Here is a 72,089-nt window from a genome sequence, read left to right as displayed (position 1 = left end):
GGTTATGCGCATAGTTGTGCTCAAATAACTGCTGATTTTACTGTGGACTCTGAAATATATCGCAGGGCTGGTAAAAGTGTGTGACAACCTTAGCCCAAGAAAAACAACGAGGCAGCATCTGCAAAAAAGATGTGTTCCAGAGAAAATTCTGCTGGCCAGGTATGGATAAACAAATTGAACGTTTTGTTGGCAATTGCAAGGAATGCATGCTGTCCAACAAACTTTGGATACTAAAGAACACCCCTCTCTGCCCTGTACCTTTTCCGTGAAGTCAATTAGTAGAGGAGTGTGGCTCAATGGTTAGAGCGGCAGACCCTGATGCAGTAGTCTGGCCGGGACCAGGGTTCAATTCCTGCCTCGGCGGCTCTTGGACTCAATTTCCTCGGACCTGATCATTCTCGCTTCGGTGCCTATTCTGATCATGAGTCCCACTCTGCACCTCTGGGCAAAAGTTTGCTTAATCTCTACAACGGCCCCAACAACGCCGAGGATGCCTGACTGCACCTTGGGGGTGCCCAGGAGTGGGCTCCGCACAGGGAAAAGGACAGGAAGGGTTCCTCGGCGGTATTCGTACAAGCGCCGAGATGCCTACGGGTAGTCGTGCGCTATACAAGTGCGTAATCATTTCATTTCAATAGCAATGATTTTGCGGGACCTTTAATGGCCTTTCCAGCAGAATAGCATTTTCTGATTGTCCTTGTATACTGTTACTCAATATAAGATAAGATAGTTTTAATAGAGCGCGCTATACCCGTAGGTGTGAAGGCACTAAGCAGACACAGTAGGGAGGAGGGAACTGGCCACTAGTTAATTAGGAAATAAGCACGTTTTCAGAAGTTTTCTGAAAATAGAGAGGGAACTAGCATTGACGATGGCAGGAGGGAGAAGATTCTAAAACGAATTTCATTGCGTGTACTGCATCACCAAATGCGATGCAGTACGCGCAACGAAATTCGTTTTATTTATTTATATGTTTACTTACCTGTAAAACTCTGTAATCCATACATTACTACCCCCACCCTCCCCCTCCCCCTCCCCACGTCACCGCCCTGCAGGTCATCCCACTACCGACCGCGGCTGCTGGGCACTACAAGTTTAAGCTGTGTGGATGATCTCAATGTCCTTCCAGGAGTATATCGGTGGAACAAAGATTTGAGTTGGGACGGACCCTTGCCATGTACTGCCTTATATACTGTAGTGAGGGCCTTGAATGAGATGTGTTCTTTTATAGAGAGCTAGTGTAAAAACCGAATTCCTTCTCTAGCAGATTGATATTTAGGGATTTTTAAAATCAGTCTTGTAGCTGCATTCTGAACCATCTGAAGTCTGCTCAGAGATGAAGTGGTGATATTGAGGTAGAGGGCATTACAATATTCTACCAAGAAGTGATCAGGGATATAATAGAGGGCCGATGGAGTTCTGGTGGGATGAGTAGAAGGGCCTTTCTGAGGATTTTTAAAATATAAAAGCATGTACTAACAGTACGATTGAACTGGGTATCAAAGGGCAGAATCTCATCGAAAATTACCCCTACATTTTTGGCCGTTTTTACAGGGACAGGAAAAGGTCCGCATTCTGTAGGCTACCATGCCTTAGACCAGATGGACTTCTGGGGTCCAACAATCAGTACTCTCGGTCTTATCTGTGTTAATCATTAAAGAGTTGCTCTTCATCCAGCCAATAATGTTTAACATGCAAGCAATTCATTTTTCGGCAACAAACTGCAGGTTGTTGGTATTAGAGACAATAATTTGGGTGTCGTCCGTGTATGATAGCTCCTGAAATCCATAAGATCTCACCAGTTCAGCTAAAGGGGTAACATATAGATTAAAGAGGGTGGGGCAGAGCGAAGAGCCCTGAGGGACCCCACACGGGAGATCAAAGGCTGTAGTTTTAAAGCTGCCACAGCTAAGTGTATACCTTCTGTCCATGAGGAAGGACTGAAGGAGCTGTAGACCTTTTACCGTGATCCCCACTTCCTGCAAGCGTTGGATCATTCTCTCAGGGAAGACGGTGTCGAAAGTTGCCAATAAATCGAGCAGAATCAACACCGCCGTTCCCCCCCCCCCCCCATGACATTTTTTTGTTTTAAAGGCACTAGCAAAAATTTTGGAGCATTTAAAGGAAACTAATAGGCAGTATATACAAATAAATAGAGATTTATGGATATATCTCTAATACTCTCCTTTATGAATGGTGACCTTTTTGTATAAGGAATGCTTTTATTTATAATATGGTTGTAAGCATCCTTTTGGGAAATCTATTAAGGGTAAAGAATCTTGTAGGTTCAAACAAATACCAACAATATATGTATTTTATTATGTGTTCGATTTGAATATACTGTGTGTATGTACATAATGTTTTTCATGTGTATATTGTATATATATGTATATTTGTAATAATGCTGTGAATATGTATATATGTGTTTTCAAAGTAGTGACTAAAAAACTGTATTTTGCGAGAAAAAAAAGAAGGTAAAATAAATACAACAAATAATCATCTAATTTGAAAAATTCTTTTCTGGTTGCCATTGGTTAAAGAGGTTAAAAATATAGATTTACCTCATTAGTGTAATAATACATTAGAAAGAGATAATTAATTTTTTCCCATTTGTTTAGATTATTGATCCCTAGGCATCATTGTTTTGTATTTTGCACTATTACCCAGATGCCGTCGGGTTACTTGGGTTTCCCCTGTATTCTTAGGTTCAGATTTGGAAGCAGGCATTGTGAAAGATGGGATGGTGGAGTGGAACAGACTGACTAAAGAGACCCCGCTGTGGCACAATGGCCGTTTTCCCCAGTTGTTGGGCCTCCCCGGGTTCCGCGATTGGGATAACATTGGGATCTCTACTCTGGGCGCAGCACAGTATTGAATCCCTTCCAAGACATCCAGACGGCTTTTCAGATGCCAATGACTCAATTTTTTTAATATTTACAGTTTTGGCATGCCATTTCTTCCGGCTTAGAAGGCCTGGACTCACTGCCGGAGTTTAGTCCGGTGGAAGCAAAGATTTTTATGGGGGACCTGCTTGACCACAAGATCTTCAAAATCTATCAATCTCTGGTTACGCATTGTTCCCCCTCTTTGCAGCATCTGCGGGAGTCCTGGGAGGGTGATGTAGGTCAGTTAGAGTAGGAGGACTGGACAGAAGCTCTGGCTTCCCCACGTGGAGCGGCTATTGCGATGCACCTGCGACTTATCCAATTTAAATATCTTCACCAGGTTTACTTTACCAGGGTTAGGCTCTGGAGGGCAGGCCTGGTGGCTTCCCCGGAGTGTCTCCGTTGCGGGCAGGAGGAGGGGGCCCTGATACATACCATATGGCACTGCATGGCGCTGGCTCGCTTCTGGAGGGGGGTGCTAGCTTGTCTCTCGGAGGTTCTGGGGTGGGAGCTTCCGCACTCACCGAAATTAGTTCTCCTCCATGTGATGGAAGGGATCAGGGCAACATCTATAAGCGACATCTCCTGCTCCTAGGCTTCACATTAGCAAAGAGAGATATAGCTAGGGCCTGGAAGGTGGTGGTTGCCCCATCGGTCTCGTCCTGGAAAAATGGCCTAGACTTTAGTATGGGCCTCGAGCTCCCCATCTTTGAGGCATGAGGGTGCCCTAGGAAGCACTATAAGATCTGGAGGGGATGCCCAGATTATCGAGGTCTGGAGCTGGAACACCCGATGGGGGACCAAGGTAGTGATCCAGAGTAGCCGGTTGACCTCTCCCATTCCTTGCATTTCCCTATGTGTGGCTCACGATCTATTAATTGATAATGGGAAGGTGGCTGTTGAGCTTTTGTGTGGACCGATAGCAGCCTGGGTCAGCTATAAGTTGTTTCAGAATATGGATGCGGTGCACTGGGGGTGGGGAGGGAGGTGGGTGGTTGGTTGGTTGGTTAAAGGAATTGATTCTATTTGTATCGCCTTTCATATTCTCCTGCTTTTCATTATGTAAATGGTCAAAGTCATTTTTTTTGTGTCTCTTATGCGGCAGTTGTCTCTGGGATTCAGAGGTCTGCATTATATGTGCTATTTTGACAAATAAAATCTCTTTAAAAAAAAAAATTAAAGACTTAAGAACTAAAATGCTATTCAAATGCTATTATCATTTTTAAATAGGCAGAACAATTTAAAATGCTATTATCATTTTTTAAAAAGGCAGAACAATTGAAATGCTATTATCGTTTTAAAATGGCAGAGCAGGCCAGCGTGCCTCTTGCCTTATATGCGTCCACTGCGCGCTCTTATGACCATCTGATTAAATGCCCCCCGATCAAGATGTGCAAGGTGAGCTGGACCGCCCTCTTCACTGGCGTCCGGCTCGAGAAAGTAGTGGACAGAGAAGAAGGACTCTCTCCGCACAATCGAGAAACCCGTGGCATACCAGAGAGCCGGGAAAGAGCGGTGAATGACTCCCGAGCAGGAGAACTCGGTAAGTAAAGTGCAGAGACAGTGCAAAAAATAAAGTTTACAAGAATTCCTACTCCAACTGAAGCACTAGACTAGAACAGTTAAAGACTTAAAATTAAAGACTTAACAATTAAAATGCTATTAGCATTTTTAAAAAGGCAGAACAATTTTAAATGCTAAAGGCAGAACAATTAAAAATTTGCAAACATACGTGACAAGAATTTTCAATTCTATTAAGGACACGGAGGCCAGGATTATGCTGTCTCATTTCTTTACTAAGAAATACTCAGCAGCCAATGAAAATGAAGAACACAATAAGAAGAACGACATATCCCATGAATACTCTGGTGACCATAGAGTATGTACAGTATATAAGGGACCATAGAGAATATATGACAAAAGGAGGGGAAAGAAAGGATCAGTTATGATTCAACAGGGCTGAGATTACCACTCAAGGAGGATGAGTGGAAGGTCCAGCCACAGTCGTAGCCCTGAGAATAATGGACAACAAAAGGAGGCTGGGCTGTTCCTAAAAGAAGAAAGGGACGGTCACTAAGGTGTAAGGGGTAGTGCTCATTGGAGAGCTAACCCTGGGTATCCATTGTGTTAGATATAATGGCCTCACACACCCTTGCGAGTGTCATGCTTCATCATAGGCAAGCTCCTCGTTGGGTAGGCGGTGCAACACCCAACGGGCACACCTCAAAGAGGGGCTCTTTATAGGAGATCTTTTTATCCAACTGCCTATGGGTGCAGTGTGGGTGAGGGGCCAGAACAAGGTAGACAGTGTGGGTGAGGATAAAATGAGGCACCAGGTACCGCAAAATTTTTTATTCTGATGGTCCTCTGCCGCAATTAAAATAAGAATTAGTCTGTACTCGCTAGAACTTAAGTTTCTAAGAGCAGGACAGTACTAAAGGGTGAAAAGTGTGGTCAACATGTTTCTTGCTTAAAGTTCATTGACATGCGATTCTTCAGGACCTAAAATAATTCAAAACTACTATCTACAGAAACACGACCTATGGAAAGTGTCAGTTTACAAAAAGCACACAAGTTGTACTACCTGTTTAACACCTGCTCTTGCCTAAATTGGGAGACAAAAGAGACCGTCACCACAGGTGAGTGACAAAATGCAGTCCCTGTCGTGACCGTGAGCACACAGTGATAATGTGACATACTAGTGAAGGGTGTGACTAGTATGTGGTTAAAACCAAAGTGACAAATCCACAGTTGGATATCTTAAAAACAATAAAACAAATTGTATGCCGTCGCATTCATATCTGGTAAGGTAACTAAATGAATAGAAGCAATTACTCACCTAGTAGTTAAAGTTAACAGGTGTCAACAGTACCTGGCAGGTCTGACATCAGGGGAGAAACCATAGTAAATCAGGCTGAGGAGAGGTATAATGGTATTAGAGAATTCGCGGAATTCGCGGATTTTGCGGATTGCGAGTTCGCAAATTCGCAAAATTCGCGAACGCCAGATTCGCAAAATTCGCCCATGCTTAAACACCATGAAGAAAACAGTCCACTGGCAAAAGCAGAAGCGGAGGTCGCAGTAGCTGAAGAAACTCTGTGATAAACAATGGCCAACAGGCAGAAGAAAGACCAAGCAGTCGAAGACTTCATTTAGGGTCAGAACCTGAAAAGAAAATCAGAGTCGTAATACACCATACCCAACATAAGTGTAAAGGTCAAGACAACAAGGGAGGGTAACAGTGCAATAATCAAAAACAATGCATCAGTCAAAGACATAAAATAGACATGATAAATGCAGGCACATAATACGGGTGGGATAATCCTCGCCTCCGTGTCCTTAATAGAATTGAAAATTCTTGTCACGTATGTTTGCAAATTTTTAATTCTATGGCAGGACAGGAGGCTCCGATTATGCTTGTTCAAAGCTGAGCCACCACAACAGAAGCGATATCCACAATAGGTTTAATATAGAAAGTTTTAAGCACTGAGTCAGTAGACCAATCAGCTGCCTTCATGATATCATGCAGACTCACACCCACAGAGAAGGCTTTAGAGGCCATAGCCCCCATGCGGAATGCGCACCAAAGATGGAAACATCAATGCCCGCCTCCAACATGAGCCAGCGCACCCAGCGTGCCAATGTGGCAGGTGTAACAGGCTTAAAGGGTTTTTGTAAAGCAATTAACAATTGACCAGTCAAATCTTGTCGGAAAGGAGCAGTACTTACCTCATAATCCTTAATGCATTGAACCACACACAACTGCGGATTGTGTGGAAAAGAAGGATAAGTCACAGAGGACGTATTGCATTTGGTGCAACGGGAAATGGAAAAGGAAACACCTTCCGGAGAAAAAGACCGACCAGCAAGGTCCAAAGCCCGAACGTCCGAGACACGTTTGGAAGACACCAAACATAACAACATGGTCAATTTTGCCGAAAGTTGTTTACGAGACAACAAAGAGTTGGAAGGCCAAGACTCTAGGAAACGCAAGACAATGGAAACATCCCAAAGGGCGACATAGTTTGGGCAAGGCGGTTTTACCAGCCGTATACCTCTGAGCAATTTGGAAATTAAAGGGCGTTCCCCTGCAGGCTTCCTTTCAACCGAAATGTGGCCCGCAGAAATTGCAGAACGAAAAGAATTGACCGTCCTATAAGCCAAACCTGATAAAGCAAGTGATGCCAGAAAATTAACAATCAAAGCGGTATCCACTGAAGCGGGATCCACCTCCCCTTGTGAACAACAATTACACCATCATTTCCAAGCCGAAGCATAACGTTTGAGTGTGTTGGGGGCCCAAGCTTCACTGATAAATCTTGCAGCGTCTCCAGAAAGGCCTGGGACTTGCCAGCGTTCCCCGAAATCTGCCACGCAACCAGAAGGAGCTGACCCGACTGAACCAAAGGGTGCGGATTGAGAAGAGGATCCAGCAACAGATTCCAATTCTGGGGAAGAAGGAGCGGCGTCGAACAACTCATCTCCAGAAGATCCGGGAACCAAGCCTGAGCCCTCCAAAGAGGAGTGACCAGAATGAGCTCTGACTGGAAATGCTTAGTGCGAGCCAGGACCCTGGGAATCATCGCAAACGGGGGAAACGCATAACACAGATGGTGAGGCCACACCTGAAGAAACGCATCCGTGGCCAGAGCCTCCGGATCCGGATGCCAACTGAAAAACTGGGGCATCTGAGCATTGAGGTGAGATGCGAAGAGATCGATCTGACACCGACCCCAAATCCGGGATAGAGACCGGAATACCCAGGGATGAAGCCTCCAGTCGCTGAAGTCCCTGAGATGACGAGAATTCCAATCGACAATCTGATTGCCGCAACCCGGGAGGTATTCTGCAATAACAGTGATCTGTCGGTGAAGGCAAAAATGCCAAAAGTCTTTTGCAATCTCCGCCAGAAGTCTCAACCTCGTCCCCCCTAACTTGTTGACATACCGAACCGCCGATATATTGTCCACGCGGAGGAGTATGCAATAATTCGTCATGTGAGGTGCTAGGCAACGGATTGCAAAAGAACCCGCCAGAAGTTCCAAGCAATTTATGTAGAAAGTCAATTCCTCCTGCGACCAACGTCCGCCCGTTGATATGGGGCCGCAACGGGCTCCCCAACCCCAAAGACTGGCATCGGATTCCAACACCACATCCGGGGAGGAGTCGAACAGGGCTCTCCTGTTCCAAGAGTCCATGTGGTCCAGCCACCATAACATCTCCAACCTCGCGTCCTCCGTCAAAGGAACAAGATCGGAGTAACGAAGGCCTCTCTGGAGATGCCTGATCTTTAGGCGTTGAAGAGCCCGGTAATGTAATGGACTTGGAAAAATCGCTTGAATGGAAAATGCCAACAGACCCACAATCCGAGCTACCGATCTCAATGATATACTCTGTTTGGATAAAAGTAATCTCCAATCCCTCTTAATGGATCTGATTTTCTAATTGGTCAAGAGGAGTTGGCAAGAGATTGCGTTGACTAGAAAACCCAGGAATTCCAGAGACTGAGAGGGGCGAAAGACAGATTTCAGAGGATTCACTAGAAAACCTAGAGACTGCAACAGATTTATTGACCAGTTCAAATGAGTTTGCAACAGGACCGGACACTGGGCCATAATAAGAATGTCGTCGAGATATACTATTAGCCGAACCCCGCGAGCTCTCAAGGACTCCACCACTGGTCTCAGAGCTGACGAGAGACCGAACGGGAGAACCGTGTATTCGAACCAGTCCCCCAACCATTGAAACTGGAGGAATCGGCGATGAGGGCCGTAGATTGGGACTGATAAGTAAGCATCCTTCAGATCCAGGCAGACCATACAGTCCCCTTCCCGCAGAAGATCCCTGAGAAGATGGATGCCCTCCATCTTGAAATGCCGATAAACAACCCCTCCGTTGAAGTCTCTGAGATTGAGAACCAAGCGAGAGCCGCCCCCTCTCTTCTCTACCAGAAAGATATTGCTGACGAAACCCTGAGGGTGAAGAGAAGTCCGAACTATGGCCCCTCGGAAATTACTGCTCGATCGTGTTGCGTAAAAACAAGGGGCGGAGGAAGGTGGACCTGACGCTGAGGACTGTAAAATTCGATCTTGTAACCTAGGACAGTCTCCAACACCGATGCAGCACTGGAGATCACACGCCAGTTTGGGAGAAAAAATTGGATCCTGCCCCCCAGAACAACTTCGGAAACTGGAATCAAGCTCACCTGAATTGGAGGAGTCCTGACGTCCTCCTTGGTTTCCTCCATAACGGCCTTTGTTGAACTGGCTTCGACCTTTGCGGGAGGGGTAGAAATTGGACTGACCTCCTCCTCTTTGGGACTGATTGCCACGTTGATTCTGTTGGCCGGATCCTCGGCCGAACGAACATCCCCTGGAACGTGCGGCCCAAAAACCGGGCGGAACGCCAGACGGAGAGATGACTGGGCTTTATCAAGGCCACTGAAAGTGGCGACAAACTTGGTCAACTCCCTAATAAAGGTTTGACCAAACAGCAAACCTTGAGCAAGGGGTCCAGATTCCGACGAAGCCAACTCAGTCAAATTCGGGTCCAATTTTAATAGGATTGAGCGGCGCCGCTCACACGAAATGGCACAGTTAGCGTTACCTAACTGGCAGATAGCCCTTTGGAACCATCCGATCAATTCATCAGGGTCGATGAAGGCGGCAGACTCCTTGGCTCGGTAGCCCAGATCCAGAATTTTCGTAAGGGGCCCCAGGAGATCCAAAACCTTGTCTTGGCAGAGACGCCAGGATCTGTCTATACCCTTTTTGGCATCCTTTGTGAATTTTTTCAGATAAGTAACCATAGTGGGATCCACTTCAGGGGTGTCCGCTAACTTGTCCGCCAAGTCAGGGCGAGGGCACTCCAACCAGAGACGGGCCCGTACATCTTGGTCAAAAGGTTGACGAATGTGCGCCTGAATGTATTCAGCGACCTCAGAAGAAGGGAGCCATGACTTAGAGTTAGGATGTATGATGTCAGAGGGATCGAATGTAAGTACCTGTGGATGAGAAGGGGCATCCACAAAATGCTCCTTGCGAGCCTTCTTCGCAGGAGGAGGGACTGAAGGACCAGAGGAAGAAGAGGAAGATGAAGCGTCATCATCCTCAGAGAACGAGGGAGCAGCCTTGGACGACTTTTTTGAAGCACTGTCCGAAGACAGAGACTTGGCCAATTTGACGAAATCCGAGCGATGTGGATTCTTTGGAGACTTGGAAGAACGTGTAACAGAGGAAGAAGGAACCCAGCCTTGCTGAGAAGCATATTCGGTCAAATGACACTTTAAAGGCGCGGACCAAAGCCTTATTTACGGAGTGCTGAACTCCTTGATCCAGAGCGTCCACTAAATCTTGTTACATGGAACCAGAGGGTTCCTCATCGTAGTAGTATTCCTCGTCCTCATAATAATCACCCATGTCTTCACAATGTGAAATTTAAATATGCCTACAGAGGAATAGACAAGTCTGTATAAAGGTCTGCAGACCAAATAATGGGGAGTGACAACCACATAGCAAGCCAACAAGAAAAGTAAACACCTGACCTGATATCAAATTAGATGTAGAGGGAGGGCTTGCATGAGTCAGGCCACTCTAGGCGTAAGCCTAATGGAATTATACAGCCCCAACTCGTTTGTTGTAGAAAGGGCGTAGTCTGGGGACTTTGCTGGTAGGCTGTGGGCACAAGCAATTGAAACGCTGCTCTGGCGTGTAAGAAATCCGTGAGTAAACACGGAACGTCTAAAGAATGCTTCCGCGCATGCGCGGAAAGCCGCCTACTCAATATGTAAAAATGCAGAGGGACGCGCGACAAGCAGCGCGCGCACCCTCGGAGTCCCCGTCTCCCACTCCACTGAAAGATGTGGGCACAAAGCGCCCAAATCTAGAGAGGCCACACGCGCTCTCAGAACAATGAAAAATCGGCACAACCCGGTCAGAACACAAAAGTAAGCGGCGAAACTGCCAATAAGCCTGAAAGACCCAGCGCGCTGGAAGCGCTAGCAGCGGAATACAATATACAAGGTAATACAAAGCAAGCAATGCGCAGAAACACGAAGCCTTGCAATGAAGTATGGTAATATCGGAAAAAAGCACTTAACTGGCTGCGGAGCAGCAAAGAAAGAGGATGGCGTATTCTCTATGGTCCCTTATATACTGTACATACTCTATGGTCACCAGAGTATTCATGGGATATGTAGTTTTTCTTATTGTGTTCTTCATTTTCATTGGCTGCTGAGTATTTCTTAGTAAAGAAATGAGACAGCATAATCGGAGCCTCCTGTCCTGCCATAGAATTGAAATGCTATTATCATTTTAAAAAGGCAGAGCAGGCCAGCGTGCCTTTTGCCCTACATGCAAGATAGAAACACTACTCATTTGTGTGCTCATTGGCCACAGACGTGGCTATTCAGTTTTCGAGTCATATTTTGTGTTTGGAAGGGGCACCTAAGGAATGTATTTCTAATAATGGTGGGCAATTAATCTCATAAAAAATAGATGTTTTAAAAGATGGTGGATTAAAGCATTACACTGTATCTTTATATAATACACAGCCCAATGGGCTAGATGAGTGTGAAAATAGGTTATTGAAGGAAGGAACTCATACAGTACTGAATAGTGTAAGGGATGTGGGGTCTTTTATGAGAGAACAAGTATGGAGTTACCAATCAGTACCAATTCCATTACACGGGAGACCCTGTGTATGCTATTAAGGAAGCGGGAGGGAAAAACTGGTCATGTCCCTATCTGGATGTATGAGGCAATAAGCATTACTCTTGGCGAGGTCAATGTGGGTGGAGTGCATGAAAGGCTTTTGGGAAAACAAGTAAGAATTCAGAGATAATATACATAAACTTTGGTGTTCTTGACTAGCTGTAGGACGCTGGCTCTGTATATAGTATACCAAACGTAGGTATAGTGTGCAGAGAGAGTCCAGTGAGTCCTCAAAGGTATAGCAGAGGATAAAGTAGATATGTTATTCTCAATTTACTGGTAGCTGGGCTGAGCAGTTAGGGTTATCAGGGGGTATTGTAAATGCATTTGTTGTACAGACTCATTCAAGACAAGAACACACACTCAATGACTAACTACAGGCCAATGTATTACTTTAGTTACTTTTATTTAGGAACCAAGTTGAACTCAGTTATAGGTAGGTAGAAATGTCAGAAATGTAATATGTTTAACATGCAGTTGGCAAATGTTTGCAAAAGCATTCAAAATACGTTACAGTGGATGAAAGACTTGTTAAAGTCAAAAGAGATACATTGTATTATTCTCAGAATCAACAATACAGAAAAAGCCAATGCAACCCTATGGGAGGAAAGACAGGTAAACAATTTCAGGTAAGTACTCAACTTACAAGTTCAGTCTTTGGAGGGTTGGACCAACACTGGGCAAAAGTCAGACCAATGTAGGTACTGCTCCACCAGCGGCACTAGGGCGGCTAGGTGCAGAGGTCACTTGGCCCAATATTTACCTATGGGAGCTGGGGACACCTCGAAGAGGTACGAGTTGCAGGTAAGTACCCTTGGGTTAGGGACACAGGCCCTGGGGGTATAGGTCAGCACTGTAGGGGCCACCCAGTAGCACCAAAGCTGCACCACCAGCATCACAGGGGTGGCCTGGTGCAGGGTGCAAAGGAACTGTTGGTTGCAGTGTAGAAAGTAAAGGAGATCCTTGGTTGAAGAAAACTGCTGCACACTTGAACCATAAGCCTGGCTGAAGGAATCCAACAACTGGAGACTTACGTTCAATAGTGGGAGAAAACCAGGACACCATCGGTTGGGCACCCCATGGCCTGGGGCAGCGGGTGCAAGGGTGTCTTTGGGCATCGGGTTTCTCTCACCGGATCCGGTCGCAGTTGGGGGACTATTCAAGAGGAGGTTACAGGCGTGGTTGGCAAGTTCAGGAGAGGTCGTCCAATGCTGGATCCCTGGTCAGGATTGCTAGGGAGATGTAACTGGATCATTGGGCCACCTGGACTCGGGCTGTGGGCGATGGGTGCAGAGTGGTGCAGAGGTCGCGGATCTGCCTGGATCGGGAGTTCTTGAGTTTGTTTCTAGCTGGACAAATCCGGTGTCCACAGGAAAAAAAATATTTGTTGAAGGAAGCACAGGCCCCAGTGGTTGCTAGAGGTTGCTGGCTGCAGGGTAAGCCGGTTTCTGCGAGCAGGATCCTGAAGCGGGAGACAGGCCCGTAGGGCTGTGGCCAATTCAGTTGTTGTGTTCCTGCTCCGCTGCTGCACAGCTCTTCGATCCTTCTTCTTCTTAGGTCATCAAATCTGAGGAATATGCTTCAGGGAAACCATCAAATACTAAATTTAAGGGTGCCCTTGAGGTTGGAGGGCAGTAACCACTGGTTACTGTCCCCTAGGGTGACTACACCCTTTTGGTACCCCCTCCCTTTAGAGAGACGGGCACATCCCATCTCCTACTGATCCTAATTCCCCAAAATTAGATGGAGAATTCTAAAGAGAAGGGTTCACCTCAGCTCCTGGCCAACCTAGCGGTGTGCCAAGCCAAGGTGGACACTCCTACTCTGCTTACTAATTTTTCCGCCTGTCCTGCCACCAAAAAGTGGGGCTAGGACAGGGGCGGACATCTCCACTAGTTGGAGCTGCCCAAATCAGCATAACACAAGGTGAGAGCCTTTGATGCTCACCGCCAAGTGCTGCTGTTCCTTTTTTATTTTTTTTATTTTTTGTTTTGCAATCCACAGCCACATGAATAAATAAATACATACGCATCTTGAATCACAACACAGAGTGAAAAGGAAAAAAAGAGAAAAAAAGGGAAACAAAAAGTACAATTCATGCTACCCTTGACATCAATGAGTTTCAGTCTTTCATATGGTCAATCATAGGACCCCATATATACATGCCATGTTTACGTCTTCTTAGCCCCTTAACTGAGTACAGACAAAACACCAGATTGAAGATACTATAAAACCTGGCCCGCCACATTTCAAAAGATAGTGCATTCGGCTGCAACCACATAGAAGAGAGACCAGGAACACTGACCCGGGATGTCTGAGAGTACTGCGCACTTCGCGGTATAATCTGCTTTCGCCTCATTGGCTACCACTGGAGAGTACGATTGATTTAGGAACCCGACTCACGACTTTGGATTCATATTGAATATTCAGGACATCCCGGTCTCCATTACTCATTCCCTTCCCGATGCCACATTATCGGAGGTGACTTCTTTATATTTGTCGACTTCCATTACATTGGTCAAGGGCCCCACCGGGTCGGAAGTATCACCTGCAGAGCGACATCCTAAGTATTTTTCAGTAGCGTCCGAGCCCTGAAGAATCGCGTGAGCGAGGAAACACGTGTCGGCTGGCTGCTGTATTACTTTGATGAAAATAAAGTATTGAAGATTTCAACATATACAAGACTTCTTCGTCTCTCCGCCACTTTACCTTGTGTTACTCCGCTCTAATCCTACGTTATAATTTACACTCGTACTCTATATGTGTGTGCATAGGGTTGTTGTTTCATGACTAGTGTCTCACCAGCTTGCTGGATAGACTATTGAATGGTTTTACAGGTTTTCCATTCACCCAGTTGCACCACTTAATGATATTGTATGTTGTCAATATATGCGCTTAAACCCATAGCAGTGCGCCCATTCAACTGACATCTCAAACCTTTCCCTTGTTTCCATATGCTCCAAAGACACACCCTGATGATAAGTAATGGTCGGTCACTCTGTTCCCCACTATTTGGGCACCGCATAACTCAGTACAATGATGAAAAATCAATGCATACTACCCCATTTTTCTAAATGTATGCCACATGGTCCATGATTCAACTTTTAACCCTCTTTCTGTTATGTTGACTTTTATCCCACCTCTAATTGGGCAAAGCATGGTGTGGCGCTACTGAGCAACTTAATACAAATCGTCTTGTTTCCCACCACAATGAGTGCACAAATTATGCCTTCATGTCACCCTTGTCACTTATGTAAGTTACTGTAAATATGGTCTGCCCACCCATTAATGCTTACCCCCCGCCTCCCTTTTTTCCCCCCAATTCCTTCCTCTTGTAAATAGAAATGGTTGTACCTTCTGTTGTGTACTACCCTCGTGCAGGCTTGTTTTATTAATAAGTCCTGATGATGATCCTATGACTCCTTGCCCTAGAGATCGAAACGTTGTTGACACCCAATGTACCATATGTATCAGAAATAATGTATATTATGTTATACAATGGTACTCTAATTTGATCTAATCTGCCTTACTGTATGATATGCAGAATCTCCCGCTCATTTCTCGCCTGCAAAACTTTCTCTTTATAAATGTCTGTTGTGTGCTTTTTATATGTTAATTGGACACAGGCTGTGTCCCACTTGCAACTGTACGTGATTTTACCTCAATGCACTTATTTGATTGATTAAAACTCTGTCCGGCTGGACAAAGAACATACAGACTATCTAGCTTATGTTCATCAGTATCTAGGGACCACTGTCTTTAGCAATAGCTTAGGCAACCAAGGTCCCTGACCTATTGTTTTGGGTTCCCTTGTTGTTTTAAATAGCATGTCAAGTAAGGTCACAACCTTGCTGATATGATTAACAGTCCCCCTGCTAGGTATAAAGCTGTGTTGTCTTTGGGAAATAACTTTAGAGAGTTGATTTGCTAAGATTTTAGCATATATTTTCCCATCGCAGTTGACAAGGCATATTTGTCGATAGGACCCGAGAAGATCAGGTGGTTTTTCCTTTGTGTTAAAAACAACAATATTAGCCTGATCTCAGGATCCCGGCGCCCACCCAGTTTGTGCTGCTTGAAATACGGCCAGCATATCAAGCTTAAAATCCTGAAAGAAGGGCCTATAGACATCCGATGGAAGCTTATCAGGCCCAGCCGCCTTGTGAGTAGTCATGATGTTTATGGCTTGTTCAAATTCATATATAGTGATGGGGCTATCCAAGAGCCCTGCTTCCTCCTGGCCCAGCCACTCAAATACTACGTTTTACAGCCCCAGCTCCATAGTACGTCCCCCTACCTCCTGTTCTGTATCTAGTTCTTTATAAAAGTTATGGAAGACTTTTAAGATCTCCTGGGGATCATATACAAGATTGCCCTGGGCATTCTTTATGCCATCTATTCTTTGAGCAACCTCTTTGGAGCAGAGTTTTTGCACTAAGCAGCGCCCCGTGGCCTCGCCATACTCATAACAATCCTTCTTATATAGCTGGTATTAAATCGCGTTCGCACTCTCCTTGCTCCACAGCAGATTAATATATGCCTTACATCTAGCAACATTGGTTTGAAGATCCCTAATGTCTCTGTCTACCAATATCCCCTGGGCTAAATTTTCTTCAGTTGTTTTGAGATTAAAATATAGTTCCTGGACAGCTAACTTAGCTTGCCTTTGTTTATTCAATCCATATCTCAAAACTTCCCCCTAAAACCAGATTTGACAGCGTCCCAAACAACCCAACATGAGGTAGAGCACCGATTAGGCTGAAAGAAGTCCTTAATCCAGCCCTTCATGTGATAAACAAAGATATTGTCCAATAAGAGCTTCCTATCAAATGTAAAAACTTTTGGAGCCATATGGGTACCTAACGCAGGAATATCCAACACTACAGGCCGATGATCTGAGGTTATCCTGTGGAAAACTTGTATCTTGGCTTCTGTAAGTAATGCTGGGGATACGAAAAAGTAGTCAATCTCACAAGCTTGCTATGCGGATGGGAGTAAAACTTGAACCCCGATCCGACTCATGAAGGGTAGCCCAAACATCAATCAAACCATGATCAATCACTAAATGGTGCAGTGCCTTAAAGACCTTAGGCTTCCTACCTTTGTAGTTTTGTATGCCCAGTTAGAGTTTCCTACCAACCAAATGATTATTAAAATCCCCACAGAGTACAAGTGGGGTGGGCCACAAAGCGAGTTATACTTTTAAACCCTCAAGGACTAGACCCCCACTGAGGTTAGAACCATATAGCGTGCATACCGTGAACTTAATTTCCCCTGCAATACATTCCAAAATGGCCCACTGACCTTGTTTGTCCACTAACACCCGTCCTGATTGCTGGATTACTCGATTGGCTAACACTTGAACCACCTGAGTCGTCGTCAAATGCTGTGAAGATGCCAAGACCACCTAGCTTAATTCTGCTAAACCTTTCCGTTTACCCCAGGGTATGTGTGTTTCCTGTAAACACACTAGGTCTGGCTGAATCACCCGCAGCTCTTTGTCTTTTATTATCATTGTTTAGCCCACAAACATTCAAAAAGCAAATACATAACCCTAGTTTAGCCACTGTATCCCCCGATTAAACATGGGTGCATCCCCTTGATCAATATTTCTATAATATAGTACCAGATCCCTCCTCTTCATGACTTTTACCATGCTGAGGATTGTTTTTCTTTTTTTACCCCAACTCTCCCACCACATACCCACCACAAGCGCCACCCACCCAGACTCCACCCCATCCAACCCCAGAGCCCCGTCCCCACCCCTGCTGTGAGGCTTTAGGACCAATGGTCCCTGTGATGACAAGCTCCCGCCACCTGGGTGCCCCTCCACCTGTAGACCACCCTATCTTTATGACATCAGAACCAAAACACCCCGGTACATATTACCAATAGTATAATACCAAGCAAATTATGTTTATACATGTAAACAAAAACCACATAGGCTGCTATAGAACAGGGAAAAAAAGGAAAGAAACAAAACAAAGAATATTTCCCCCCCCAGCCAAGAGTGAAAGTAGTGAGAAGGAGACTAAGGATCCCCAAAGACAGAAACACCACTTTATGCGTAGTTAATCACAACATGCAATATCCAGCAACCTCAAACACCTCCCTTTGCCTCAAATAGATTGTAAATACTGTTTAGCTGGCACCTCGGAGATGAAAAATCGAGTATGCTCTTTATAAACCACTTTTAGTTTAGCAGGGTTTAAGAGAAAAGCTTATGCTCCTTTGGCCTGAAATGGTGCAATAAACTGACGCAGCTGCCAGCGCTTCTCTACAGTTTGATGGTAGAAATCTGGCCTAACCAAAAACTCTAGCCCTTTCTCTGCCCTCTTTGTATCAGGGCGTGCCAGCTCAGATACAGCTTCCCGGGCCAGAAAATTATTGAGTGTTATTAATATCGCTCTTGCTCTAGATATTGTTTGTCCTGGTCTTGGACAAGGAGACAACGGAAATTGGAGTCCCCTTTGGATCTCTCTCTGTGAGTCCCACAGTGTCAGTTCTGGAAAAGCATCCGAGAACAGCTTGATGACAAACTTGTGAGGATCCTGGCCTTCCGCACCCTCCAGAATTTGTAGAACTCTGAGGTTGATCATGCGGAGCCGGTTTTCCAGATCATTCAATTTCCATTGAATATCGTCCTTGAGGGAATGCAGGGCTTCCGTCGCCACCTTCTGAGCTGCCAACATGTCCTCCGGGCTTCTGCTTCGTTAAACCTTATGGTGAATTCAGTACATGACTTGGCAATGCGTCTGACAGATTTCTGCAATTTACGACACATACTCTGTGTCCGCTGACTCTCTGTACATGTTACTTCCCTATGAGTTATAATGGTTTGATAAATCAGGGCTAATGAGAACTCCGCAGATGTATCTACTGCATTTTCTTTAGTGATCGCTGAGATACGCCTGCTGCTGGCGCCTATCTCTGCCAGGAAGGAGTAGTCAAATTGCAAGGCATTGCTACCATCCACCTGCGTTACCCCTTCTCTTACGTCTAGATTCTTGCGGACCGTCCGGGGGCTGGCCTCAGGGGTAACTTCCCCCCATGTCATCAGGGTGCATGCTACTAAAATCTCTGTCACCACTGCCCTGCCATGTGCTCCACCCCTAGTCTGAACCTTCAGGATTGACTCCAGGTCATCGCTGGAGGAGTCCGAGTGATCCGCCAGGGAGTAGAAGTAATCACTAGAGTCTATCTCTTTTGCTGCAGTCTTAGTTGTACTCTGGAAATCTTCCTTTCTTCTAGCACCTGATATTTCTGTACTTGAAGAAGCCACTATCTTTAGTCCAGTTTTAGTTTTTGCTGGGCTAGATACACCTAATAAAGTGCAATCTTGAGTTTTAGCCCCTGCTGCATCTTCCAATATTGGAGTTGTGTCTTCTATAGCTTGTAGCCCAGTGTCAGTATCAGATACATTCAATTGACCAGCAGCAGGATCTCGCTCCCCGGGGCCGTGCTCCACTGCTGGAATAGATATTTTGCTTCTCTCTGATAGTTGCTGAGCAGTTTCAATCTGAGGGGATTATACTGTTTTTTTTTCCTTTCCCACCATAAACAAAGAAGGGATAATGCGCTTACCAGTGATTTCCTTTAGTGGGCAATCCCTTTCTTCGCATCACCAGTGGTGTCATTCTTACCTGCTTTACCCTATGTGAGTGTATTGGCAGAGCTGTTGACATCTCCAGCTCTGATGTCAGTCAGGGGGTGAGACCTCCCTCTCCCAGCTTTGGGAGGTATCGTCAGCAAGGAACCGCCCTTCCCTCTCCGGCATCAGTCAACCGCGGTGCCCCACCAGTGCTGGCTCCGTGGTGCTCTCCACCGTAGCCCGCCGAGACGGTGCAACCTGCCTGAGACTGCCAAGGCTGCAACTCCAAACATGTTGGGCGGGCCGATCACGAGTGTTCGGTGAGTTTACCGCCTCATATCCAAAACCTTTCTCCCTGCCTTGACTTTAAACACTACGCAGGTGGAGGGCCCAGGAGCACCAGCTCCACGTCAGGACCAGCGGGCGCCATCTTGCCTCCCTGATTTGTTACCAATGCTGCTTTTCCTGCAAGGGAGAGGTGTGAAGCACCTCCACCCGGAGCAGGCTTTGTTTCTGACCTTCGAGAGCACAAAGGCTCTAACCCCATGAGGCCAGAAACCTGTCTGGTGCTAGCTGGCTGACAGAGACCAGTCAGCCAATACACTATAAGCTGGTCATTTTTTAGGGGACATCTCTAAGATGCCCTCTGAGTGCATGTTATAATAAATCCAACACTGGCATCAATGTGGGTTTATTATGCTCAGAAGTTTGATACCAAACTTCTCAGTCTTCAGTAAAGCCATGATAGAACTGTGGAGTTTGTGTTGACTAGCTCCCAGCCTAGTCACTCAAAATGGCTTCACTGCACTTACAGTGTCCAAGGATGGACTCAGACAGTGTAGGGGCATGTTGCTCATGCAGCTAGGACCTCACCTGTGGTATAGTGCACCTTGCCTTAGGGCTGTAAGGCCTGCCAGGGGGTGACTTACCTATACCACAGGGAGTGGTGTGTAGGCATTTTACCCATAAGAAGTTTGGAAAATGGCAAATAATTCTGCGTGTGGTTGGAACTAATACAGTTTAAACGAAAAAGATATGTTTAGAAAATGGTTAACAATGATTAAGTGATGAAAAAGGACTGTGAATAAGACTGCCATGATAGCGCTTCTAGCAGTGCAACTGGCAGGGCGTAGATGGCTCCTCATCTCTACAATTGTATTCACTTGGTGTCCTTTGGGCAAAGGCACTCATGCCGGTTTGCACGCACTCTTGGATTAAAAGATAATGTTTGGACAAATACAAAAAACCAGTGTGCATCCCAACCCTCGTAATTGACCCAGGAATGTGTGCCATGTCAACTCTTTTAGTTTAGCTGCACCACAACATAGCTTGTGATGGCAGTCACTGTTCCCACCAACGTGCGCGCGTGGGCGCGCGCCCACGTCTGTATCATGAAGTGCGCAGACTTGTGTGAGGAGCGCGCACACACACAGCACTTCAATCAACAACATTTTCGCCGCTGCTTTTAAAAAGCGAGCAGCGCGAAAACCGGGTGTTTCTTTATGTTTGCTTTTGTTTAAAGTATTCATGTTAATTGCAGCGCCGTCACGAGCTGCAATTAACATGAACACTTTAAACAAAAGCAAATAATGTGCCCATCACCCTTCAGCTGCGATCTATTAAGTAGAGAAATGCAGCAACTCTACAAACACAGCGTGTGCTTTTCACGTCGTGTTTGTAGAGATGCTGCATTTCTTTTCTTAAAGAGCTGGGCTGCGGGGTGATTGTGGGGCTTTGTTAAAGTTTTCAGGTTAATCACCGACGCCCGTCTGGGGCAGTAATTAACCCGAAAACTTTAACAAAGCCCCACAATCACCCCGCAGCCCAGCTCTGTTAAGAAAAGAAATGCAGCATCTCTACAAACACGACGTGAAAAGCACACGCTGTGTTTGTAGAGTTGCTGCCTTTCTCTACTTAATTAAAGGGTGATCGTGATACATTACATTCTGCAAAAAGCACAATTTAACTCGGATATCATATTAAGATTTAAAAAATGAGTCAAGAGAATGCAATAAGGAACAATTATTTTTACCTAGGTCCCTAAAGACATGTAACACACCTGAAATCAGTCAAATTCGGGGTGTCAGTTCCAGGAAAGGATGTTTGAGGCCAGACATTGAAATCCTCAGAGAAGAGTGTACCGAGTGAGGTACCCCCTGGCATACAAAATTCATGTTCCACAGGCAGATAGTTAGAATTATTCTAATTATGGGAGATCCATCTGCATAAGTGCAGGGACTCATGAGACAAAGTATTGGTTATTGTAGCACCCCATTTGATTTACAGAGCAATATGTAATGGCCTTGTTTGACGGTGCCTAAACAAAACACAGTGGGTGCAGGATACTGGCAACAAACCTGTGCCCACATTAATTTGGGGTAGGGTGAATATCCAAGTGTGCATCACCTGACTCAATTCTAAAGTCACTTCTCTTCTTGACCACTCGGACCCTTCACTTGCTCGGTTTGCCCTCCCAGCTCTTTTCTCCATGAAGACTGAATACTGAGGGACATATTTACAAGCGGATACTGCCACCAGAACGTCACTTTTAGCGACGTTCTGGTGGAAATATGCCCTTCTACATATTTACAAAGCGACGTTAAGCCACTTTTTGTGGCTTAACGCTGCCTTGTAAATAAGGCCCCTTAACACACATCACTTATCATTAAAGGGTCGTGCAACGATCGTTGATGTGGGTCTTCCACCGCAATACCCATTGCTTTTGATGCTGCCTCAGATTTACAAGGAGGTATAAATCTGAGGCAAAGCCAAAAAATAAGGCTATGCAAGAGCAGCTGTTATAATGGCAAAATGAAGAGAAATACCTTTATTTCTCCTAGTTTTTGCTTTTTCTATGTGTACTGCATTCTGCAGAATATATAGAAAGAGCAAAATGCCATTAATAATTGTTTCTGTGCGGGAAGGTGTCCCTAACAAAGAAGGGTGGAAGGTTGGTTAGGTCTTGCCAAGATTTTTAATCTTGCCAAGATGCAGGTCTGAGCAGATGGCAGCTACAAGTGTGTAAATGACTGATCTATCTGTCAGGAGTATTCTCTTCACTAACACTTGCTTCCCTTCTCTTTTTGTAACTCAGGGTCAGCAACATTGTTGTGGTGCCACCAGGGCTTTAAGTTGAAGCCTTTTCACTATTACACACAGGCCATAGTTGCTGCTTATTTATCTTATGCAACTAACAACAATTGACAAAGCCAATAGTCCTTACTTGTAGGTATGATTTATTTATTTTAAGACTTTTATATAGCGCGAACTAGACCCGAGACATTGGGTATCAGAGTGTTTTACATGAGCACCAGTTTTGTTACAGGACACATTTTTGTTAGGCATGGGGAAATGAAGTGATTTCCTCATAATCGATGTTGAGACTCGAACCCGGTTCCCCAGCTTCAAAGTCGACCGCTCTAGCCATAAGGCTACATCCTCTCCGCCCTAGCAGTCTAAAGGCGGTTTGACCAAGATATCTTCACTTGAACATTTTACTAATTTTTAAGACATCAAAAGCTCAATCTAAATAGCAAAAAAAGGCACAAGGTTAAGAGCAATTCTATATAAGGGTCAGAGAAATTCATTCATATGGGAGCACTCCCAGGGAAAAAAGATGATACTATCTCCCTGCAGATCACCAAGGTCCCTATCTACTAATCAATTCTCGTAAGCAACTGCATTTTATTACCGACTCTGATTGGGTCATACTCTCGAAAGCCCCGTATAAGACACACTTGTAATAAAAAGCTGTCTATCGTGCTCCACACACACACAAACATTACAAAACCCCTCTCTCTTTCATATTTATTTTGTTTAATAGCGCCACTCATACCAGTGTAAGGTGTTAAGCACTTTACCTCGCATACACATTACACAGAGACACTCAATCATAGTGTGTAAATCAATGTTTAGGATATGTTACATAAGAGAGAGGAATAAAATGTATTTTCTCAACAGAGCTGGGCTGCTAGGGTTTTAAGCAAACGTTTGTAGTGATATTTGGTACTGCACACATGCGCGGTGTGGTTCCTGGCGCACATAGCCACGGCTGAAGCGCACAGAGACCCTACACTGCCGCACACAGAGGAAAAAAATTAGAGGGAACATTGATGGCAGTGTGTATGTGTTTGGTGTGGGGTTCTTAGAGTGGCACAATACATGCTGCAGTCTCAAGGAAGCCTCTCTGATCACAAAGCCCTTGGTACCACTGGGCCCTTTTACAAGGGACTTATATGCGGCCCAGAGGTGTGCTAATAGTGGAAATAATGGTACAGTTTACGGAAAAAACACAAGCACAGTGGACCTGATTGACAGGGACCCAGTGCACACTCAGTCAAAGTGCACCAGAACACTAGCAAAAAGTGGGAGGGATACTGCAACAGAACAACAGTTTCCTACAGTAGTGTATTAAAGCAGGCGCATGGGTGATACTAAAGGAAAAAACACAAAGGGCTATAGAACAGATTTTCAAATTTTGGTGAAAAAAGTGGCTCACACTTCTGTTCAATTGGCTGATAGAAAGTGGCGGTCATTACACTAGCTTGTACAAGTCAAGGACGATTAGGTTAAATTTTTAGAGAAGACAACCTAGGTCAATTATGAACATGGGTTTGCCTTTGATGTTCTTAAACATGATATGGTGATACTGAGTGCATTGTAAGGATGTGAGCCTACACTGAGTCAAGCGCCTGGATGTGAGTCTACGGGAAAATCTAGTGTGATGGACAGGAGCGTGAACTGGTAGATAGTCAGGATTGCATGTGTAATACTGGTAGTGAGCACAATTACGTTGTGAGTGATGCAAAGGAGTCTTCAGTCTTCATTAGCTGTGATTGATGGGTTATCTAGACTTCCTCAGCGCGTACAGACTGATAAAGTTTATTCATTTTGTTTTGTGGAAAAAGGAGAGATCTGCTGTATCTTCATGTTGTGATTTTCAAACAAAGTTGCATTGGAGTGTTAAATGTTTATTTTGCTTGCATTTCTCCCATACTTTTCTTGTGTCCAAAGACTTCACTTTTATACACTTGGTCCTCATGCCTGAGTGCCTCTTCGATTGTTATTCGCATTCTAGATTCTCGTTTGACCATTGTGGTGTCTGTCTCCGGAGTACTTGGTGGAGAATAAGGCTCTTTGCTTTACACTAGTAAAGCTGTGCGTAGTAACTGCTTTGATTTTGACACTTCGCTTTAATATGAACATTTGAACACTACACCCAAACAGCCCTGCTGGCCCCCTCGAAGCTCTGTAAATGAGCATATGCCTCAGCGAGTTAACAAGCCAAACCTTAATTCCTACTAGTCCAGGATTGGAAGCGGGGCATAATGCATTTTTGTTAATACACTTCAATTCTACCAGACTGAGAGCCACATGTACTAAAGGTTTTTGCAGCCCTAAAGCCCAGGATTCGCAAAATCCCATGGGTAGGAAGCACAAAAACCCTTTTTCATATGTAGTAACCGCTTTTTGCGACTTGGAAGTTTTTTATCAATCTCGAAATAAAGTATCTGATCCGTAGCAAATCCCAATTTGGAAGGCATGTGCATGGCTTCTCCTTCCACATTGCGAGTTGTAATGGCATGTATCAATGAGGTGTAACTGCAATTCTGATAGATACATCTGCCAGTGGATTCCTCACCTTGTGAATATCCCCCTGCGTCAGCAGCATTCGGAATTCTTTTTGTAGCTTCGCGCCGACGTGGACCGACGTCACAGAGGCACGGCATCGCGCGCGACTCCGCTGACGTCACCGACACCATAATAAGCCCACGCCGGCGTGATGACATCAGTTCCCGTTGACGCTAACGGTTTTCTGGGATCGTCCAGTAGCTTTGTAGTAACTTTGTTACTCTGTGGTTCTTTTCACTGTATCTTCGTCTTCTGTTGAGATGTCTTTGAAGAAGACTGGTTTTAAGGCTTGCGGGGGATGTGGCAAGACTATGTCCATAACTGACCCGCATGAGTGCTGCGTCTGGTGTCTGAGCTCCGACCATGACGTTGAGGATTGCCCATCGTGCAAGAAGATGACTCCAAAGGCCCTTCGGGAGAGGGAGACGAAGCTCCTCATTGCGAAGCTAAAAAATAGGAAAGATAAGAAGAATTCGAAGTCTCGGTCTCGGCATTCGAGGTCGAGGTCACGCTCGGAGTCGTCATCTGCTCATGCTTCAAAGACCTCTAAGAAGAAGCATAAGAAAAGGAGTCATGAGTCACGTCATCACTCAGGGAAGGACTCGAGTTTGAGGCCGAAGTCGCAAGTGAGGCTACTTTGTAGGGAAGCGGAGGCTTCGGTGTCGGAAGCTCAGGACACTGATGGTGAGGCTTCACGTGCGAATTCGGCAGGGTCACCGAAGCAGCAAACGAACCCTTCTCCGGATCCGTCTAATCCTTCTGGTTGGGAGGATGAAGGTGAGGTGGAGGAGGTTGGTGATGATGAGGTTCTAGTGCCTGCGGGTTCGTCGACCCCGGTGCCACAGGCCGAGGAGGAGATCGACGTCGAGACGATTCCGACTCCTCGAGAGCAACCAGGGGGCCCTTATCCAGCCTTTCCGGCTCCAGGTCAGGATCCATCCCAATTCCTGAACGCCATGTTCGGAGTTTACTCCAGGGCAATGTACCCCTCTGGTGCACCTGTTGGTCCCACTGGTCCTATGGCATTTAACTTGGGCAACCCAGGCTTATGCTCCTGCGCCCTTCATGTCTTTCATGCCGGCTCTAGCACGGCAGTGGCATTTTCCGACGCTGGCAAAGCCATCGACGCCAAAGCCGTCGACGCTGAATCCATCGACGCCGATTCATTCGACGCCGGTGCCCACGACTCCGAGGCAGGATTCCGTTCGACCTCGGGTGAAACTACCTCGCCCGACTTCGGGTTCGACGCCGGCTCCGGCCCCGGCGGAGTCGGTTCCGGATCCGTCGGCTTTGTTTACGAAGGAGAGGTCGAGGCGTAAAGCCCAGAGACTTCTGGAGGAAGAAAGGTATCGGTTTGCAGATGTTGAGGAAGGGGAGTTACAGGATTCTGATGATCCTTTTGAGGACCTGAGAGAGGCCAGTGGACTTGAACTGTCTCCTGAGTGGGATTTGGCTTCTGTGTCAGACGTGCCTTCCAAGGATGTGATGCCATATCACGTTGTTATTAAAAAGGCAGCAAGCTTGTTGAATATTACTCTGTCCACTGCTGAGTATAAGTCTAATATTCTTACAGAGGTCCTTCACTCGCCTTCTTCTGTTATTGAGCCAATGCTGCCTTGGCTGAACCCATCAATGAAGTGTGGAAGAAACCTCTGTCAGCCCCTGCCGTTTCAAGGGCGGTTGCGAGGAGATATAGGGTGGCTCCTAATGACCCTGACTTTTTATCAACACACCCCCTGCCTGAGAGTTTAGTTGTGCAGGCTGCCTGCTCAAAGAAGTCTGTGGGGGCTTTTCCGCAGGTTCCTGGGGAAAAGGAGTCCAGGAAGCAAGATTAGGCGGCCAAGAAGGTCTTTTCTTCAGCCAGTATGGCATTAAAATCTACTAACGTAACTTGTCTGATGGGACGGTACATCCATGCCTTGATGGATTCCGTGAAGGAGTTGGTGCCAAAAATTCCTGAAGTGGATAGAAAGGACTTTCAGGAAGTAATTTTGGACACTCAGGCTGCTGCGAGACAGGTGATTCAGAGTGGGCTGGACACGGCTGGTTCGGTGGCGAGGGTCATGGGCTCTTCGGTGGCCACTAGAAGAGCTGCGTGGCTAAAATCATCGGAGTTCTCTGCAGATGTTCAGTCTGCTTTGATGGACTTGCCATTTGATGGTTCAGGATTGTTTGGCAAGAAAGCTGACGCTGCTTTAGAACATTTTAAAGACAGCAGGGCCACAGCGAAATCTTTGGGTCTTCAGACCAGAGGTTCTACTGGAAGACGCTTCAGAGGATTTGGCAGGTCTTCCTTTTGTTCCTATAAAACATCGCAGCAGCAGCCACAACAACAAAATACGCTGTACAAGTCGTACAGGGGAAGACAACAAGCTTGTCCTAGAGGTCGTCAAGCCTCCTCCTCCTCCTCTTCCCCTTCCCAGCCCCCTGCCACAGCAACAAAGCAGCCCTAGATCCGCCATTCCGGATCATGTGGGCCCAGTTGGGGGCCGGCTTACCCATTTTCTACGAGATTGGGAATTGATTACATCAGATCTTTGGGTTCTCAATCTCGTGGAGAATGGGTATGCTCTTCTCTTTCGGGAGTTTCCTCCAAATTACCCTCCTTGCCAGGGTTATTGCTCGGAGGACCATCTGCTGCTCCTGCAGGAAGAAGTCCTGGCTCTGTTCAGAAAGAGCGCGATAGAGGTGGTTCCAGAGCAGGAAAGGGGTCAGGGGTGCTACTCCCGGTATTTTCTGATTCCCAAGAAGGATGGCAGGCTGTGTCCAATCCTGGATCTCAGGATCTTGAACCTTTATCTGAAACAAGAGAAGTTCAAGATGCTCACCCTTGCTCAGGTTCTTCAAGCACTGCTGGAAGAAGACTGAATGGTGTTGATCGACTTGCAGGATGCTTATTTTCATATCCCAATCCTGATGTCGCACAGAAAGTATCTCCGTTTCACGGTTGGATCGCAACACTACCAGTTTGCGGTCCTTCCGTTTGGTCTTACTACTGCGCCTCGAGTCTTCACCAAGGTGATGGCTGTGGTGGCAGCACATCTCAGAAGATCGGGGGATACCTGTATTCCCGTATCTGGACGATTGGCTGATCAAAGCAGAATCTCTGGAGATAGTGCTCCATCATCTGCAAGAGACAACTCAGTTGTTGCACAGGTTGGGTTTTTCGATAAATGTATCCAAATCTCACCTGGTTCCCTCCCAGCGCAACCTGTTCATAGGTACAGCACTGGACACTACTGTATGTCGTGCATTCCCTCCTCCTCAAAGGATTCGCGACACACAGGAAATGATTCCTTTGTTTCACAATGGAGCGGTCGTCCCAGTCCTGAAGGTCCTTCGCCTGCTCGGTCTGATGGCTTCTTGCATTCTGTTGGTCAACCATGCACGCTGGCACATGAGGGCACTCCAGTGGTGCCTCTGCAGTGGCAGTGGCAGTGGCAGTGGTATCAGCACGGCGGAGATCTCAGGGAGTCAGTGAGGATCTCGAGAGAAACTGCAGCGGATCTGTCTTGGTGGAGCGTGGAAGGCAATCTGTCACAAGGAAAGCCTTTTCAACTGCCTCCATCGGTGGCCACAGTGATAACGGATGCATCCACTCTAGGGTGGGGTGCTCATCTGGGGGATCTGGAGATCAAGGGTCTTTGGTCTCCAGAAGAAAGGTTGCTTCACATCAACCTTCTGGAGTTGCGGGCGATACGTCTGGCTCTCAAGGCCTTCCTCCCTTCCCTTCGCGGTCAGTCAGTTCAAGTCCTGGCGGACAACACGACTGCGATGTGGTATGTCAACAAACAGGAAGGAGTAGGGTCGCAGTGTCTCTGCAGAGAGGCTCTGCGTCTCTGGTCCTGGGTTCAGGACCATCAGATTTGTCTGATGGCAAATCATCTGGCCGGAGTTCTGAACGTTCGTGCAGACAGTCTCAGTCGGCAGTTCTCCGCCGACTACGAGTGGAGGCTTCACCCGGAGGTGGTTCGTCACGTCTTCCGGATGTGGGGAACTCCTCAGGTAGACCTGTTCGCCACTCGCGAGAATGCTCACTGCCCGTCATTCTGCAGCCTCCAGTTTCTGATGCAGGGAGCCTTGGGGGACGCGTTTCAGTTGAGTTGGGGTTCTCAACTCCTTTACGCGTTTCCTCCCATACCTTTGATTCCTCGGGTTCTGAAGAAGATACGCCAAGACCGGGCCCAAGTCATATGGATTGCCCCAGATTGGCCAAGAAGGGTGTGGTATACAGATCTTCTCCACCTCTCCTTTTGCCCTCCGCTCCATCTCCCTCACAGGGCAGATCTCCTCTCCCAGATGGAGGGGCAGGTTCTACACCCCACCTCCAGACCTTACACCTTCATGCCTGGAGATTGAGCGGGGCAACCTGAGTTCTTTTTCTCTTCCGCACGATGTGGTGGATGTCATCTTGTCACCCAGGCGTGACTCCACCAAGTCCATTTATTCTTATAGATGGTCTAAGTTTGTTGCTTGGTGCGGGGAGAAGTCCGTTCACCCTTTACGGGCTCGTTTGTCCAATATTCTACAGTTTTCTCTTTCCTTGGCCCAGCAGGGTTTTGCGGTGGCAACTATCAAAGGTTATTTGTCTGCCTTGTTGGCTTTCCTTTGCGTGCCAGACCAGCCCTCTTTATTTAAATCTCCTGTTGTTTTACGTTTCATTAGGGGCTTACCAATAAATTTCCTCCTACACCTTTTATTGTACCTCAATGGGACTTGAACCTTGTTCTTACGTCTTTGGTGGATTCAACTTTTGAACCTTTACACACATGTCCCTTGAGACTTTTGTCTTTCAAGACTATTTTTCTGGTGGCAATCACCTCGGCAAGGAGGGTAAGTGAGCTTCAAGCTCTTAGTTCTAAGCCCCCATTTGTATCCATTCATGCTGAAAGAATGGTACATAGGACCAGGGCTGCTTTTCTGCCTAAAGTGGTAACTCCTTTCCATCTGGGGCAGCCTGTTACCCTCCCTACCTTTTATCCTCCCCCTCACCCTTCCAAGGAGGAGGAGAGACTTCACCGCTTGGATCCTAAGAGGGCGGCGAGCTTTTACCTGGACAGGACACGAGAGTTCAGGTTGGATGACCAGCTATTTGTAGGCTTTGCTGGCTGCAAGGGGAAGGCGGTGCACAAGCTTACGGTCTCGAGGTGGATTATCCTCTGCATTAAGATCTGCTACGCCCTGGCGGGTAAGGACCCTCCAGAGGGTATAAGAGCTCACTCTACTAGAGCAAAGTCATCAACATCTGCTTTGTCAAGGGGTGTACCTGTTGAGGATATTTGCAGAGCGTCAACTTGGGCCTCCCTCCACACTTTTGCGAAGCATTACTGCTTAGATACCGAGGTGAGGAGGGACGGCCACTTTGCGCGCTCTGTCCTCCAGGATTTTCTGGTATAGGAGAGTGGACACCCTCCTCCGGGAGTGGGGACTGCTGTGGGACTCTATTCACAAGGTGAGGAATCCACTGGCAGATGTATCTATCAGAAGAACAAGTTACTTACCTTCTGTAACGCTTTTTCTGGTAGATACAGTATCTGCCTGTGGATTCCTCACTGACCCACCCGCCTCCCCGCTGTCCACTCTTCTATACTTGTATTGTTGTATTGTAAATATATATTTTAACTGTCAAAGGAAATGTTTATTATGTTTTATTTCCTGCTTTGGTTCCACACTATGGGCCTCATTAGGATCGCGGACGGACTTGCGTCCGTCCGCGACCCCAGAGCAGGAGGGAACCTCCGCATGGCATGCGGAGTTCCCTCCTGTGCAATTAGGATGTGACCGCCACCCTGGCGGTCACATCCTCTATTTCTAACATTGAGGCGGGTGCGGCTTCAAGCTGCACCCGCGGCAATGTTAAAAATGCACGCATTGCATTTGCATGCAGTAAGAGGCAGGCACTGCGCGGTGCCTGCCGCTTTCTGCATGCAAATGCAGGGGGGGTACCATAGGTACCCCCCATGTGCACCCCCCACCCCCCTTCACCTAGGGAGCCCGCAACGGGCCCCCCGCAGTGAAGTTCCATATGCTTTTCCACGGCGGAAAACCCGCAGCGGAAAAGCATAATTTACAGGCCATCCTAATATGGTGGCGGTGTCTGGAAGACACCGTCACCATATTAGAGCTTTTCCGCCGCGGTTGTAAGCCGACCGCGGCGGAAAAGCTGCGGACGGAAACCAGGACCCACCAGCCATCCTAATGTGGCGGTGGGTCTTTGGTCAGTCCGCTGCGGTTTTTCCGCATCCTCTGGGCCGGCGGTGGCTTCCGCCGGCCCCGAGGATGCGGAAAAAACGCAATCATAATGACCCCCTTAGTGTGTTATCTTGACATATGTGTACTGTGTATACTGTGTATATTTCTGCTGTCATCGGTCCGTACGTGTGCCTTGAAAAAAGGGCGGAACTGATGTCATCACGCCGGCGTGGGCCTAATATGGTGTCGTGACGTCAGTGGAGTCGCGAGCGATGCCGTGCCTCTGTGATGTCGGTCCACGTCGGCGCGAAGCTACACAAAGAATTGCCGAATGCTGCTGACGCAGGGGGATATTCACAAGGTGAGGAATCCACAGGCAGATACTGTATCTACCAGAAAAAGCATTACCGAAGGTAAGTAACTTGTTCTTCTGGTTGCAAACCATTGGACAGGTACTGACTCCGAAGATGGGGTGATAACTGATACAATTTTAGTGGCAGTTTTGGGGAGAGTACCTCAATTTTGTTTTTGCTTAATAAAAAAGATTTGAACACAAAAAAAGAAGTCCACTCACTACTCTCAATTATGTTTTCCAAAACAGAATGCTTCTTTTGTGTGTTAAGCAGGCCAGTTCCTTTGAGGAACTCAGGCTGCTTAAAAAAATGTTTTCCATTTTGAAAAGCAATCACATGGGGTAGGACGTTGCGACCTGCCTCATGAATATGAATGAGTCAGAGAGTTTGAAAATATGCACTGGGAGGCCTGTGTTGAATACAAAGAACCAATGTAGATGGTGACCCAGGCAGCCTGGTGGATGGCCCACCAAATAAATTCTTCAGCAGTTGAGGTTCTGCTGCCAGAAACTAAGCTGCCAGTGCCTCCCCTCTTCTACCTGGGGTGGAGGGACCGCCGATTTACAGAGCGAAGCATCCACCAGTTTAGAGAGGCCGTCCATCTACTGGCAACTAAAATAGCAGCACCCCCCAGCTGAATTTCCTCCATCATCGAGGTTATAGCTGGTGGAGTCTACTCCTTAATGCCAGTTTCCTCACAAACCTTGAGTATTTGCTGTTTCGACCGAACTCTGAACAGGGCTATAGTTTGGCTTCATCCACTGAGGGCTCCTTTACAAGATGGACGCGGTGCCCCACTGTACAATTCCCTGTGGAGATAAAATGGCGGGCTGGAACTCAGATTGTCTATAAATGGGGTTCAGTAACTTGAAGCCAGGGCTCCCACAAATCTCGCAATGCATGCCCCACCTACTCCCACATGCCAAGGATGCCCGGGCAGGCCCGCGTGCACACATGGGCCAGTGTTTGAAAGATGGAGATGGATGACGCGCTTACCCTCTGTCATGTCCTCGCCGGCTCCACCCCAGCAGTGCGCCTCGAGGCATGGAAGGCGCGCTGTGAGGTCTGAGTGGAACTGCCGAGCATGTGAAAGATTGAACGTGTCACCCCGTGGCCTCCAGCTGAATTCAGGTATGAGGCGCATCAGCCACAAGAGATCACCCCGCCGCCCCCAATCTGCCCCCGGGTCCGACTCTGATTCACTTTCAAAGCCGTAAACCGTTTGATATTAGGGCGGGTGCTCACCTCCGCAGACATGTTAAGGCAAAGGGGGCAGTGGAGACACCGGCAATAATGGCCGGGAGGGTGGGAAAGATGGAAGGGATGAGGAGATGAAGGTGGGAGGAAGGGATAAGGAAAGAAGGAGGGAGAGATAAAGGTGGGAAAGACTTCTAGAAGAGAAAGGGGAATGAAGTATGTGAATGAAGGGCAAGGGGTTGTCCGGAGGGTTGACAGGAGGGGGTGGGAGAGAAGATAGGAAGAATAAGCGGAAAGAGAGAAGAACTAGAAAATTACTTAGGACAGAAGGAAGAAAGGCAATGTGCAAGGGAATGAAGACTGACAAGTGGAGGAAACCAGTGAGAAACGGAGGGAACAATGACGGAAGCGAAGAAAAAAGGGAAAGAAGGCGGTTAGAGTAGGAACGATTGAGGAAGGAGAATCGAGAAGCCACAATGTGTTTCGGCTAGGAAAGCCCACAAGGCTGATGTCTGAGGTATGAATCTTGGCAGGGCCAATTCAGCCATTCAGCCTTCAGAGGTCGATGCATTGACTCCGTTTAAATCAGTTTATGGCAAAACTTGTCATTTAAAATTCTTAGAAAATGCAACACCTACTGCATGACAAGCTGTATAAAACACATTTTGTTATCAGGAACAGAGGGAGGGAAGAAAAAAAGTAATACATGAAATGTAGATAAAAGGGATGAGGAAAAGGAAAGAACACGACCGAAAAGAAAGAGGAAGTAGGAAGAAAGGAAAGAATGAATGTGTAGAGGGGGATGGAGGGCGAATACCGAGGAAGGTAAACGACTGTAGGTGAGAATAGATAAGAATCAGAGATTACATGAGAGATGCTTGGGCCGTGCACGTCCGGATAATTGAGAAAAAAAACATCTTTGTGAGTGAAATTCCGTGAACGCGATAATCAGTCCATAGCAGTTATTTATTTATGTGGGTATTATGTACCCCGCCGACATGCGGCCTTTTAGTGTGGCCGGGAGCTCTGACAGAGCGTTCTCACCTGCCACGCGGCTCACGGGGACGTGACGGATGGCGCAGGCGTGCCCTGTGTGCATTGTCACCTGGCTGTCAGGAGCCTGTCCGGCCTTATCAGCTATTGTCAGCTCGCGGCAGTGTTTCTCCCCCGCGGCCTGCCTCAGTACGTCAGGTCTCAGTGATGGGAATAACTCAATTCAAGCACCTTGCCATCTAGGAGCACTGCTTCGTCGAATGTGGGAAGAATTTGTTTATTTATCTGTGTATCCTATGTTGCATCCACACGCCAAAGGTCGCCGACATTCAATAATGCACACAGGCGCAAACTTGCCTATGGCCCACTTGCTAATGGAAAGAAGGCATGGGTAAATCTAAATCTGGACGGGATTCCACATCTAAAATACTCCAAAATATAATTTAAAAAATGTGCCGACAGTCCACCACTTCAGATACTCTACATTATGCACTCTCACACATCTCTCTATTTTTCTCTTTCACATTAAGTATCTCTCTACTCTTTCTCTCTCACACGTGACGCACACACTCTCTCCCTCTCAAAGCACAACACACATTTTTTTGTTATTATAAACAACACACGAAAACAAACCAGAAGAAAAAAGCTGCTAAAAGAACATATATAAAACATTCTGGTAAATGCAACACATCAGCAGTATTCTACAAACTCCGAAGAATGAGGTGAGCTGAAGTGCCATTTTTTAAAATATTGGTGACGGTCTGTGGAAAACTTCATAAGTTGCAATGTTTGTAAAGGATTTTTACTTTGTCACACACGAAACAAATTCGCGAATTTTGAAACAGTTGTATTAGGAGGTATACCTCTATGTTTATACTAAGACAATGCCTTGCAGAAGATCAAATTTGAAGAAACAGTGCTCTTCTCCTGTGCAATACTATTGTTTAAAGAAAATCTCCCAAAAATGTAAACATTCAGAGAAAACATTTTCATATATTTTCCAACTCAACTAGGTTGAGTTAGAGTGAAAACATCTTGCTGTGTGGTGACAACTGTCTTGAAATAAGGAGTAAGGCAGAACAGGAAACTAACCAAATGAAATTCCCCAAAGTGTTAATCGAGAGGGTATTTATTTTCTATTTTTATTGCAAAAAGGTGCTCCTTTCCGCATTTCTTTTACTAATCTTTAGTGAAACTGACACATTGGTTATTACATAAGGTCCTTGATTTGGTGCACACAAAACTTGGTGAAGAGGTCGATGAAATTTGCAATTGTCTCTTCAATGATAGTGAGTGCTATAAGCACACAATATTATATCATACAATACAATTTAGAAGGTCTTCTTTATTTGGCTGTAAATTCAGTGAAGTTATCTTTTCTGGAAGTACAACAAAGGCATGACCACAATCAAAAAAAGCTATTGGTAAATTAGGGACATTTGCTGGCGATTCCTGGCGATTTTTGAAAATAATCCTCACCTGCTTGCTGACTCTCCTGGGGGCTCCTGTCATCAGTCTCCCCCGCCGCCACAGCTTCAAACATCACGCGGCCACCAAGCGGGGAGACTGCATCCCCCAGGACACTTTGCTGGTCATCCTGCCCACTTCCGCCTACCACCGCGCCCTGAGGCGCTCAAAAGAGCGGCGGATCTCTCGCGTCGCGCGACGCACGCGGTTCTAGTGCGGGTTAAGCCCGGGCCAAGTGCCGGCCCGTCTAAGCCCATCCAAGACAGGACAAGGCTGGGCTGGGCCACCCCCTTGTGTCATCTCCCTAAGGACAAAAGAACTGCAAGCATTCTTTTGGTATTCTATCTGCATTGTTTACGTACTACAAGACTTGCTTAGTGGAAATACCCTTCCTGTGCTATTACGTGTGGACAACATCTGCATGTTATGCTTAACCTCATAGAGGGTACTTGTTAACATCATAATTGTGGGCTAGGCTCTGTGCAGCCCGAGGTCACAAGACAGACAATGCCTACTACAACAAGCAAAGCTTTAAAAGCTCAGGCGGTAGGGGGCCTCAAAGGGACCTTAGACGCTTACCTAACAAAAGCTGTCTCGACACTGGACCGCGAAATTTCAGTTGCTGAGAGTCGCTTGTCCCTTGAATTTCAGAAAAACAAAAGATCTTGATTGGGCTCAATAAGGTTATCAAAGTCCCCATCTACATACAGTACGCAAAATAACGATAATGTTTCCACCTCAGACATTGCCATCCCCCTTTTACTCCAAGACCACCAGCCTTCACAGATATTATCTAGTGGGGCTCTGGCTGAAGTGGTTAACCTGGACCCCTCCCGAGATTTTTCCCTGGAAGAACCCTCCTTGCTACAGCTCCCCAAACCCACTCCTAAGAGTATTACGAGTAAAACATCACTCATAAAGTCATCCGTGGGAACTTCACAGAAAAGGAGGAGAGGGGGAACCGCCCAGCCTGGGAGGAGACCCAAAGCACCCAGAATCTCTTCAGATTCAAACGTGGGGGGGGGGATATAGCAGAAAAAAGAATCAACCAAGGAAAAAGCTAAACCCACAGGACAATATACACTCGCTCAAACCTTACTCTCCAGAGAAAGCTCAACAGGATGACAGCCTGGATAAGATGTAGCACCTAGTTAGGTCCCTACTTCTTCCACTAATAGAGAGGGTAAAAAGAGTGGGTAGCGATCTAAGCAGCCTAGTGGAAACTACTGCCTCAAACACCAAAGCTTTAAAAGAACTATCAACACTTATAACGGCCCACATGAATAGCGGTCCCACCCCGAGCCACACTAACGGTACTTCCAATAGGGACACGTCCACACTTCCAAGCCCCATTTCATTTAGTAAGGCAGGTGAGAAAGCATCAACTGAAGGAGCGAGAGCCCCCAAAGTCCCCAAGAATGTAAGCGTAGGGGGCGCGAAAATACCAACTAATGCAAAGAAAGTTATAATTGAAGAGTCAGGGGACATGTCGATAAAGAGCAGAGGGCTAGACGGTACTATTGTCATTTTACATACAGCCCTCAAGGAGATTGAGAAAGTTGCAAACATTGAAAAGGCTTACCCCATAGAGAGAGACTTTAAACGAACAAACCGCCATATAGATCTGCCTCCGGAGGCGGCCCCGTACGTTATCGTTCTCACAGGGATGCCCGAACTCATGGAAGGGAAGAGGGAAGGCTATCCTGAATTAAAGAACAAAGCAGTTCATTGGCTTTGTAACAACAGGCCACTGCCTCCCAACTTAGACGGGGTGATAGCACAAGTAAAAAAAACTGGCCTGGGTGGGACAGAGACCCAAGGAATTACCAGGAGATGTCATAATCATCAATTTTAGCGATCCCAGAGTTGCCACTTATATAACTGATTGCTACTTAGAACGGGGAGGTAGCGGCATATCGACAAGGGACTTGAACTACTTTTACACACAGCCTCTAGTGACATCATGGGGAAGACGAGATACTTATAACAGATTTAAAACCGCTCATGCCCCTTTCCCAAGGAATACACATACGAACCAATGGGAAATGATACATAATGGCCGTAGGTGTACAGATAGAACAGACAGCCTATGGGGTGGAAGCTTACAGCGCGCACCACTCACCCCACACACCTTACACTGGTCTATCCCCTTAAAAATAGATTTAATGTATTCTCGGGATTGGATGACCTAGATTGACAGGCAATGAAACTCCCGGGGGAATACTCAATGAGTCCAGCAACCTCCACAATCATAGCGCCACCCCAGTTTATAAGATACGACACTTATGGTAGCACAGAGGATCTATACGAACTAAATGAAACTGCCATAAGCAGTGAAACAGTGGTGGAAGCAGTAGAAGAAGCAGGGGACATTTACCATTTGAGTACATCAAATAGGGAGATTAGTAACTTCCTAACTGTCCCCCAGACTCCAACGGACCATCACCCATCAAAGGAAAGTAGGTCAAGAGTAAGTCCCTTAACAAAAACTACAGGGCCCAAGTTCAGCAATTCCTTTTATAGCCTGCTCACCTGGAATGTAGCGGGTCTGTCAACTAAGGTCTCCCAGCAACCATGGCTGGATGTCGTTATGAAACACACTATAGTTTGCTTACAGGAAACCTGGACGACTTTGGAAATCCACATTATGGGTTTTCAAACTTTTCATTCACCAGCACTTGCCAGCAAACAGGGTCGGAATAAAGGAGGTCTCTGTTCCTATGTTGCAACAACAGTGGACATAAAAGTCAGTAAGTTTCGAAACACAGTGTTCTATCAGATACTGGTTCTTAGAGTGAGTCACTCACTTAACGTAATTTTAATACAGTTCCTCTATGTGTTAAATTAACATACACACACGCAGCTGGTACAGTAACCACTTGGGGGCTGGAGGTAACTGTGCGTCACAGTCTTGGGATAGAAAAAAGGGGCAGATTCATAAAAGTCATGCAGCATGCGAGCCGGAGTGGTGTCAGAGCGGCCGGTGCAGGCAGTGCTTGGGGTGAGTGCGCAGCCTGCAATGGTGCTGCCGGGGCAGGGCGAGAGCAGCCGCACGGCGAGGGGGATCTAAGCGGCCCCAGGGGACCGGGTGTGCGGTGGTACTTTAATATCCAATAGGGGTTGTAGCTTGATAAAAATGCAATACTATATGCATGTATAGTAGCATAGCAATGTTATGTTTATTAATGTAAAATCGCGTTTTTTTACAAAAGTGCCGATTTCGCGGGCACTTTTGTAAAAATCGCGGCATTTTTTCAAAAGTGCCGATTTCGCGGCAAACCGCGAAATCCTGGAGGGTCTGAATAATATACCTCCTAACCTGATAGAGCCTAATTTTCACAGCCTTCCGAATAGCCTAATTTCTTTAAGAGATCAGTTAGTAGGAGAGAAGGTGATAATTTGGGTCGGTGATTTTAATTGTACTGTCTGCCCTTGTTCTGCAACTGGTTTGTGCGGCCTTGCGGATTGTAGGGAAGACTGTCCCACCCACTTTGCCCACTCAAAACTAGGTAATATTTTTAACAACATCATCTTCCACCTTAACCTGTCCTTTGTGAATGAGTTATGCAGCCCGATTGTCCCTTTTCACCCGACCTTTAACGGCCGGGGGTGTAACTCCATCATTGATTTTACTTTAATGTCCTCAGCCTACGCGGGATGCGTGATCGCTTGGAAACAGGCAAGGCTCTTTTTGGCGATCATTACCCCATATCTTTTTCAGTAAAAAAAGGGGGGAGTTAAGACGAATAAAGAAGGATCTCAATTACACACCAAAGATCAAATTAAGTGCTACTAATGGCTATGTCATTAAATGGGAGAAGGTTGAGCCCGCCGGGTTCTTCAAAAATCTAATTTCGACGTCTCTCGGAGACATTCTGACATGTCTGACAGACGACGAAGAGCCCGATAAAGTTATGGCCTCCTTCTCAAACATCCAACTAGCGGTGAAGAATCTTCTATTTAGAGAACATAGACGAGTTGTAAACAAAGCACAAGGGTGGTTTGACAACCAATGCACTAAACCATTAACATCCTTAAAAAGGCATTGCAGAACAAACCCAAAAATCAAGATCTAATTCGTCAAGCCAGAAGAGCTTATAAATTGACTATTAAAATCAGGAAAGCCACCTTAAAGAGGGAGGCCTGGGCGTCCCTACGTGAGGCCTCGCAACAACGAGATAACACGGCTTTCTGGAAAGTGATTAAAGCCCCATACCTGCAAAGTAGAGTGGAGGACTTCATAGACGTAGCTATTCCAAGGGACACATGGGTGACCCATTTTAAACAGCTTTATAACAGACCGACTGGTGGGCACAGTTCGATTACTCCTAATGACAGTATGATAGGCCCTAGTGCACCTGATGATTTAAGTGCATTCCCCCTAGATATAACTTTTAGCTGCCAAGAGGTTATTAAAGCTATCACAGAAAGCTCGTCTGGTAAGGCTCCTGGCCCCGATGGCGGCCCGATCGACGTCTATAAGGCAGAGATGGATCTTTGGGCTCCTTTACTTACGAATGTTTTAAATAAGTCCAATCAACACGGATTCATCCCATCTTGGCCTGACACCATCGTCGTGCCAATATTTAAGAAGGGCAACAGAAATGACCCCACCTGTTATAGACCAATCTCTCTCCTAGACGCTTTGATGAAAGTGGCCGGCAGAATAATCCTAAATAGGATTGAAAGCTGGGAGGATGAAAATCAGGCCATTTCCAACTTACAGTATGGCTTTAGATCAGGGAAAGGGACGGTGGAACAGTGTTTGAATTTGGCCTTAATTACCGCCAAATACACACAGGTGAAGCGCAGAAAATTATGTATCACCTTTGTAGATCTAAGCTTCGCCTTCAACTGTGTGGACCACGAGCTCTTATGGAAAACACTGTTCAATTTGGGCATTAATGGTCAAATCCTCACCTTCATTAAAGAATTATACAAGGATGCAGGAGCCAGGGTGAGATTCGGACGTCAGGGGGAATGCTCGGATAAATTCCCCATCCCGAGGGGGGTTAGACAGGGGTGCATATTAGCACCCCTGTTGTTCACCATTTATGTCAACTCCATTGGACAACACCTAAGTGATTCCCAATTTGACTACCCCTCTATAAATGGTTCACCAGTGCCACTACTTCTGTATGCCGACGACGCGGCAATAATGTCGCGGACTAGGATTGGACTACAGCGGGCTGTGGTCCAATTTACTAGTTTCATGAGGGACAAGGGTTTAAAAGTAAACATCCCTAAAACTTACACAATGTCCTGTGGTTGTGGGTTAAGAAGGGCATCTTGCCCTATATATTTAGAAGCTCAAAGAATCGAAACAACTGACAGGTTTTGTTACCTAGGTTTAACCTTCAATAGGAGGGGGAGCTGGCATCCAGCAGTAGCCGCCAGGAAATTAGCCTTCACACAGTCCATTGGCGCCTTGAATAATTTCTCTGCTAAAATAGGGGGGAACCGCGAAGGAATTAATACATATTTATAAGGCCAAATCTGTATCTACAGCCACATATGGGGCCGGGCTATGGGGGGTAGAAAACGCACAGATGTTACAAAGTTATGAGAATCAGTTCATCGGCCATTTACTTGGCGTTTCTAAATTTACATCAACTTATATGACTCACATAGAAGTAGGACTCCCTTACATTTGTGACATCATTAAGATTTCTCCCTTATTGTTGTGGCATAAGGTCTGGGTGACTGAGGAGACCACTTTAAACAGAGAGGTAATAACTTATTGCCTCGCAATTGTCGGGGCAGCTCATATTAGATGGCTATCTTATGTGAAAAATGTCCTCACGAAGAAAGGTCATCCAGAATTCTTTGACAAACCGTCCAGTATGGAGGGGATATCAAGAGTTGCGCTGAAAAAGATGGCCCTCGACCATCTAGTAACTGACAGATGGAACCTCGAGAAAAAGAAACACACAGTCCTCAGATATCGGGAAATTACTCAACACGAAGGCCTTCAACATTATCTCACTTTGGACCTAAGTCCCTATGCCCGCACGCTGATGACTCGCCTGAGATTAGGTACCTTCTTCCGTTTGGTCACCTTTCCTAACTGTAACGAATGGTCCTCGGAAATTCAATCGTGCCCGTGCGATGATATCTCGACACAATCTAACATACATTGTGTGCTGTTCTGTACATTTTACAAGAGACCGCGTAGGGCCTTTCTGATACCTGTCCTTAAAGCATGGGGGATTTGAACTTGTATATCAGCATACACAAAACTACAGCAATTAGAAGATAATAATGTTATTTATGCAGTCTCAAGCTTTTTAAAACTTGTTATTAAATTTAGGAATACTATGCAAAGCCCTTGCATTTAACTTGTGCCGGTTAAAGTACCATGTAATGAATTAACTTTTAAATTACCTCTTTTTAACTATACATTTTTACATGTCAACCCATGACGACTTTTTAACATTCCATCGATCAGGCTTATTCTGATTATTATGGTTTATACTTTGCTTAAATGTATTTATTGTATTATTGTGCTTTTATGATTTTACTCTGAAAATCGAATAAAGCTTGTTTTGAATTTGAATTTGAAATTAGTTAACCTTGTGATTCATTTGTATACGTTACTTCGATATACTATATGCTGTAATCAAACTGCTGCAACAAGACAATTGGTTGTCTGATAAAATATTGTTTGCAAAAATAATGGGAGACACTCATATCGTATAAAAAACATACGGCCACATGCATCAACCTATTTAGAAAGTGCAAACGGTACGAATCGGTAAATTCGGCCGTTTGCGATTCCTAAATAGGTTTTTGGGATGCATGAAACAGTTTTGGGAAAATCGCTATTTTTAGCGAATTCCTAAAATGCGATTGCTTTGAATTCGCAATTAGGGGGTGCAAATTACCACGAGGGTGAACCTCGTGGTAATTTGCGAAAAAAATTAAAAATGCTCAAATTAGCATTTTAAACACTGTCACGTTACAGACACACATGTCCTTAGGACATGTGTGTGTGAAACATGCCCTTTAAAATACATTTCAGGGGTGCAGGGGGGGTCCTTTGGACCCCCACCTGCACCCATGGAATGCATTAACATTTTGAGAATCGCTAATTGCAATTCGCAAAATGTCAATGCCTTCCCATTGATTCCTATGGGCCTTTTGGAATTAGAATTCGCATAATATTTGCGATTCGGTAAAAATTGCTATTTTTACCGAATCGCAAAAATTATGCGAATAAATTGTTGCATCCCGTTTTGCGATTCCTTATTTGCGATTCCCTAATTTTCGCAAATAAGGAATCGCAAAACCGGACTTTGATGCATGTGGCCGATAGTATTGTATTGCTAGTCATATAATGGGAACAACCAACATATTGTGTCAAAAATATTGAAGAATAGAATAATGACCAGAAACAGGTAAGAATATAGTTGTTTTAAAATTATTGTAGACTATAAATTAATTTATTTAAAATTATTATTTAACATAATGTCAAATAAATAGTTAAAATCATGTTTTTAATGTTTTATACATGTATACATGGGCGCTTTTTTAAAGTACACATATGTACATCTATATATTTAAAAATCTAAATACAATAAACATTTTTATTAAACATTTAATTTTAGATAAAGGAAGTTAAAATTGGCAACCATATAAACAACCAACAAAAATATGTAACATAATTTAACTGTTAAAAAACATATCAAAATAATTTTATTTAATACTGTACAATATATATAGAAACAATGTACACATATATTTGAACCTATTTTAATAATTTAAAACATGTACAAAAAATAATACTTACAGAGACAAAACATGAATTAAAACATATATAGAAAATATTATTTAAAGTAATATTACGCATTTAAAAACAATGTTCTAAAAATAATATAAACATTAAACAATATTAAAAAAGTAGGCAAATATATTGAAAATATATAAATCCACTTTAGCCAACAATAGGGAAGCTGTTGGTGGTTGGAGGAGTTTCGTTTACTACTCCCACTCCAATATACGCAACAGTTGAGAAGATGCTGGATTTCTGAGGGATTAGATTTATTATTACAACTACAGTTTGAGCAACAGTAGGGATAGTGCTGGACTTCAGAGCGGTTATATTTATTATTTCCATTCCAGTCGAAGCAACAGTAGGAAAGTTTTGGACTTTGGATGGGTTAGATTTATTATTTCTACTCGAGGCGAACCAACAATAGGAAACGTTTTAGATTTTGGAGGGGCTAGAATTACTATTCCCATGCCTAAGTATGCAACAGTAAGGAAAGTGTTGGACTTAGGAGGATTTAAATTTAGTATTCTAACACCAGTCTAAGCAACGATAAACTGTTGGACTTTGGAGGGGTTGAATTAATATCCCCAGTCCAGTATAAGCAACAGTGTTGGACTTTGGAGGGGTTAGATATTAATCCCACCTCAGTCTAAGCAACAGTAGGGAGGGGTTAGATTTACTATGCTCACTCAAGTCCAAGCAAAAACAGAGAAAGTGTTCAACTTGGAGGGGTTAGATTTACTATTCCTACTCCAATCTAAGCAACAGCACAGAAAGTGTTGAACTTCAGAGAGGTTAGATTTACTATTCCCACTTGAGTCTAAGCAACAGTAAGGAGAGTGTTGGATTTCGGAGGGACTAGATTTACTATCTCCACTCCAGTTTAAGCAAAAGTTGGAAAAGTGTTGGACTTTGGATGGATGCATTTAGTCCAGTGTAAGCAACAGTAGAGAAGTTTTAGACTTCATAAAGATAACATATAGCATTCCCACCCATAATTATTTTCTAAAAACACTTAAAAGTCTAACCACAATGCATTTTTAATTATATTTTATATAAAAATGTACACAATATAAACTTACCAAAAAACGAAATTGTTTAAAAAAAATGAATTCAAATTAAATTCACTTCCCTCCCTACAACCCAAAACCCAAAACCCAAAACCCACAAAAATAAACTTAAGTAAAAGCGTTTTGAAGGACAATATTACTTAAATTAACAAAGAAAATAAAAAATAAATGTGACAAATAATAAAAATTAAATACATGTAACAATAAATGAATACATATATCAAATAAAATATCTAATTTAAATAATAAATATACCATAAAAAATAAACATAACTAATTATGAAGAAATAAGATTAACAACATATATAAAAACTTCTAATTTAATTTCCTTCTTACCCTATTCCCTTGCAAATCCAACAACCCATTACTTTAAGTTACTAACAAAAGAATAACATTTATAATATAGAATATATTTTACAAGCTAAACCTAATTAATATAACAATAGAATAATTGATCATTTGAAAAAAAATGCCCAATGAAATACTTAACTTACAATAAAGATGATTAACATATTTAATAAACCAATTATAATGTAATTAACTTCCCACCTTGTTCCACTATGCAATGAAATGCAGACCCAACAATCTGTTACTAAAAATATAAATTACTAAGATAAACTTAAAAATGTAAATAGCAATTAAAATTAACAAATTAAAGTTAAATAAAAAATAACAAATCCACTAAACAATTTACATAAATAATAATCAATCAACATTTAATTAACAATATAAAAACACTAAATTAAATTAATTAAAATGTAAACAACTTTCCACTCTACTCCCCGGCAAACTCAAGAATCCGCTAATACATTATAAAATACTAATTACACATATAAAATTACAAACTACATTTAAAAAAAAATAAGGACAATTATACTAACAATTCTAACAGATACAATTAGTAGCTGAGTTTGGTAGCTTAGTGGACTAATGTATCCACTGTAGGTGCCTGTGTTTGACCTCATGGTCACAAGTTCAAATTCCAGCAGGTCCAGTCAGCCTATTATCCTTCTGAGGCCGATAAAATGAGTACCGTTGTGTAACAATAAACATCTGTTATTCAGCACTTTTGGGTGAACGTGCGCTTTACAAACACACTTGTTATGTAATAACCATTATGTATTAAATTAATATTAAATACAACAGTATTCTTAGAAATAATAATATATACCAAAAAAAGTATTCTTACCTTAGATATTCTGTTCCACAATATTTTGACAGTTACAATATTTTGGACATGGTATTCATGTCACACAATATTTTATTTTAAATTCAATATTTCGGTCATGCATGGACCAAGTACAGTCCATTTCAAATAAAGCTGGCATGGGCATGCACATCTTCTGCATATGTACACGTGTCACAAAACTTGGCAAAGAAATAAGGTGAGACACTGCTTGAGGGGGGATCCCTGTGGGTAGCAATTGTGCTGAGCGTGGGCGGTGGACCTTCAGATTACCCTAAGGCACATGGGACAAAGTACACCATGAGTTCCCTGTAGAAGGTGCAGTTTGACCTTTTACAGTGTTCAATCTAAGATGGTAGCCTCTCAATTAGGAACCTCATAAACTTCCATGTCCAAAATGTGGCGCAGACATGGGCGTCCGCAGGGGAGGGCAAGGGGGGGCACTTGCCCCCCCCTGGAACACCGGTCCGTCACTGTTAACAGCCCCCACAGTGGTGTTTGTCTGCAGGGCCGTCAATTTTAAAAGCGTGAGAAAGCGCTTGCAATGGGGTCCTGCTTGATGAGCGGGAAAACTGCTGCTGATGGGCAAGAGAAAAGGTCCGGGCCTGGCTGCTCCCACAGCTTGAAGCAGAGGCGCACCTAGAGTCACATTTCGGGGAGGGGGGCACATTTTTCAAGCTAAGGAAGAGTGGAGCTGCAGCCAGGGGCCCTAGGAAGGGGTGAAAACCATCAAAGCCTCATTAACGCTGGCACCCAATTACACAATTCGCCCAGAGATGCAATGGGTGTGTCTGCCTGTTTTTTGCGAGATCAATTGGAAAGTCCTTCTGTGCACTCGTGATTTATTCGTACTCAAGCTATATTCCTTTCTTTTGTTGGTGCTACTACATCCTGGTACCTTCTCTTTAGGTGCCCTTTCGTATACCATATCGTGTGTGGTGCAGACACTTCTGTTCGGATGGATGTGCGCACTTTTCAGCAAACATGTTTCATCAATTTCTTTTCCATGGTAATAATCAGTTTTAACTCTTTTTCAGTTGTCAATAAAAAAATTTAATTCATATTTTGGTTTCCATTGTTAACTGTTGTTATACGTTTTTTAATATATCCATTATTTCTAAAATAAAATAATGGATATATTAAAAAACAGTTAATAATGGAACCCAAAATATGAATTAAAATATTTTGTTGACAACTGAAAAATAGTTAAAACTGAACAGAAGTGTCTGCACCACACACGATATGCCTGTTTTTTGCACCATAAGCACTAGTATTACAGAAATGTCTGCATATGAGATAGATTAAAGAGTTTACGCCTTGAGCTCCAAAGGGGCAGTCCCTCATGTTCATTGCAGCATCGAGTGTAGCTTCTGGACCACTGTCTGTATTCACTGTCGCCTGCCATGATTCACGAAGGGAAAGCTGTCCCACAGGGACAACTTTTCTTTTCTGAATCATGTACCAACTGCAGCTCAGTGTTGGTATCGGATCAACGGTTTGCGACTGCTATTGCGTTTGAAAACCATTGATATATGTCATTGTAAATTGCAATTTGAAGATAGCACCCTTTCCACTGTCCCTCCAAATTCCAATATGAAGTAAGATGCAGAACCCCTTTTGTCAGTCAAAATATCTTTATTCGACTTATTCCAAGTCATACAAAGAAACAAAAAACAATAAAACATGGCATAGGATACATACATAACCCTACATTTTCCTAAAAAGCGTCAAACTAGATGCGCATTTAAAATACTATATACAGAATTAAGAAAATACATTTTTCAATTCATGTCAAGCAAAACATGGCAACCCTTTAAAATTATTAAGGCGAAATTTGGCCAGCAGCTTTCACCCTAGCAGCGGCCACTAAAAAGTTAGCAATGCAGAAAGTTGTGCGGGGATTTGTCAGGAGCTGTAAGTAGAGCAGTGCCGGGCGTACCTGTGTGAATCCCGCTTCTTTCAGGATGGGGAGCAAATATTTTTTCCTCTGCTCATGATACAAGCTACAAAACATGACAAAGTGCATTGTGTCCTGCACCGAAAAATGATCACAACTGCAAGGTGGGGCTAGGTCTGGCTTCTGCCAGCACTTAAAAGAACCTAAGTAGTAATGTAGCAGGTTAAACCTGAACTTGGTTAGTAAAAACCTGTGATAAGGGAATGTAACGAAACTAAGATAAGGTGCGAGAGAGGGTGCACTAACCAAGAGGTTGTGTGCCCTAACTGCTGGCTTCAGCAGTTCAAATTCCTCGCGTCGCGCTTCCTTCCTTTCCCTGAATGACTTTTTTTATATAGCCTATGTCCAGAGCCCTGATTTTTTCTGGGCGTAAAAAAAGTTCTGGGGGACCCAATTCTGTGAATGATTTAATTAAATAGGCCATCCATGGGATACTGCTATATTTGTCAAGTGATAAGACATCTTTCAATATTTTGTGGTTCAATGGAAGGTCTTCATTCAACCACATTTTCAGCCATAAAGTCAGGGGCGCTAAGCTCAGTAAATCTGACAGGTAGGGTAGGCCCACCTCTTTGTGGATAGAATAAGTTGGGGTTGACTGAGGTACAGAGAGAAGAGATCTAATAAATCATGAAGGTTATACACAACTCTAAAAAGGGGGTTTGCAGTAGCAACCACTGTGATGCTGCAAATTGTAAGCTTTATGACCACAACATCCTTTTGTATTTGAGGGCCCTAGTTATTTAGATAAAGCATGATGTGCAGTAAAAGGAATGACGTTACAAATGAGTAGTGCCTTTATTGCTCTGGAAATGCTAGGATCTCCAATCTACCTCTCTACCTCTCTCTCTCTACCTCTCTCTCTCTACCTTTCTCTCTACCTCTCTCTACCTCTCTGTCTACCTCTCTACCTCTCTCTACCTCTCTCTCTACGTCTCTCTCTCTACCTTTCTCCCTACCTCTCTCTACCTCTCTGCCTACCTCTCTACCTCTCTCTCTCTACCTCTCTCTCTCTACCTTTCTCTCTACCTCTCTCTACCTCTCTGTCTACCTCTCTACCTCTCTCTCTCTAACTCTCTCTACCTCTCTCTCTACGTCTTTCTCTCTATGTCTCTCTTTACCTCTACCTCTCTCTCTACACCTCTCTCTACACCTCTCTACCTCTCACTATCTCTCTCTCTCTCTACCTCTGTCTCTCTCTACCTCTCTCTCTCTACCTCTCTATCTACCTCTCTCTCTCTCTCTACCTCTCTCTCTATCCCTCTCTCTCTCTACCTCTCTCTCTACCTCTCTCTCTCCACCTCTCTCTCTCCACCTCTCTTTCTACCTCTCTACCACTACCTCTCTACCTCTACCTCTCTCTCTACCTCTCTCTCTCTACCTCTCTACCTCTCTCTCTCTACCTCTCTCTCCACGTCTCTCTCTCTGTGTCTCTTTACCTCTACCTCTACTTACCTCTCTACACCTCTCTCTACACCTCTCTAACTCTCGCTATCTCTCTCTCTCTCTCTACCTCTGTCTCTCTCTACCTCTCTCTCTACCTCTACCTCTCTCTCTACCTCTACCTCTCTCTCTACCTCTATCTCTCTACCTCTCTCTCTCTATCTCTCTCTCTACCTCTCTCTCTACCTCTCTCTCTCCACCTCTCTCTCTACCTCTCTACCACTACCTCTCTACCTCTACCTCTCTCTCTACCTCTCTCTCTCTACCTCTCTCTCTCTCTACCTCTACCTCTCTCTACCTCTACCTCTCTCTCGCTCTCCCTCTCTCTCAACCTCTCTCTCTACCTCTACCTCTCTACCTCTACCTCTCGCTCTACTCTCTCTCTCTCTCTCTCTCTCTCTCTACCTCTCTCTCTCTCTATCTCTCTCTCTCTACCTCTCTCTCTCCACCTCTCTCTCTACCTCTCTACCACTACCTCTCTACCTCTACCTCTCTCTCTACCTCTCTCTCTCTACCTCTCTCTCTCTACCTCTCTCTCTCTCTACCTCTACCTCTCTCTACCTCTACCTCTCTCTCGCTCTCCCTCTCTCTCTCTCTACCTCTCTCTCAACCTCTCTCCCTACCACTACCTCTCACTCCCTACCTCTACCCCTCTCTCTCTACCTCTACCTCTCTCTCTCTACTTCTCTCTACCTATCTCTCAATACCTCTCTCTCTCTCTACCACTCTCTCTCTCTCTCTCTCTCTCTCTCTTGACCTCTACCTCTCTACCTCTCTCTCTCTCTCTACCTCCCTCTCTCTCTCTATTGCTCCCTCTCTCCCTCTACCTCTCCCTCTACCTCTCTCTACCTCTCTCTCTCGCTCTACCCCTCTCTCTCTCTACCTCTCTACCTCTACCTCTCTCTACCTCTCTACCTCTCCCTACCTCTCTCTCTCTACCTCTCTCTCTACCTCTCTCCCTACCTCTACCTCTACCTCTACCTCTCTCACTCTACCTCTCTCTCTCTACCTCTCTACCTCTCCGTACCTCTCTCTCTCTACCTCTCTCTCTCTCCCTACCTCTACCTCTCTCACTCTACCTCTCTCTCTCTCTACCTCTCTCTCTACCGCTCTTTCTGACCCTCTCTCTACCTCTCTTCCCCTCTCTACTTCTCTCTCTACCTCTCTCTCTTCCTCTCCCTCTTCCTCTTCCTCTCTACCTCACTACCTCTCCCTCTACCACTCTCTCTCTCTGCCTCTACCTCTCTACCTCTACCTCTACCTCTACCTCCCTCCCTCTCTCCCTCTACCTCTCTCTCTCTCTCCCTACCTCTACCTCTCTCTCTCTCTCTACCTCTCTCTCTCTACCTCTCTCTCTACCTCTATTACTCTACCTCTCTCTCTCTCTACCTCTCTCTCTCACTCTCTACCACTCTTTCTCTCTCTCTCGCTCTACCTGTACGTCTCTCTCTACCTCTCTCTCTCTCTCTACTGCTCTCTCTCTCTCTACCTCTCTCTCTACACCTCTCTCTCTCTCTCTCTACTTCTCTCTACCTCTCTACACCTGTCTACCTCTCAACCAGTTGAATTCCGGGAAGCCAAAACCACCAGTATTTCAAATCTGCGCATGAAACGTGGGTAGGATTGAGGTTCCGTGACAATTGTAAGTGGTGTTTTCGACTCGCACGAATATGGTTGAGTCTGGTATCTATGAACCGCAAATGACGAGTTTAGTAAGTGTGTGCAGTTTCGCTGTGCTAACTTAAACCGTTCGTTTGTTATGTGGGTTTTTCATCTGTACCCACGGGTTCCATCTTAGATACGGCATCCATTTTGTCTCTTGCCCTCAAGTAGCCAGCGAACGGACGCTGTCCGCTTCGCGACCCTGGGACTCCCAAGATATTTGTGGAAGACACATGTTCTTTGTAAGTGTCTTTATGACGAGGGGGATGATACTGTAAGGCAGATGGCCCCGCTCGAGGCTCATCTCGCCGTGCCGGTTTATTGTCTCAGCCGTGCATCTCATTAGGCACGTCCCTTTGATGCCTGTATCTCGTGTTTCCCGATACCTCCCCTTTTACACCCTTTCCGATCTCCCCACTGTCTCCGTCTTCCTCTGCACCTGTCTTTGTTCCTATTTCGATCTGTTTTACTGCCGATTGGAATGCACTAATGTTGGGAAGATGGGTTTTTACAGTTGGGAACCGCCAAATGTTTCCGCACTTATGTTCCGGACCTTATGTGTATCAAAGTGACCAAAGCGACCCCTCTGGGGGATAATTGTGGGAACCGGGTTGTAAACCTTTGTGTACCATGTTGTCCTATGGGTAAAATTTGTATAAAAGGAGCGATCCACAGAACCAATTTGAAGCAGTCTCCCCAAGTTGCACGTGTTGTACTTGTCGTGACTTCTGTGTTCCCTGCAGTAAATAAACCTTGAATCTTTGACGCCGAAGGAAGTGTCCCGTGTCTCTGTCATTCGTACGCCGGAGCAGGTTACCCACGAAGGTTTCAGGTGTTGTGCCCTGGCACCGCTGGGTCTTAAAGAACCCAGTCCTTCAGTTGGCGCCCAATGTGGGGCTGCATCAGTGGTACCGGTCCAAGCCCGACGATCGTGAGGAACTTCGTGTGAAATCTCCGAGGGAAGGTGCACTCCGCTTCATCGATCCTGTTGTCGAAACAAGTGGCCCGAAGACTTTTCTCGCGAAGATTCCCGCCTCCTGACGGCTGCGACGGACTGCTGCCCTGACTGTAGACCTGTTTTGGCGCCTGGCGTAGACCTTGGTATAGCGAGACGATTGACGGGCCTTCCTGGAGACGCCATCGATCTTTGAGTTAAGTATTTGTGGGTCGCTCCCAGAGTTCTTGGTTGTTGACACTTTAGCGAGTGTTTTTGTTGTTGACGCTGTGTGAGTGTTTTTGTCGGTGACACTTTACTAGCGTACTTTGTTGTGTTATTTGACGACTGCAGCCGCCAAAAACCGAGGGTTTTTGTTCTTTGCTGGGACTTGGTAAATCCCGTAACCCTTGAAGTTTGTGAAGCTCGGCTAGTGTGCAAGATGCCTGGTCGTAGTACTTTGTTCAGTTGTTTCAGACCTTGTGGTGTGGATTCCCGACTGGAGGACTCGTGTCCGATACCTCCGGTTGGAACTCCGACTTATGAACTGTACAGTAAACATGGGCTAGGCCCGATTACTTTTAATGAATACTGGATCAAATACACGAAGAAGGACGGTGACCTTCGCTGGCCACCACATGGTAGCTTCGAGGCCCCGATCTTAGATAATCTAGAGGCTAAATTGTTCGAGAAAAAGTCAAGGCCGGCCATGTTTGATGCCTTTCGGTTGTGGCGTAAAGAAGCCCGACAGAAAGAAATCAGACAGACTAAACGAAATCAGAGAGATAATGTTGCTACTATTGTAAAGAAAGCAGAGCAGTTTCAGCATGATAAGGAGGTTAAGGAAAAGGAAGTGTTTGATAGATTACAGCGTATGACTATAGATAAGTGCTATCCTGCTTTGCCTACGGAGTCGGACAAGAAGGATGAGTCAGTTGAGGATCCTTTAATGTCCTATCTTATGAAATCGCCACCTCCGTATGTACAGGGTACCACAGCCCCTGTGATTCCCCCTGTACCCGTTCCTGCACCTATTCTCCCTTTGCCTGTTCCTCAACCTGCACCCGTTCTTCCGACTGTTCCTGCTCCTTTGGCTGTTGCTATTCCCACTGCTCCTCCGCTTCCACATACTCCTGCTCACGCTACTGCTCCTGCTCTGTTAACTCCTGCTGTTGTCTCTGTCTCTACTCCTTCACTTGTTAGTCCTGTGTCCTATACTTCTCCCTCTACTCGTAGTCGTAATTCTCCTCTTGCGGCTAGTTTCTTTCACTCGCTCGGACCTGTTCTTGGGTCCGCTGGTTCAGATGGTCCTCAGAGACGTAGTCAGCTTCCTGGTAATAGGGAACGTGCTTCGCTATATAATATGGCGATGGGTTGGATGACGCACCCCCTTAGAAATCCACCACGTGTTGTACTCGACACGTTTTGTCAGTTCAATATACCAACCCAAAGATTTGTGTTCGAGGAAATGTGTAAGGTCCTTCGCGATCAGATATCGGCCGACGCACCTGACGAGGTGCTGACCGCTTTGTCTGATCTACAGCTTCAGTTCTCGGCTGGACTGATAGTGGATACCAATGTTCGAGGTGCTGTTGAACAGTTGCTATCTTTTCGTCCCACTCCTATACCTTAAGCCTTGTTTGTTGAGGATATTGAAAGACAGCCAGATGAGTCTGGTCAGTTTCCTATGTGGGAAGTTCCACCAGTGTGGATGCCAGCTAATCCTAATGCTCAACCTCCGGTATTGGCGCATTTCCAGAGAGTGTGGATACATCTCCCATGGAAACGCTCAGAAGTGTTACAGGTGAAGCAATCTTTGCCTGACCCTCGCAAAAATCCTGCAGGGTATTATAAGGAATTATCGCAGCTCGTAGACGCTACGATAATGAATCTTGCCGATATTGACATGCTGTTTGGCAATGTTGTACCGCAACCGGTATGGGCTAAGATTCGTCAGGAAAATCACGCAAACGAATTAGGTGGTGCTTGGGCGGCCATTGTAGCGGCGGATGCTCGACAAGTTGGTGGTGCTAAACCCGAGCAGCTGATTGTTGATCTTCCTAAAAGAATAATAACGTTAATGAAAACTCTTATGCCAGCTATGAGAGTGAATTGGGACAAATTGTCAGCTTGTAAACAGAAAAAGGACGAGAGTGTCTCCGACTTCTTTACGAGGTTCGAGGAGGCATTCATTGATCATAGTGGTCAGGATATGAGCACTGAGGGTGGCCAAAGGTTGTTCGTGGATAAATTTGTTTCGAACTTATTGCCCGATTTGAGCAATAAATTAAAGAATTCAGAAAGTGCGTGGGCCGTTTCTACTTCAGCTCAGATATTGGCTACGGCACAATATTATGAGAATAGAGAGAAAGAAGAAAGCGACCGTGCTGATAAAAAGACGAAAGAGCTAAAAACTAAAGTGTTGCTGCAACAAGCGTATCCTCCGCGTTCAAATCAGAATGCATCGCAACAAAATAGATCGCAGTCGCAATCGAACAGATCACAATCTCGTAATGACTCCTCTTCCCAAAGATCATCGTTGGGGTACAATCAATGTGCCTATTGTAGACAGGAGGGTCATATCAAATTCAATTGTCCTGTTCTAAACGAACGTAATAGTGGTAACTCATCTAGAGGAGGTCGTGGTGGTTCGCAGCAGACATCACGTGGTAGAGGTCGTGGTGCTCAGAATGATCGTTCAGATAACTCATCAAATTCCGATAATTGTTTTGATCAACGTGGATCGTCGCAAGGACGATCTGCGCAGTACAATGTAGACGATTATTACGTCGATCAGGGAACTGACGACAGTAATTACTAGGACAGCCATAGACAAGGAGAGGGAGTGGTATCAGTTCTGGTTGATCAGAGAGGGCCTTACGTCGCAGTTGCTACATCGGGCGTCGTTGAGCCTTTTCTGTTGGACACTGGTGCAGCGAAAAGTTCCATTAAGCATTCGAAACTCCCTGGCGCACCTTTGTCTGGCTTAACAAATGTTTCCGTTGGATTCTCTGGCGCCCCCGTTAGCAATCCAGTTTCGCGCCCTTTGCCCCTTACAATTGGGCCTCGTGAGCTAGAAGCTCCGTTGATTTTGACTACTGGCTGTGGTGAAAATATTTTGGGCCTGGATTTGCTTAAACGTTTGTATGCAACTTTGTATTGTTCTCCTGCGGGTGTAAAGCTTACGTTGGGAGAGAGGGTTGTCTCTCCCATGTACTTGTCTCTTGATAAGCTTCCACCGGAATTGAGTTCTCTTCCTGCGTCTTTGTGGGCAACAGGTCCCAACGATGTGGGCCTACTTGATATCTCACCTTATGTTGTTCAGTTGAAATCTAATGTGCGATTGCCACGTATTCCCCAATATCGTATCTCCCTTGATGGTGAACGAGCACTGTTAGCGATCATCTATGATTTGATCGAGAAAGACGTTATTGAGGAAACACGGGGAAACGTGTGCAACAGTCCTGTGCTGCCCATTCTAAAACGTACTGATCCTTCGAAACCACCTGTTTATCGTTTTGTTATCGATTTACGGGAGGTGAATAAAATTGTGATTCCTCAGTTCCCCGTTGTGCCTGACATCACGGCATTACTGACTCTGATTCCAGCTTCTGCATCGTGGTTTTCGGTGATTGATTTGAAGAATGCGTTCTTCAGCATCCCGATTGCAGAAGAGAGCAGAGACCTTTTCGGTTTCTCTCTTGGTGGACGCAGCTTCCGGTTTAAACGCGCTCCTCAGGGCTACTGTGAAAGTCCATCGATTTACAGTCAAGCCTTGAAGGGTCAACTGGATGCGTTTAGGTTGCCGGCTGGTGCGGCCTTAATCCAATACGTCGATGACCTATTGGTGGCTGCAGATACTCAGGACATTTGCAAAATTGCTACGGTGTCGCTGCTGCAACATCTCTGCGAGCTAAATCACAAGGTGTCACCTTCTAAACTCCAATATTGTTGTCAAGAAGTAACCTATCTAGGTCACTTATTGTCAAAGGAGGGAAGACGGTTGACCCCAGAGAGAATTGCAGCAATTGCGCGAATGGCTGTGCCAACAACCCAGAGAGATGTGCGTGCCTTTTTAGGTATCACGTCGTATTGCAGGCAATGGATTCCAAATTTTTCATTGCTAGCGAAACCATTGGTGGCTCTTACGTGCAAGGATGTTTCGACTCCTTTACCATGGACGGAAGAATGTCAGAAAAGTTTTTCTGAATTACGTGATTCATTGTGTTCGGCTCCTGTGTTAGGTACTCCTGACTATAGCAAGTCGTTTACATTATATGTTCACGAGAGAGAAGGTTGTGCGTTGAGTGTTTTAACGCAACCTTTTGGTGGTAAGCAACGTCCATGTGCATATTTTTCCTCGACCTTGGACCCGGTAGCTAGAGCATTGCCGAGTTGTTTGAGAGCAACAGCGGCAGCCGCGGTCTCCATCCGACAATCAGCAGGATTGGTCATGGATAATATGCTTACGGTGATGGTTCCGCATGCAGTCAATACTCTTTTGAATCGTACGAAAACTCAGCACTTGACGAGTGCGAGGTTGTCTGGGTACGAGTTGACGCTGTTGGCAAGCCACATTCAAATAAAACGTTGTAATGTTTTGAACCCGGCAACTTTGTTACCAATTAGCTCAGAGTCAGATGAAATAACAGAACACGATTGTTATTTGAGGACAGAGGAGGAAACGAAAGGTCGAGTGGACCTTAAAAACACCCCATTGGAAGAACCAGATGGTACACTGTATGTGGATGGTTCATGTTTCAAGTTGCCGAATGGCGATGTGACGACTGCTTATGCTGTTGTAACGTTGAATACTGTTGTTGAGACTGCGAGATTAAATCAGAATTCTGCCCAAGCTGCAGAGCTGATCGCTCTTACTAGAGCGTGTGTGTTAGCGAAAGGGAAACGTGTGAATGTGTTTACCGACAGCCAATATGCATTTGGCGTCGCACATAGTTTTGGACGTTTGTGGAGAGAGAGAGGTTTTCTAACATCGCATGGTACGAAGATTCAGCATGGCCAGCTTGTGAATGATCTTTTGGATGCACTTACGTTGCCTAAGCAAGTGGCGATTGTTAAATGTAGTGCGCATCGTAAGGTGACGGATGATGTGGGTCGTGGTAATGCGTTTGCGGATGAGACTGCTAAGGAGACTGCCCGGAACCTTAGCACTCGAATGTATGTGACGAGTTCGGTTAGGTGGCCTATAGAATCGAGTATGTGTGAAGACACTATCGAGAGTGTGAAAGCAATTCAGAATGAGGCCACCGAGACTGAAAAGACGAAGTGGAAAGAAAGTACGGGAAAGTTGGATGCGAATGGTTGTTGGATTGATTTGTCGGAACAGAAAAGATGGATGTTACCGGATGCGTATGTGCTGGCCGTTATGACAATGGCGCATGGGTTAGCACATATTAGCACGAAAGGTATTTGTAAATTGTTGTCCCCTGTGTGGAAGAATGATGGTATTACGAAATGTGCTGAACGCTTGGTTAAGAACTGTATGGTGTGTATGATGTACAATCCTGGCAAGGGAACCCCAACTCCTCCTGGCAGTTTTGCTCCCCCTTCATGTCCCTTTGAGGTGATTCAATTGGACTTCATCCATATGGAGCGATGCAATAACCTGAAATACGTTTTAGTTGTGGTTTGCGCATTCTCCCGATGGATCGAGGCCTATCCTCTCAAAGACAATACTGCTTTGTCTACTGCGAAAATCCTACTGAAGGAATACTTTCCTCGGTACGGAATGCCTAGAATCGTGTGGTCAGATAACGGAAGTGAGTTTGTGGGGAGTGTGATGAAGAGTGTATGCAAGGGCCTTGGAATTAATCAGAAATTCCATAGCGCCAATCATCCCCAGTCAGCTGGTTTGGTTGAAGGGTATAACGGCACCCTTAAACTAAAGCTAGCGAAGATTCAGGCTACGACTGGTCTCTCGTGGCCTGACGCTTTACCCTTAGCATTACTGTCAACTAGGGCGACTGTACACTCCCGAGTAGGGCTTAGTCCCTACGAAATAGTGTTCGGTCGTCCTGCCAATGTTTGGGGGGTTCCTAGGCCAGGTATTTTCTGTGATCTTGAGTATCCAATGTTGATCGATTATCTTCATGACTTGACTGCTAAACTGAGGTTAATTCACCAACAGGTTCACGAAGCATTGCCGACGCAGACGGAGGGTCCAGGCCACCAGCTCCAGCCCGGAGATTGGGTGGTGACGCGGAACTTTTCGCGCAAGACCAACTTGGACCAGAGGTTTACTGGACCCTACCAGGTCCTCCTTGCCACGAGAACTGCAGTTCGTCTTGAGGGGCGGAAGAATTGGGTGCATGCCACCCATACCAAGAAAGTCCCTATCCCGTTGCCAGCAGACTCGTGGGTGAGGAGAGGCATTGCATCAACTGAAACCGAAGGATTGCCGGCGTTTGTACCTTTCAGCGACGCACAACCTGTCGGAGAATCCTCAGTGCAGCAGAGAGACATTGTTGAACATTTGTCAGCAAAAGACTCAAGACCAAAACATTCAGCTGATCAACAGGACGTGGTCCCTTCAACGGATCCTTTGTTTGACAAACAGACACGTCCTGGGAAAACCCGATACTTTTTGCGATCCAGTACTAAAGACTAATAAAAGATCCTGTTCTGTCCCTTGATAATTGCATTATCCCGTTTTCCACGATCAGTTTGAACATTTGTACCGTTGTAATTATTTTGTACATATTCATTGAGCTTCGTTCCTTACACTTTTTGCTTCCACAGCTGTTTTTGCATATACACTTGTGAAATAAAGGCCGTAGGGCCGCGCGCGTACTTCCTTCTGGTTAGTAGGTCTTGACGCTAGGTTAAAGACCGTCGGTTCCTGGGAACTCCTAGGGATTGACTATTGCTACACAGAACGAAGTGCGTCAAGAAACGTTGCGGACGGTCATAGGGAATGGCATTTTCGAAGCTGACGGATTTGGAAAGAGCTCAGGCTCATAGATTCAAGCTGCAGCAACTCAGTCGTACCAAATGTTTTATATTCCAAATATTTGTATTGTTTTTGACTGTTTCTGCATTATTGGCGGGTGGGGTGTATAACACGATGTTTTACTTCTTACCTACTGCTACACCTACTCCTACCCCTGACCCTAAACTTACCTCCACTGCTTCTCCTCATTCTTTCCATATCTTACCTGAACACGAGCAGGCTAGACGTGCAGAATTCCGCAATAATTCCTTTATTCAGCTCCTTCATCAGCATCAGTTAGTGGTTAACACTACTAATTGTTGGGTGTGTGGGTTGATGCCACATACTACGGATAAGGGAATTCCATATCTGGTATTACCGTATAGTTCCCAAGGGTCTGCTCGAGCATTTCAGACAATGTTTCGAAGCGCACTGGGTTTCCACCCCATTCGAGAACCACGTTCCCCCTACTCTGGTCCTACCTCGTATCAAAAACCTTTGTCTATAGCAATAGAGGATTTAGATAGCGATATCTATGATCCCTCGCTTATTCCTGAAGAAGAGGTACAAGCCTATAGGGTCCTAAGTAGAGGCGAATATAGTGTGTTCACTAGTGAAAAGCAGCTTAAAAGCTCGCCTCCGATATGGGTCGTACCCCACATTGGTAATTTTTGTCTCATAGGTCGTGGCCGAAGATCGAAAGCCCGACTTGGAGAGAGTGCTTGCACTGAAAATTACATTCTGCCGATGGTCTCGTCCCCTGTGTTCCTGGCCGCCAAGGGTACGTACTTTATCTGTCATGATCGTGCATATGCATGGTTGCCCTCTGACTTCATGGGCTCATGCTTCATCGCAAACTTGTTGCCTCCGACGTTCACTGTAGATGCAGATTATCACAAGACTAGAGTTGTGAGAGGCGTAATTAGCGAAGAGGATACTGCCGGTCAAGAGGCAGGAGACTTTTTCAAGGGTTTCCTCCCGTTTTGGGGACCTATGGTTAATAGTAGGAACCTGAGACAGTTGACTCAAGTGGTAGAATCGACCGCTAATATTACTGCCAGTGCCCTTGGTAATATCACCACTGAACTTCAGGCGGATAGACTTATGACGTTACAAAACCGTATGGTTTTAGACGTGATCTTAGCAGATCGTGGTGGGGTATGTAAGGTGATCCATTCGAGCTGCTGTATTTTCATTCCTGATAACGCTCCGACTGTCTATCAAGCCATCTCGAAGTTGCATAAGATCTCCGAATCCATACACGTGGATATAGGGGATTGGACGCTACTTGGGTGGTTTTGGGGCCTGATGTCGACTTGGGGTTGGAAGATTCTGATGATCATCGGAGTCGTTGTGGCGTTCCTGTTCACGTGTTGCCTTTGTGTGCAGTGCGGTCCTGCCTTATGTGGCCTCTGTGCTACAACGTGTATGAGACAGCCACCTGTTACCAAGGGGACTCGGTTGGACAGAGCTATGCTACAGCAACATCTCGATGGTCTGATGAATATCGAATATGATTCCGACTAGTGCTTGCCTACATGAGGGCAAAAGGAGCGTCTGAGGTTCCGTGACAATTGTAAGTGGTGTTTTCGACTCGCACGAATATGGTCGAGTCTGGTATCTATGAACCGCAAATGACGAGTTTAGTAAGTGTGCGCAGTTTCGCTGTGCTAACTTAAACCGTTCGTTTGTTATGTGGGTTTTTCATCTGTACCCACGGGTTCCATCTTAGATACGGCATCCATTTTGTCTCTTGCCCTCAAGTAGCCAGCGAACGGACGCTGTCCGCTTCGCGACCCTGGGACTCCCAAGATATTTGTGGAAGACACATGTTCTTTGTAAGTGTCTTTATGACGAGGGGGATGATACTGTAAGGCAGATGGCCCCGCTCGAGGCTCATCTCGCCGTGCCGGTTTATTGTCTCAGCCGTGCATCTCATTAGGCACGTCCCTTTGATGCCTGTATCTCGTGTTTCCCGATACCTCCCCTTTTACACCCTTTCCGATCTCCCCACTGTCTCCGTCTTCCTCTGCACCTGTCTTTGTTCCTATTTCGATCTGTTTTACTGCCGATTGGAATGCACTAATGTTGGGAAGATGGGTTTTTACAGTTGGGAACCGCCAAATGTTTCCGCACTTATGTTCCGGACCTTATGTGTATCAAAGTGACCAAAGCGACCCCTCTGGGGGATAATTGTGGGAACCGGGTTGTAAACCTTTGTGTACCATGTTGTCCTATGGGTAAAATTTGTATAAAAGGAGCGATCCACAGAACCAATTTGAAGCAGTCTCCCCAAGTTGCACGTGTTGTACTTGTCGTGACTTCTGTGTTCCCTGCAGTAAATAAACCTTGAATCTTTGACGCCGAAGGAAGTGTCCCGTGTCTCTGTCATTCGTACGCTGGAGCAGGTTACCCACGAAGGTTTCAGGTGTTGTGCCCTGGCACCACTGGGTCTTAAAGAACCCAGTCCTTCAGTATGAGCCGTGCAGCTCAGAAAGGGATGTTCTTTTTACATCATTTGTATTTAATAGAATTGGGAAGCAGGAGAGCAGTCTCACAGTTGAGATAGGGATTAACATACACTGGTGACAGCTTTTGAATTGGCTTTAAACCATTCAAAGATGGCTGCAGCATCTACGTGGGATGTGGTGGACTAAGTGGCAGCCTGAGCACTGCTTGTCATTTAAAAACAAAAACTGCATTGACATAGCCAATAGGGCTCCCCTTTGGGACCTTATAAGTGTTTAGTTGTCTAGTACAATATCCTTGGTGCAACAACTTCAAGTGTTGCATGGCTAAACACTTATAAGGTCCCAAAGGCGAGACCTATTGGCTATGCCAATGCTTGTTTGGTTTTTCCGCTGTTTCATTGTGGTTGCCAGGTAATCTGCTGTGAAGCCTCACATGCTTTTTCTCCCACCCCATGGGTATCTTTGTTTATTTGAGCTCTTTGTCTTATTAGATTTTATTAATTTGTTTATTTAATACTTGTGCTCAATAATGTCGGAGGATGGTGATGAAGTAAAAATGTTGCCCCCCCCCCCCCCCCTGGAAAAATGTCTGCGGACGCCCACGGGCGCAGACTCATCCTCTGACGTCATTTCCTGTTTTTTGCATATATAAGACAATACTTGGAAAGGGTGGATGTGTCACAAATTATGTACACTCCCCTGTGTTCTCTCCTACACTCCCCTGTGTTCTCTTTTTGTCCATGACTCCCTGCGGAATCAGATCATTCCTTGTGAATGTTGCCATTTTGGTTTAGTGTAGCTTTTGCAATTTATGTTATTTTTCTTCTAACATTTACGGACCTACGTCCTTGTCAATCATTTGGCTCTGTACCCATTACCCCGCTTGACCCTCTTCTCCTTCCTGATATCAGGGGGAGTTTGGTGCCTTGCTAATTTATCATCAAAACAATTTACATCACCAATTAAGATATGCACTGATTGCTAAAGGTGTTTTTTCCCTATCAGGTTTTTCTTCCTACTTGTGACCCTTGCAAAGAGATGCCTGCCACCAGGTTTTACGTATATTATTTTGTGCAGGGTGGCAATGTGGCTACCAGTAAGAGTCATCCTTTTTCTTGAAGGGCACTCAGCAGACCTACACTACATCCAGTCTTGGACAGGACTTACAATAGTGACTCTGTAGTTGCAGTTCAGTGGCATTTTATAAATGAAAAACATTTTTGGATTCATATAAGTTTGGTCTTGTTTGATGATTCTGTACAGAAATTTGCACACCCCTAGTGAAACTCTTAACTTGCTAAGTAGTGAGCTTTTGCTGGAATAACCAGGTTTTCAGTGACTTCCTAGAGGTGAGGAGGTCCTGTGTCAGTCTGAGAGCCACTGGAATCTTGATACATCAATCAGCTCAATCATCACCAAAATATACCACACCACATTCACCAATAGGTATACTTCGAAGTTCATTGGTGGGACCTATACGTCAATATTAGTGTCCCTGAATGGCTTATTATCCTAGAGGTTCACAGTAACTGAAGGACAAACCATAATCCAAGATAACAATTCTAAAAAGAGAGAGAGCAGAAAAGTATATATATGCTCCTTCTGCTATCTGGCAGCAAAATTGTGGAATTCAATACTGGCCCACATACGAGAACTGGACGACCTGTTGGCTTTCAGGAAGGCAGTTAAAATGTACCTTTTTCCCTTAAAAAAATAAGTTCTTGCTGGAATTTGTCTTACTGGGCTACACCTTAGTATGCTGTTCTTCTAGCTGCTGAAAGCGCCGGGACGCCCCTTTGCTGGGGCAGCTGAGCGCTATACAAGTAGTTATAACATAACATCTCTCTTAACGTTATGTATAATTTCTATATCTCATAAAGCACATTCCCGTGCTCACTGTTACTTGGGTAGTATTGCTTCAATCTGTAGCCAGTTGGCAAAGCATTCTCCAGATGGAGACAAAAGTTTTTGTGTAGGGGAAATTAATTCTCCTTACACTTTTAGGGGTCACCCCTCAAATTAAATACAGAGTTTTCAAAAGCGACTAGTTTCCTAAAACAAATCATAATGAGGATATTTTGTTAATTTATCAACTCATGCCGCTAGAGATTAATGACATGTTAAACTTCTTTAGAGAGAACATCTGTCTTTCAATACATCATATATTCAAATGCGCCTGTCCTATTGTAGTGTTGATTAGTCTTTCTTCAATATCTGTTATTAATGTGCGTGCTAGCTGTTACCTAGCATGCACGCTATATTTGTGTTTGTACTAAGATCCATGTTCTGTGTTCCTTCTCCATGGTTGCCAACTCCAACTCAGCCAGTTGGAGTTGGGATTTTGAAGAGAGGATCGTCAGAACGTGGGCTCCTTATTCTAAATAAAGCAAGCTGCAATTTCTTGAAATACAAAAAACATTTTCGAACCTGCTTTGCTCAGAGTTACCCCTCTCTTCATTTGGCGACGAGTGACGTACATTTCAAGGAGCCCAACATAATTTTTTCAACTTTGCCAGGTCTGGTTTAATCGTTTCAGCAATTCGAAAGATCGTCACCACTCTTCAGGACGAGATTCACACAGGATTTAATTGGAGTCGGGATGAGTTTCACACAAGATTTAATTGGAGTTGACGGCATCTTCTATTCTCCCAGCATGGTGCATATGTCATCAGGTCGGTCAGTTGCAAATCTTGATTGACATGTGCCACACACATACGTAGGCTTCATCTCTGCCTCAGCATTCATCACAAGTTCAGGCGTTATCATAACAACCAACGCTGCAGTGGCATGTCTTTAACCGGAGTTAGCTTTTTACAAGAAGGCGTATGCGCAAGCACAAGACTTTCTACGTAGGGATTAGCAAAGAAGAAGGACGACGAGGATGAGGAAGGAGAGTGGCCATGGCAAGGAGGAGGCAGCCACGGCAGGTAAGTGTCTTTTTTCTTATTTTATATCACTTTGGGAGGAAGCACAGCCGAGTTCCACAGAGATTTTTTCCAACTCCATGGAACTACACGTAGAGGCACTATGCCTGCTCCGCCCGAGTTAGTTATAGTGCTAAAAAAGATGGCGATATTGGTCTATGTGTGGATATACGCACACTAAACAATAACATACTTGTAGATTGTCATCCCCTGCCCAAAATTCAAGACCTTTAGGCTACTTTATCAGATACAAGGTATTTTTCCCTGTGAGACTTACGATAAGCCTTTCACCAAGTACTGCTCGCTGCAGAATCCCAAGATTTGACAACTTTTGTGACTCCATTCGGGGCCTCCAAATTTTTAAGACTCCTCTTTGGACTGGCTTTTGCAGCGAGTGTCTTCCAAAAACTTATGGATACCATATTGGTGGACATCCCTGATACACAAGCGTACCAAGATGACGTGCTGATGTTTGGTAAGTCTATTCAAGAGCAGAATGAGAGTCTGTTCTAAGTGTTGGATGTGTTTAAAAAAGTATGTTATTACGTTCAAACATTATAAATGTGGTTTTATGGTATATGTTTCCATCAAAGATAATAAACTAAAGTCATTCCTAGGGATGAGTGAATACTATTCGGCCTTCATTCAAAAGCATGCCTTTATTGTAGAGCCTCCACGCAAGATGTAAAGAAAAGGGGAAAAGTTAATTTGGGACACCTCTGCAGTTCAAGTGTTTGAATCCTTAAAATAATTAATTGTTCAAGCTCCAGCACTTCTTTCATACAAGCCAGGATGTGAATGTACATTGATGGTGGATGCCAGCCAAATAGGCCAAGGTTCTGTTCTATCCCAAAGGGTGTATGATGTTTAACACACCATTGCATTCGTCTCACGCCTTCTTTTGAAATCTGAGAAGGCTTACAGTACGATTGAAAGAGAGGCACTAGCATGCTATTGGGCAATAGAGAAGTTTAAGAGTTTTCTCTGTGGCACACACTTCACATTATTCACAGACCACAAACCGTTGCTCTATATGATAAATGGAACGGTTCAGGGAAAGCATCTGCAACTTTGGTAAGGCTGTTTACCTCGACTGCAAGCATACAATTTTTCTATCATTCACATACCGGGTAGAAAGAACGTTAGGGCAGGTTGCCTGTCTATGTTGCCATTGACTGTGGAGCCTGATCATGTGAAGAATGACGTTGAATGTTAACCTAGATGAGGTACTTTTGTCCTCATCTGGTACGGTGTCCAAACTCCAGTGGATGGAAACTCTCTGGACAAGGAGAAAAAGCTGTTGTTGGTTAAAGAATTTCAAATTAAGGGTTGGCCCAAAGATAGATCTTTAGCATCCCCATTGACACAATTTGCATAAGTTCAAAAGGAACTTTCGCTGGTTGGTGGTGTTCTTTTGAGAAATGATGCGTGCATTCCGCCCTCTTCCATTAGGGAAATTGTCATTGGGGCAGGGCATGCTGGCCACCTGGGTGAATGTGCCACATGTAAAAACTTAAAACAGTTTTTCTGGTGGGCATCCTTGTGTCCCACATGTCTCTTGTCTGACAAACATTGCACAACTCACCTTACACCTTACATCCAGTAACACTATCAGGAGATGTGTGGTCTAAAGTTGCCATGGATTTTGCCGGTCCATTTGACATACTACCGGTGAATCCACTCAGGCTCCAAGGTCATAGCCCAATATTTCTTTAACCACCAGGTTAAAGGATTATTACATGTCTTAATTCAAATGCCATATTGTATTTCATTCATGCATGTTTGCCTGATAAGCTTAGCTGTAAGTTTAAAGTTTATTTATAACTATTTTAATTTTTGTAAAAGGGGGAGAGGATGTAGTGTTGATTAGTCTTTCTTCAATATCTGTTATTCATGTGCATGCTAGCTCTTACCTAGCATGCACACTGTATTTGTGTTTGTACTAAGAGCCATGCTCTGTGTTCCTTCTCCATGGTTGTCAACTCCAACTCAGCCAGTTGGAGTTGGGAAATGTTGGAGAGAGGATCTTCAGGACGTGGGCTTCTTATCCATACTACTATTATAAAGAGAGAGCCCAAACCTTTGAGGCGGGTAAGCTCAAGAAGTACAGCACCAATCACAACACCAATACAGCATTGAAAAGGACAGTTGCAGCAGATGGACATAGGCTATGCAAGTGGCCACCATATACATTACAAAGGTAAAAGAACCTTAGGGGTAAAGTAGTCCCTTGTGGGCGTTGTGAGAGGGGTGTGGACAAACAGCAAACACCAATAGGTGCGGCATTCACGGGGTGCGGGGCGCGCCATTCCCCGTCATTACTGGTAAAAGCGAAAACAGCATTGTAAACAAAAACCTTCACATTACTCTGTTGTGGGCCTGGCCGTTGTCAGAGGGGCGTGGCAAAACCTGAATGGGTGCCGCAGTCACGGGATGTGCCTCGTGGGCGTGGCCAAACACCAATAGGCAAGGCTTCACAGGCCGCGGCATTGCTACGGTGCTCACGCGGGGGCTCAAGCCACTCAGCCTAACAGCGGGGATCACAAAGCTTTGCATACTGCTCCGGTGCTCAGGGGGGGGCTCAAGCCACTCACACTAACAGCGGGGAGCACAAGATTTGCCTATTGCACGCGCAGGCCTCGCAAGCACGCTGCCGCGGCATTGCTACAGTGCTCACGCGGGGGCTTAAGCCACTCAGCCTAGCAGCGGGGATCACAAAACTTTTTATACTGCCCCGGAGCTCAGGCGGGGGCTCAAGCCACTCACACTTACAGCGTGGAGCACAAGCTTCGCTTATTGCACGCGCAGGCCTCGCAAGCACGCTGTCATGCACTGCAGTCTCAGCGTACACAGATTTACAACAGGCAGCCTTCGCATTTACCACTGCCAAAATTGCTATGGTCTGGCAATGTCGAAAAACTATTTATTCTCCGTCCCGATTCAACTGAAACTAAAAATGTGGTATACCGTGAGATCTTACAATAAATTTTGCTTGACTATTACAACCCTTTGCACACATTCTAATTCAGCCCCGGACAACGTCGGGATGGGCTGCTAGTTCTACATAAAGCAAGCTGCAATTTCTTGAGTTACCCACCTTTTCACCTATTTCAGGCCCAACTATCTCTTCCATGGAATTCATATATTATTTGTGAAAAGCCTGAAAGTACAGGGATCTATATACCACTCATTGTTTAATCTTGTACCTAATGTCAAACTGCAACATTTTGTAAATCAAACTAAGCAAGTAGCACAAGGTTTTCTAATGTGGCTCCATAGTATATCGCCCCATTTCTGTGCATATAGGGAGACACCAATATCACCAACCTCATGTGTGTGTGATGGTTTGTTAAAATGTCATTCAATTGTTTAAAAGATTTGCCTGTGAACACAGAATAGCGTTTCTCGTTAAACAATATGTTTGTGGTCTTAATAGATAACCAGGCCGCCCTGGGCCCCGCACCCAAACCGACAGACCACGCACGCAACCTGGGCTTCATCCTGGACTCCTCCCTCTCCATGACCAGACAAGTCAACGCCGTCTCCTCGTCGTGCTTCAACATCCTGCGCATGCTACGGAAGATCTTCCGGTGGATCCCCACCGAGACCAGGAAGACGGTCACCCAGGCCCTCGTCACCAGCCGACTGGACTACGGCAACGCCCTCTACGCCGGAACCACCGCCAAGCTCCAGAAGAGACTCCAGCGGATCCAGAACACCTCAGCCAGACTCATCCTCGACATCCCACGACACAGCCACATCTCCGGACATCTGAGAGACCTGCATTGGCTCCCCGTCAACAAAAGAATCACCTTCCGTCTCCTCACCCACGCACACAAAGCCCTACACGATCAAGGCCTGAGCTACCTCAACAACCGCATCAACTTCTACGCTCCCAAACGCCATCTCCGATCAGCCAGTCACGCCCTCGCCGCCGTCCCCCGCATCCGAAGAACGACAACAGGAGGAAGGTCCTTCTCCTACCTGGCCGCCAAGACCTGGAACTCCCTCCCTCCCGACCTGCGCCTGACCCAAGACCACCTCTCCTTCAGGAAGAAGCTCAAGACCTGGCTGTTCGAGCAGTAGCAGCACCCCCCCCCCCCCCCCAAGCGCCTTGAGACCCTCCGGGTAAGTAGTGCGCTCTACAAATGTCTTTGATTGATTGATTGATTGATTGTCTGGTACGAGTACTTTGCACTCGCTCGATCACGCGGTATCATAAATGTCAAGCCATGATGGCAGTTACGGTTCGCTATGTCGCATCATGCATGAACATGCCCTTGATAAACTATACCCCTTCCACTGTTGGTGTTTTCTACTATCGCATACGCCCTGAAGAAGTTCTGGTGGTCAGAACGAAATGCGATGGCTGGTGATTCTTTTTGAATATAAGAAAATAAAAAACGAACTGAGAAAATATCGAGACTTCTAAATTTGGATTTGGACTCTGAGAAATTTTGAACTGATTGTATATGATTGGAGTGGTGCCCCAAAACTGGATGACTAACCGTGAGTCTTTTATATATGACATCTGTTTGAGGACTAAAGGTTTTAAATAAAAATCAGCATATTAGCTCGGGGGTTCTAGCAGAGAATTGCTAGGGTGATGGGGTCGTTATGTTTAAGGAATCTATATTCTTCATCACAGATCCACTCCTCGGTCTCAGCCTCTTCTATTAGAGCTTTCACTTCTCTTTTTAATCCAGCCTGACATCTGCAGTGTTAACCTCAACCCCCCAGCTGTCTCAGACAAAACTGGGTGGAGAGGAGGCCCAGGCACACAGTGCCTGTAGGAGCGTTCAGGCAGCCGGCTCCAGCCAATGCTGGTGCTGCTCTCATGCTGCTGAACATTATCAGCAGCATGAGAGCATTTTTCTGAATTGGTGCAGAGAATTCAACTGCTTCAAGCTTCCAGCGCTGAGGGACTGAAGCAGAGGACAGGAGGAGGTGAGCCCGCCGAGTGGTGGTAGTACTCTCTTTGCTTGTTCGGCCTGTTATTTTTGCCTCTTTCTGCTTGTTTTGACCTTTATTTTGCCTCTTTCTTCTAATATCTGACCTTTATTTTGCCACTTTCTTCTTGCTTCTGCCCTTTATTTTTCCTCTTTCTGCACATTTCTGACCTTTTTTGCCTTTTTCTGCTCGTTTCTGCCCATTAACTGTCCTCTTTCTACTAATTTCTGACCCTTATTTTTTCTCTTTCTGATATTTTCTGACCTTCATTCTTCCTTTATGCTCGTTTCTCACCTTCATTTTTCCTCTTTCTCCTCGTTTCTGTCCTGGCTCCTCGATGGAGACGTTGTATCTACAGCGCCCAGATAACACTAGGGATGACAGTGCAGCACAATACAAATGCTCTTTGATTGACTGATCACAAGTGATTGCACTCACCAACCACCCATTTGCCTGCCTCTCCACTCTCGTGGTTGCCAGACGTTGCTCCAATGCAGTATGTTTGTGGCATAGTGATTTCACAAGGAAACATTTGTTTTTACTGTTAAAAACGGTGCTCCGATCCCTTGTAGTGTGGGCCTTCTCTCTTGTTTTACTGATGATACAACATAGCACATTCCCTTCCTGTCACACAATACAACAAGTAAACTAATTACACAAAAATATACAAATTATCCTAAACAAAGCAACAATAATGAAAGGGATACTGCATTTTTATGATACCATGAATACTGTTAGTCACAACAAGGGAACTAATATACTGTAAATTTAAGATCTCACGTAATCACAGAGGTAAAATGGAGGTCTGCAAACTCTTCTCTCTCTGACAACATTATATCCTCCTTCCAGCAACAGCATCTATTGACAATGATTTTTTTGTGTCACAAAAGTCATTATTCCTCATTGACATCACACCAGACATCCTTAATTCCTTTTCATGCACATACCGCTATTCTGATATAATGATACATTCCTTAAATTCCACCTTTCTATATCCTCAAGAACCACACAGAATGTACTGAGTTTTTCCACCCGAAATGGACCATCGAACTTGGAAAGGCCACCCATTGTCCTTCCCAATTTTATTTTGACCCAATCACATACATCAATTTTACAATCCTTCCTTTCCAAACTTGCATTTGGCTTCTTGCCACCTGAGGCTACCTACTCCTTCAACCATGCAGGGACCAATTTGGTACAAGGTAAGCATCCTCACATATCTTGAAACTGACATTTCTGGGTGACGCTATAAATAGTGGTACACTATGCCTGCTCCATTTCACACGCCATTGTCCTTACATCACACTGGTTGGCTAAAGCCATTTGAACTGACCCCTTGACCAATCTGTTAGCGCGCTCTGCCATTTCATTACTCTGGGGGTTGTAAAGTGAAGTGCAAGAATGTTTGATCCCACAACGTTCACTGTTTGCCATTATCAGTTATGAGGACAACAGATATGCCCTCTTCAGCAAAAATGTCTTCCAAAGTATCAATAGTATTCTTCATTGTTATCTCCTTCACAAACTTTACTGTTAACCTTTTTGAATAACAAAAAACACAACGTGAAAGGAGGGTCTAAAGGGGAAAATAGTTTAATGACCAAAGTGCACCCTATCCCCTAGTCTTACTCTCAAAAAACACAAAAGGGGTGCTACTGGTCTAAATAGGCTAGAGAGTGTCTGCTTTCTCATAAAGGGTGTGTGTGTGTATAAACTAAAAAGTGAGAAGAGGAAAAGGAAGAAAACCCATCAGCCCACCCATTGGCGGAGCTTCATCATTTGGGATTTTAAGTACAGACTGGTATCCACTAGGTTACTCACTGCCAGTATCGTGAGGGAACCCTAGTATCGGATCCACCAGTGATGGAAAGCCAAACAGTAGTTGTGTTGAGAGCTGTTGAGGTTCCGTGACGATCGTAAGTGGTGTTTTCGACTCGCACGAATATGGTCGAGTCTGGTATCTATGAACCGCAAATGACGAGTTTAGTGGGTGTACGCGGTTTCGCTGTACTAGCCTAAACCGTTCGTCTGTTTCGTGGGTTTCTCTATCTGTACCCACGGGTTCCATCTTAGATACGGCATCCATTTTGTTTCTTGCCCTCAAGTAGCCAGCGAACGGACGCTGTCCGCTTCGCGACCCTGGGATTCCCAAGACTTTTGCGGAAGACACGCTTCCTTTGAAAGTGTCTTTATGATGAGGGGGATGACACTGTAAGGCAGATGGCTCCGCTCGAGGCACATCTTGCCGTGCCGGTCTATTGTCTTAGTCGTGCATCTCATTAGGCACGTCCCTTTGATGCCTGCAGCTCGTGTTTCCCGATGCCACCCCTTTTACACCCTTTCCGATCTCCCCACTGTTTCTGCCTTCCTCTGCACCTGTTTCTGTTCCTTCTTCGATCTGTTTACTGCCAATTGGAATGTACTAATGGTGGGAAGATGTGTTTTTACAGTTGGGAACTACCAAATGTTTCCGTACTTATGTTCCGGGCCCTGAATACATGAAAGCAACCCTTTCTGGTGTTTACGATGGGAACCAAGTTGTAAACCTTTGTGTATCATGTTAACCTATGAGAGAAATGTGTATTAAAGGAGCGACCTACGGTAGCAATTCGAATCAGGCTCCGTGAACCTACATGTGATGTACTTCTCGTGACTTCTGTGTTCCCTGCAGTAATAAACCTCGAATCTTTGACGCCGAAGGAAGTGTCCTGTGTCTCTGTCATTTGTACGCCGGAACAGGTTACCCACGAAGGTTTCAGGTGTTGTCCCCTGGCACCGCTGGGTCTTAGAAAAACCCAGTCCTTCAGTTGGTGCCCAATGTGGGGCTGCATCAGTGGTACCGGTCCAAGCCCGACGATCGTGAGGAACTTCGTGTGAAATCTCCGAGGGAAGGTGCACCCCGCTTCATCGATCCTGTTGTCGAAACAAGTGGCCCGACGACTTTTCCCGCGAAGATCCCCGCCTCCTGACGGCTGCGACGGACTGCTGCCCTGACTGTAGACCTGTTTTGGCCCCTGGCGTAGACCTTGGTACAGCGAGACGATTTGACGGGCCTTCCTGGTGACGCCATCGATCTTTGAGTTAAGTATTTGTGGGTCGCTCCCATAGTCCTTAGTTGTGGGTGCTTAGTTGTTGCATGGTTCCATTGCATTTGTGGTTCTTAGTACTTGGTTCTTTGTTGTGATATTTGACGTCTGCAGTCGCCAAAAACCGAGGGTTTTTACTCTTTGCAGGGACTTGGTAAATCCCATAACCCTTGAAGTTTGTGAAACTCGGCTAGTGTGCAAGATGCCTGGCCGTAGTACTTTGTTCAGTTGTTTTAGACGTTGTGGTGCGGATTCCCGACTGGAGGATTCGTGTCCGATACCTCCGGTTGGAACTCCAACTTATGAGCTATATAGCAAACACGGGTTAGGTCCGATTATCTTTAATGAATATTGGATTTGCTATACTAAAAAGGATGGTGTCCTTAGTTGGCCACCTCATGGTAGTTTCGAGACCCCGATTTTAGATAACCTTGAGGCTAACTTGTTTCGGAAAAAATCAAGGCCGGCCATGTTTGATGCCTTTCGGTTGTGGCGTAAAGAAGCCAAACAGAAAGAAATCAGACAGATGAAACGTAATCAGAGAGATGGAGTTGCTACCACGGTAAGAAAAGCAGGACAGTTTCAGCGAGATAAAGAGGAAAAGGAAAAGGAAGTTTTCGATAGACTTCAGCGCATGTCCGTAGATAAATGTTACCCAGTACTGTC

This window comes from Lissotriton vulgaris, chromosome 5, assembly GCF_964263255.1.
Source record: "Lissotriton vulgaris chromosome 5, aLisVul1.2, whole genome shotgun sequence".
Classification (NCBI taxonomy): Eukaryota; Metazoa; Chordata; class Amphibia; order Caudata; family Salamandridae; genus Lissotriton; species Lissotriton vulgaris.
This window is presented reverse-complemented; position numbering follows the sequence as displayed.